At 42.0% G+C, this 71926-nt stretch overlaps 1 protein-coding gene, 2 long non-coding RNA genes and 4 pseudogenes across 5 annotated transcripts; 5 read left to right on the top strand and 2 right to left on the bottom strand.

Moving 5' to 3' along the window:
• Positions 1-771, bottom strand: part of LOC129050889 (retinoic acid receptor responder protein 2-like) — an 867-nt pseudogene extending 96 nt beyond the window's left edge.
• A 2353-nt stretch (positions 772-3124) lies between these two features.
• LOC100458574 (angiogenic factor with G patch and FHA domains 1-like) lies at positions 3125-4273 on the top strand (annotated as a pseudogene).
• A 23669-nt stretch (positions 4274-27942) lies between these two features.
• On the top strand, positions 27943-34292 carry LOC129050764 (uncharacterized). Of its 3 annotated transcripts, none has more exons than XR_008514518.1 (7): positions 27943-28088; positions 29525-29774; positions 31138-31381; positions 31907-32011; positions 32557-32675; positions 33334-33502; positions 34205-34292. It is a non-coding gene; the product is annotated as an uncharacterized LOC129050764 (long non-coding RNA). The 3 variants fall into 3 exon arrangements; XR_008514520.2 differs by having other exon boundaries at positions 33259-33502; XR_008514519.1 differs by lacking the exon at positions 29525-29774 and having other exon boundaries at positions 27964-28088; positions 33259-33502.
• Positions 34293-36209: 1917 nt separating this feature from the next.
• On the top strand, positions 36210-42188 carry LOC100451494 (angiogenic factor with G patch and FHA domains 1-like; annotated as a pseudogene).
• Positions 42189-43192: 1004 nt separating this feature from the next.
• LOC100451872 (mitochondrial protein C2orf69-like) lies at positions 43193-46140 on the top strand (annotated as a pseudogene).
• A 5599-nt stretch (positions 46141-51739) lies between these two features.
• On the top strand, positions 51740-54025 carry LOC100939026 (uncharacterized). The gene is made up of 3 exons (XR_008514517.2): positions 51740-52218; positions 53307-53537; positions 53742-54025. It is a non-coding gene; the product is annotated as an uncharacterized LOC100939026 (long non-coding RNA).
• An 8032-nt stretch (positions 54026-62057) lies between these two features.
• On the bottom strand, positions 62058-64541 carry LOC129050888 (uncharacterized). The gene is made up of 4 exons (XM_054534415.1): positions 64256-64541; positions 63544-63967; positions 62694-62841; positions 62058-62377 (listed from the first exon to the last, which is right to left on the bottom strand). The coding sequence occupies exons 1-4, from the start codon at positions 64539-64541 to the stop codon at positions 62225-62227; spliced, it is 1011 nt and encodes a 336-aa protein (XP_054390390.1). The 3' UTR covers positions 62058-62224.
• Positions 64542-71926: the final 7385 nt, after the last annotated feature.

The following is a 71926-nucleotide window of genomic DNA, read 5'->3' as shown; positions in this document are numbered from 1 at the left end:
AACCTTCTCCTCAGAGCCCAGTTTGACGTAGACCAGGCATTTCCGCTTCCTTCCCTTGGGCTGGACTTTGCACTTGGGTTTCTTCCAGTCCTTCTTCCGCTGCCTGTCTGCCTGAGCTTAAATTCCAGCCTCACAAATGTTCCAACTGGGAAGGGCATGTCCACGTCGCCGTCCACACTGGTCTCCCGGAAGGCCACTGCATGGGTGGGTGGATTCCTCCAGGGCCAACTGCAGGCCCCAGCTCTGGGCCCCGGGAGCTGGGCCCCGCTTAGGGCCCCCGCGCCCACACACGGGGACATCGGAATCCGCAGCTGTCGCTTGCTTCCACCGTCAACCCTGCCATGCGAAGCGAGTGTGAGCCCCTCAGCAATCCGAGCCCGCCAGGAGCGGCCTACTCCCTTGCCCTGGCCCTGGGGGACCGTGCCCGCAAAACGCTGAGCAGAAGCGAATGAACGGGGAAATGTCCCTTTCTCCACATTGACCTTAGGGTCCGCCTGGTCCTCGCCAGTCTCTCCCACCCTGCTCACAGTGATCACTGGGCCCTGCAGTTTTGAAAAGTGCCCTGCCCTCTGTGCCAGGAAACAGTCCTGTTGCCCACTCCCACCCTTCACCCCATTTCTGGCCCTCTCTCCCCACTGTGTCTCCGACACGACGCCCTCTCCTCCCTGCTGTACCCTGAGCCCCTCTCTGCTTCTCCCTCTCAGTCTCCTCCCTGCCCGCTTCTCCCTCCCCATCCTGAATCTCCCGGCTCCCATGGGGTGCCCCCCTCATGCCGGGGCCCAGGCAAAACAGACAAAATTATTTTAAGTGGTAACATTTGAATTCCACTGAATTCATGACAGCAGAAATTTATTTGGTCATATTTTAAAGAAATATGAAATGATAACAGCAACTATCAATTTAAAGTGTAACTAGGGTTAAGAATACCCACCGTTTTATCAACAGCAATAACAACAACATCCTGTTATAGCTAACAAACTAATTCAGTAGAGTTGCAGGATAAAATATTAACATGAAAATAATTTGCATTTTGATACAGTAACAACAAAATATCTGAAAAAGGAATAATGCAAACAATTCCATTTACAATATTATCAAATAGAATGAAATACTTAATTCATTAAATAGAATGAGTTTAACCAAGAAAATTAAAGATCTACATACTGAAAACTATAAAAGGTTGATAAAAGAAATGGAAAAATACAAAATAGGAAAAATATACTGTGTTCATGGATTCTAAGAATTAATATTGTTAAAATATATATACTACACAAAGTTATCTACAGAGTTAAGGAAATTTCTCTCAAAATTTTAATGCCATTAAAATAAATGTAGAACAAACAATTATAAAATTAGTATGGAGCCACAAAAGACCCCAAATGGCCAAATACTGAGAACAACAAACAGGCTGAAAGCCTCACACTTCCTGATTTCAAACTATATTACAAAGCTATAGTCATCAAAATAATGTAGTACCTACATAAAAAGCAATGGAATAGAATAGAGGACCCAGAAATAAACTGACACATACACAGTCAACTGGTTCCAAAGAATTAGGAAAGAAATAGAAAACTACATCAAGAAATGGTGTACAAAAAACTATACATGTGCACACAGAAACTGAGCCCTACTCTGATGTCATCCCCAAAATGAGCTTACCATAAATTGAAGACTTAAGACATAAGAACTGAAATCATGGATCCTCTTAAAAAAAAAAAAAAAAAAAAAAAAAAAGCAGAGAAAAAGCTCCTTGATACTTCTCTTGGCAATGATGTTTTGGATTCAAAACAAAGAACACAGGCAACAAAAGCAAAAACAAAAACATGGAACTATATCAAAGTAAAAAGTTTCTGCACAATAAAGGAAACAATCAACAAAATACAAAGGCAATATATGGGATGGGAGAAAATATTTGTAAACCATATGTAGGATGATATGTTACTATCCAAAATATAGGTCACATTAATCAATACAAAAAAAAAAAAAACACAGCAGAACAAAACAAAAACCAATTCCATTATTAATTGGGTAAAATATCTAAATAGCTATTTTTCCAAAGACTTACAAATGGACAGCAGGTATACAAAAAAATTATCAACATCACTAATTATCAGAGTAATTGAAATCACAATCACAATGAGATATCACCTTAATGTGGTGTTAGGATTGCTATTATCAAAAAGTCAAAAGATAAGTGTTAGGGTGCAAAGAAAAGAGAATATTTGTACACTATTGCTGAGCATGTCCATTAGTGCAGCCATTATTAAAAAAAAACAGTATGGAGATTCGTTAAAATTTTAGATGTACCATTAATCCCTGTTAGGAGGATGTAGCCAAGGGACATAAAATCAGTATTGCCAAGGGTATCTGCAATCCTCTGATACAAATAAATGAATAAACTGTGTGAGAAAGATAATTTCAGCTGTAATAAATTCTTTCATTTACAACAATATTGATAAAGCTTAAAGATATTATGCTAAGTGAAATAAGTGAAATACGGAAAGACAAATACTGCATGTTTTCATTTGTATGTGGAATCTGAAAGAAGAAGAAAGGAAGAAAGAAAGAGGGGGAGGGGGAGGGGGAGGGGAATGGTAGTTACCATGAGCTAGGAAGTGGGGAAAGTGGGGAGATATCCATCAAAGGGTGCATACCATCAGTTATGTAATAAAAACTGCTGGGGAATTAATGTGCAGAATGGTGACTATAGTGAGTAATAACGTGTACTTGAAATTCTCTACAAAAGCAGATCTCAGGTGCTCTCACCACATACACAGAAATATATAAAGTAACTATGTGAGGTGATAGATATGTTAACCTGCTTAATCAAGATAATCTAAAGAAGTATACACATCTTAAAGCACTCTGTTGTACACCCTAAATATATACACTTTTCAATGTGTAAATCATAGCTCAATAAATGTGGGAAAAAAATTAAGAGTAATCAGCAGGTCCTATCCAGCCACATGTATACTTTATTTAAAACTCTCTTGGTCATTGTTTCCGGCTCAAGCCAGGAAGGGCCCCAGCGCTTCTGGGCCCTTGACTTCTCCTTCGCTCCTCCTGTTCTTCCTGCAGCTGGGGAAGATGTACTAGTTCCCAGGAGTTTTCCGGTTTGCAAGCCATGCAGATCGAGCAGGGCCATCAGCAGTCCCTTGCTCCTTGCCTACTGCCTTGTTTGGCTCCAGGCAATGTGCGTCAGGAAGTCCTGGCGTGGGCGACAGCAGCAATCCTGGCGAGGCTGCCTTTTGTTGCCTGCACTCCCTTGGCTTCTGGTTCCGCAGGCATCCATTACGGGCCCCAGCGCAGCCCTACTTACACTACCAGTGAAAGGAACGTAACTGCCGAAGATACTGAGCAGGAAAAAGAAAAAAAATTGCCCCCGTGTATTACAGTAATTGTCGTTGGATCACCTGTGTTGTATATAGGGTCACTGTCTATCATTACTGCTATAAAACCTGTTACAATTGAAAGAGAAAATGATCTGGAGCATACTCTTTGAATCTCTGAAGTTGGTATCAGTAAGTTTCATGCAGAAATTTATTTTGACCATGACTTACAAAGTTATGTCCTTGTAGATCAAGGCAGTCAAAATGGAACAATTGCTAATGGAAAACGGATTGTTTAGCTGAAAACCAAATGTGACCCTATGTACTTGAGCATTGACATGAAGTGAAAATTGGAGAGATTGTGTTACCCTTTCACAGTCACCCTGGCTGTGATACCTGGGATGGGTGTGAACCATGGCAGATTAGAGCTCACCCTTGTGTTGATAAAAAAAGATGAATTGTTAATTGGCCCAACACTAAGTAAGGAGGAAAAAGAGTTGGAAATAAGAAAATAATTAAAGAAAATATAAGCAAAATATGTTTACAGAAACAGATTACAAAGATGAATAGACATTGAAGAATCTAAAATTTAAAAATAGAGCTGGAAAACATAGTGAGCAGATTGGAAGTGAAATAACTTTCCAAAGAGATGATGATCTTGCATCTGTTCACTCTGAAATTACTGAATGCAACAAAAGTCAGATGATGTTGGAGAAGATGGGTTGGATAAAAGGAGACGGCCTGGAGAAGGATGGTTGGCAATGAAAACTCTGATTCAACTTCAGCTTCAGTGAACACACCTAGGCTTGGGAACAAGCAACCCATCCTCAACTGAAGATACTCACCTTCTAGAATTGGATAGGTTTGCTGAAAATTTCCCAGAAACTAAACCTTAAAAAGATGACCAAGGGACCATGACTTGGGTAAAGGGGACTGTAGAGTGAAGGCTAATCACAAAAGAAATCTCAAGCTTTTTTAAAAATAGAGTTGGAAAATCTTATTTTATTTTATTTTATTTTATCCTCTTACTTTATTTTATTTTATTTTTTCAAAACTCTACTCCCCAAAAGAGTATGTGGCACAGAGGAACTGTGTCACAGTTTACCCCTTCCTGATTCAGAAATGTGTAAGAAAGTTTGCTATACAGCTTTTTTTTTTCTTTTTTTTTCTTTTTATTATTATTATTATTACATGTGCGCAACGTGCAGGTAAGTTACATATGTATACATGTGCCATGCTGGTGCGCTGCACCCACCAACTCGTCATCTAGCATTAGATATATCTCCCAATGCTATCCCTCCCCTCTCCCCCCACCCCACAACAGTCCCCAGAGTGTGATGTTCCCCTTCCTGTGTCCATGTGTTCTCATTGTTCAATTCCCACCTATGAGTGAGAATATGCGGTGTTTGGTTTTTTGTTCTTGCGATAGTTTACTGAGAATGATGATTTCCAATTTCATCCATGTCCCTACAAAGGACGTGAACTCATCATTTTTTATGGCTGCATAGTATTCCATGGTGTATATGTGCCACATTTTCTTAATCCACTCTATCATTGTTGGACATTTGGGTTGGTTCCAAGTCTTTGCTATTGTGAATAATGCTGCAATAAACATACGTGTGCATGTGTCTTTATAGCAGCATGATTTATAGTCCTTTGGGTATATACCCAGTAATGGGATGGCTGGGTCGAATGGAATTTCTAGTTCTAGATCCCTGAGGAATCGCCACACTGACTTCCACAAGGGTTGAACTAGTTTACAGTCCCACCAACAGTGTAAAAGTGTTCCTATTTCTCCACATCCTCTCCAGCACCTGTTGTTTCCTGACTTTTTAATGATTGGCATTCTAACTGGTGTGAGATGGTATCTCATTGTGGTTTTGATTTGCATTTCTCTGATGGCCAGTGATGGTGAGCATTTTTTCATGTGTTTTTTGGCTGCATAAATGTCTTCTTTTGAGAAGTGTCTGTTCATGTCCTTCGTCCACTTTTTGATGGGGTTGTTTGTTTTTTTCTTGTAAATTTGTTTGAGTTCATTGTAGATTCTGGATATTAGCCCTTTGTCAGATGAGTAGGTTGCGAAAATTTTCTCCCATTTTGTAGGTTGCCTGTTCACTCTGATGGTAGTTTCCTTTGCTGTGCAGAAGCTCTTTAGTTTAATTAGATCCCATTTGTCAATTTTGGCTTTTGTTGCCATTGCTTTTGGTGTTTTAGACATGAAGTCCTTGCCATGAGGTACAAGGAGGAGCTGGTACCATTCCTTCTGAAACTATTCCAATCAATAGAAAAAGAGGGAATCCTCCCTAACTCATTTTATGAGGCCAGCATCATCCTGATACCAAAGCCTGGCAGAGACACAACAAAAAAAGAGAATTTTAGACCAATATCCTTGATGAACATTGATGCAAAAATCCTCAATAAAATACTGGCAAACCAAATCCAGCAGCACATCAAAAAGCTTATCCACCATGATCAAGTGGGCTTCATCCCTGGGATGCAAGGCTGGTTCAATATACGCAAATCAATAAATGTAATCCAGCATATAAACAGAACCAAAGACAAAAACCACATGATTATCTCAATAGATGCGGAAAAGGCCTTTGACAAAATTCAACAACCCTTCGTGCTAAAAACTCTCAATAAATTAGGTATTGATGGGACGTATCTCAAAATAATAAGAGCTATCTATGACAAACCCACAGCCAATATCATACTGAATGGGCAAAAACTGGAAGCATTCCCTTTGAAAACTGGCACAAGACAGGGATGCCCTCTCTCACCACTTCTATTCAACATAATGTTGGAAGTTCTGGCCAGGGCAATTAGGCAAGAGAAGGAAATCAAGAGTATTCAATTAGGAAAAGAGGAAGTCAAATTGTCCCTGTTTGCAGATGACATGATAGTATATCTAGAAAACCCCATTGTCTCAGCCCAAAATCTCCTTAAGCTGATAAGCAACTTCAGCAAAGTCTCAGGATACAAAATCAATGTACAAAAATCACAAGCTATACAGCTTTTTAAAACCACTTTTTTTTTTTTGAGATGGAGTCTCGCTCTGTCGCCCAGGCTGGAGTGCAGTGGCATAATTTCGGCTCACTGCAAGCTCTGCCTCCCAGGTTCACGCCATTCTCCTGCCTCAGCCTCCCAAGTAGCTGGGACTACAGGCGCCCGCCACCATGCCTGGCTAATTTTTTGTATTTTTAGTAGAGATGCGGTTTCACTGTGTTAGCCAGGATGGTCTCAATCTCCTGACCTCGTGATCTGCCTGCCTCGGCCTCCCAAAGTGCTGGGATTACAGGCGTGAGCCACTGCGCCCAGCTAAAACCACTTATTTAAACTAATAAATAGTGAGTGAATCAAGTTATGCAGTAAATGGACTAAAGTTTACAGGTCACAAATGACTTTATCAAACTTCATGATTTCATTTGTCATTTACAACAGCCACATAAGCAAAAAGCCACATAAGCAAAATTCATATAACCACTAATGACTTAAATGTACATTTGTCTTAGTCTCCATGTATTCACAGGAAGACACACAGCAAAAGAAACATCAAATGTTTATAAAAATAAATCTGACTGTATGCATTCTTGTTAATACAATTTAGAACCTAGATAAAAGAACCTCTTATCCTGAAAATAGCCTAAATAATATTATTGAAGAACTAATGAACAGGTAACATACTACAGAAAATTCACCTGTTATTGTTTTCTTCTGTGAAAAATCTATTGATTTGTAGTATATATTTAGCATTTATAATTGCTTTGTGTCATACCAAATGAGATATTTAGATATGAGCAACTGAGTACAGTGTTGAAATAATGTGCTGGCATTTGTAGTTTTTAAAAATATTATTGCAGGCAATGGAGTTGTGCCAGAGAAATGTGATTTCTAGTACAAAAAGGGAATACTTAGCCAGGGCCTCAAGTTTAATATATTTATTGAAAATGTCCTCAATTGCAATACACACATTCCAACATTAAATAAAAACTTTTTTCAATAAATTCTGAATTAAACAAAAATTCAAATGATGCTTCTTATGGAGTTAAGGAAGTGCTAATGAGGTAGAATGGCAATTGAAGCCAAAAGATCTGAATACAGGTAAATAATTTTACACATATTAGTTTTATGTTAGAAAGAAACAATAATTCTGACCATATACTATTTACTGCAGTGAAGTATTTCAGAAATTTGTGCATAATACATAATTAATTTTCTAATGGTAAAAAAGTAATCACATTCTACAAATTATTACAATGTGGTCTCTTGAAAAGAACAGTATTTCAAATGAAGAAACTTGGAATTTCTTACAAGGTGGTGATCTACGCCTAGAAAACCTATGTAAAATATTATACTCGTGTGCCACTATTGGTATTTCTGCTTTTCAGGAAAATAACATGCTATAAAAACTTAATGAAGATATCTAAAATCACCAAGAAGTTACAACAATTCACAAAATGCCTGATATAGTTGAAAGACAATTATGGAAACGTCTCAGGATCAGAAGTAAATAAAGGTAATGATCCAGAGAAGTGTCAACCTCAGGCCAGTGCTCCATTCAAATGCACCTGATTACAACGATGTCAAATCTGTGTGGGTTGTTCAGCTTTTGACAGGCAAATGGAATAAACATAGATCAACTGCCTGCTGGTATCTGTAGTGTGCTGTCTTCCATATGTGAGTACTAAATTATAAATTATGTTGCACAAAAGGAGATAAGCTACTAGTGTGAAGAATTAGATAAATTATATGGCACATGAAACTCAGATATGTGGTTTATATTTAAATGTTTGCCAATAAAATGAAAAAACAAGAAACCAAAAGAATATGGAAAATAACTATGAGCTTGTGAAGTCATATTTGAAAAAGAGGCAAATGGGAAGTAAACTATTGAAAATTTAGTTAAAAAGTTTCATGTAGAGCATACAAATTACACATTAAAATAGACTGTAAACTGAAATATTGAGCACAATTAATGTAGTCATATGCTTTTTAGAAGGCAAATGATTACAAAATACAAATTATTTATATATGAAGATTAGATGAGAAGAAATGTAAAACATTTAATGGTTTTACTATACTATGGAAACAGGAAGGCAATATTCAGAAATCGGTGACTCATAAGTTTCAGAAATGGAAAACAAGACATGAATCCTATAAAAATTTAGAGCGTAATGTGTCAAAAAAGATAAATTAAGAAATACTTAAAAGAAATGATGATTTTGGTTATTGTGAATAATGCTTCAATAAACATGGTAGTGCAATTATCTTTTTGACATACTGATTTTATTTCCTTTTGATATATACTCAGTGCTGAGATTGCTGGGTCAAATATATGGTAGTTCTATTTATGATTTCTTGGAAAACCTCCATGCTGTTTTCCCTAAGGGCTGTACCAATGTACATTCTCACCAACAGTGTATAAGTGCCTTCATTCATCTTCATTCATCTACAGATGAATGAAGAAAATGTTACACACACACACACACACACACACACACGAATAATGTTCAGTAATAAATTGAACTTCTGTCATTTATGGCAACATGGGTGAACCTAGAGGGCATTATGTTAAGTGAAATATGCCAGTCACAGAGAGAAAAAAGACTACATAATGTCACTCATATGTAAAATCTAAAAAAGTTGATCTCATAGAAGTAGAGAGTAGAATGGTGGTTACCAGAGGCTAGGGAAAGTGAAGGGATGAAGAAATGGGGAGAGTGTTGTCAAAGTTACAGTTAAACAGGTAGAGTAAATACTGGGGTTCTATTACACAGTAGGATGACTATAGTTTCTTTGCTCACCACTAAGAGAAACACACAGGATCTAGACATGTCTGTTGGAGCCAGGCTTGTCCTGGGAAAGTGGATGTGCTGAGCAGGAGCCCTGGGGATGGAGGGCAGGTGAGATGGGGCTCCAAGGGAGATGCAGCCAGGGACAGGGCCTGGCCCACTCAGGCTGGCAGGGCTTTCTGAAGGCCAGGAAAGATGGCCCAGAACACTGAAGGTTCAAGCGGACCATCTGAGCCAAAGATCTGTGCTGGTGGTACTGATGCTCAGTAGCCCTGAAAATGGGGGCCTGATTATCCCTCAGGATATCAGTAACTGGAGGCAGGTGGCTGGTGGATGAGGTAGAGAGCTGCCTAATGCCAATGCAAGAGTCCACTGTCTGGCAGACTGGAGAGAACCTCCGCAGTGCTGACCCTAATGCTGTCAGTCTTTGGGTTTGTCAAGATAGGCATGTGGATCTCTGTGGCCATGCCCATCTACCAGAGCCTTATCTCCTCATTCTGCAGAAGTGTAGGACAGTGGAGACTGGATAGGGCTTGAATGGCAGGCCCCCTAAAAAGACAGTGTGTCATGAACTTTGGCCTCTCCTCTCCTCTCTGAGCAGAAAAAGATGACCACCTCTGTCCTGTATTCTCACAGCACCCAGCATTGGTGCAGGGCTCTTGGTGATCACCTCCCACGGCTCTGCCTTCCCAACCTTGCACACTTCTCAGGCAGGGCAGATATCAGGCCACTATAATCTTGGCACAGCAAGAGGAGGAGAGAGCCAGAAGAGGGCCAGGGTGGTGGAGGCATGGGCTGCGCACTCACTAGTGCCCAAGACCCAGGCTGCATGACTGTGCTGCAGTCCAAGGGGTACTTGGTGTGGGTCCTGGCACCCTTCAGGGGCCTGGATCAGCTGCTGTGGCTGCAGCTTCCTCCAATTCTTGAGCAACGGCGGTATGTATCATTTCCAAAGGTTTTCAGACAATCCCTGGTGACCCCTGGTGAGGGGTGATTATCTTGGCGATCTCCAGCAGGGCCCGTGGCCTTGCCCCTAGGCAGCACCCAGCAATCTCCGTGGCCACCCACGCACTAAGCATTTGCAATGGGCTTTTCTGGAGGCTAGGCTTCTTTCTGGATGCTAGGCTTCTCCACCTCACCCTCCATCTTCCTCACCCGGGTACTTCTGGCCATCCTCCTTATTATCACAATGGGACTACTGGGTGCTGGAGACTCGGAAACCGCCATGCAGACCTCGAGTCCTTCCCAGGCCCAGCCAACAGGGCGGCAAATCCAGGAGAAAAGTCTTTTTCCGTCTCCTGAAAGACCAGAAGAGACCTGTGCACCTGGAAGTTGTGCCCCAGTGCAGGCTGCAGGAGCAGCTCACAAGGCCGGAACGTGGGGCGCTTCCTGGTCTGCCCTTTTTTCTGGATGCTAGGACTTGCCCAGCCAAGGTCGCCCTTCAGGACAGGGAATCAGAGCTTTGCGTGGCTGCCTTCCCTCACTAGGGCAGTGTCGTAGAGAATCGCGTGGCTGAGGCTTTCCTGCCGGCTGCAGTGCCTGCCCCTTTAGGCATCCCGCAGAAAAACCTTCCCTGCAAGTAATCCACCTTGTCCTGCTTGCCAGCTTCCTCATCACCTGGTTATTCCAAAGAAAACAATCTACAGTGGAATGACCAAGTTCTGCAAACAGGCAAATGCAACGAATCTGTGGAAAGTCCGTTTGTCATCTAGATTTTTTTTTTTTTTTTTTTGAGACGGAGTTTCACTCTTTTTTTTTTTTTTTTAATTATTATTATACTTTAAGTTTTAGGGTACATGTGCACAATATGCAGGTTAGTTACATATGTATACATGTGCCATGCTGGTGCGCTGCACCCATTAACTTGCCATTTAGCATTAGGTATACCTTCTAATGCTATCCCTCCCCCCTCCCCCCACCCCACAACAGTCCCCAGAGTGTGATGTTCCCCTTCCTGTGTCCATGTGTTCTCATTGTTCAATTCCCATCTATGAGTGAGAACATGCGGTATTTGGTTTTTTGTCCTTGCGATAGTTTACTGAGAATGATGATTTCCAATTTCATCCATGTCCCTACAAAGGACATGAACTCATCATTTTTTAATGGCTGCATAGTATTCCATGGTGTATATGTGCCACATTTTCTTAATCCAGTCTATCATTGTTGGACGTTTGGGTTGGTTCCAAGTCTTTGCTGTTGTGAATAGTGCTGCAATAAACATACATGTGCATGTGTCTTTATAGCAGCATGATTTATAGTCCTTTGGGTATATACCCAGTAATGGGATGGCTGAGTCAAATGGCATTTCTAGTTCTAGATCCCTGAGGAATCGCCACACTGACTTCCACAATGGTTGAACTAGTTTACAGTCCCACCAACAGTGTAAAAGTGTTCCTATTTCTCCACACCCTCTCCAGCACCTGTTGTTTCCTGACTTTTTAATGATTGGCATTCTAACTGGTGTGAGATGGTATCTCATTGTGGTTTTGATTTGCATTTCTCTGATGGCCAGTGATGAGGAGCATTTTTTCATGTGTCTTTTGGCTGCATAAATGTCTTCTTTTGAGAAGCATCTGTTCATATCCTTCACCCACTTTTTGATGGGGTTGTTTGTTTTTTTCTTGTAAATTTGTTTGAGTTGTAGATTCTGGATATTAGCCCTTTGTCAGATGAGTAGGTTGTGAAAATTTTCTCCCATTTTGTAGGTTGCCTGTTCACTCTGATAGTAGTTTCTTTTGCTGTGCAGAAGCTCTTTAGTTTAATGAGATCCCATTTGTCAATTTTGGCTTTTGTTGCCATTGCTTTTGGTGTTTTAGACATGAAGTCCTTGCCCATGCCTATGTCCTGAATGGTAATGCCTAGGTTTTCTTCTAGGGTTTTTATGGTTTTAGGTCTAACGTTTAAGTCTTTACTCTTGTTGCCCAGGTTGGAGTGCAATGGCGCGATCTCGGCTCACTGCAACTTTGCCTCCTGGGTTCAAGTGATTCTCCTGCCTCAGCTTCCCGAGTAGCTGGGATTACAGGCATGCACCACCATGCCAGCTAATTCTGTATTTTCAGTATAGACAGGCTTTCTCTATGTTGGTCAGGCTGGTCTTGAACTCCCCACCTCAGGTGATCCGCCTGCCTTGGTCTCTCAAAGTGCTGGGATTACAGGCATGAGCCACTGCGCCTGGACTGTCATCTAGATTTTAAAAAATACACATTTTCCTTTCTTGTTATATTCAGTAGTGCATGAAGCTGATATTATAATAGGTATGCAATTCAGACTAAACTGATTGAAGGGTGAATTTGTATTCTGAGGTATTTTGTGGTGTCAAATTTGTTTGTTCCCATCCCCAGGATCCCCTTAAAGCGGAATAGTTATCATTGAGAGTGGAGGTAGAAAGAAACTAGCTAGGCAGATAGGGCAAAGAGTCCTGGGCAGAATGATTCTTCTAACAAAAAGCAGCCCAAGAATTCACTTCTCTTTCACAAAGAGCAGCCTGGAAGATCAGGCTGCAATCATAGATAAGGAAGTTGGAAGCTTGCATGGGTGGGGATGCCTGCAGCTGCACCCATAGAAGGGACCACCTTGTGCCAGACATATTCAGCATGGGGGGCTCCACCCCCCTTTTTAGCACATGCAGAGTAGGGAAGAGATGAGCAGCTTAGACAAGCTCAGGCTAAGAACTTGCCTGCATAATAAAAATTTGGGGTGTGAATTGCCAAATTCACAGTGGCTGAGATTCTTGGAGACTGAGATTCATGCTCTATGCAGATAACACACTTGGTCGTAACTGGTTTTTCATGCCCTGTGTGGATAAGATACCCCCTCCCAATAACTCCTCTATAAAAATCACCGCATTTCAGCGCAGAATAGCAACTCTTTTTCAGGGCCCTTCTCTCCAGCAGACACCTGTTCGTTCTCTCTCTCTCTCTTTCTCTCTCTCTCTTTCTTGACAGATTCTCACTCTGTCACACAGGCTGGAGTTCAGTGGTGCAATCTCGGCTTACTGCAACTTTTACCTCCCAGGTTCAAGTGATTTTCTTGCCTCATCCTCCTGTTCCTTTCTTTCACCTAGTAAACGTTTGCTCTAACCTCACCCTTAGCATGTCTGCATCCTTGATTTCCTCAGTTGTGAAACCAAGAAGTTCAGTTGTCACCCCCGACCATGAGGCCACTTCATCATGTCTTGTCTCATTGCTTCTTGGGACATGGAACCTTCGATGAAAATGTGTCCAAAAGAACATTTCATAAAGTGCTCTCTCTTCCAATCTTCAAGCAATGTGGGAAACTACCCATGATCTATGAAAAACTTTTGGCCAAAATGCATAATTTATAATACAAAATTAATGCTATAAATTATTCTATGCATGTGTATTATGGCCATTTGGACATCATCACACATTGCCACATTTAGTAAGAAGGACTTCTGAACTTGCGGCTATTAGGAAGCTTAAGTTCTTCATACTGTCACCTATGGAAGTTAGTTCTCCCTGCATTTCTCCAAAGCAACCTTGAAATGTCTATCTTGTATAAAATTTCTATACAACCCTAGTGAGATTCACCCTTCTGGCCCCACCTTCACAGCACTAGTACCAACGGAAACACACCTGCTCATGCTTCCCCCAATTTTCTTGGATTCATAAACATTTAGTGACAGAGTGGAAAGAAGGTACTGAAGCAAAGACTGAGGCCTTCTGGGTGGGTGTGTAAAGATCTCCTGCAGCCTGGACATCCTTACAATAAATTGGTTGTAGGTCAGGCTAAAAAAAAAAAAGGAAATTATTCTCTTTCTTTAAGAAATGCACAGGATCTAGACGGGTCTGCTGAAGCCAGGCTTATCCTGGGAAAGTGAGAAGTGCTGAGCAAGAGCCCTGGCAATGGAGGGTGGGTGAGATTTGGTCTAGGGTCAGGGCTTGGCACACTGAGGCTGGCAGGGGCCTTCTGAAGGCCAGGAGAGATGGCCCAGGACACAAGACTGAAGCAACCCATCTGAGCCAAAGATCTCTTTATGTATTCCTGAATCTCAGTATCCTTGCCAACGTGGGTGACATCAGTCCTGGGTATCAGAGACACTGGAGGCTGGCAGCTGGTGTGGGGCAGGAGGCCTGTCCACCATGCAGGCACAATTTCACTGGCAGGCCAACTGCAGGGAGTGGATAAAGAGAGTTCCGTTTGGGACTCTGCTTTCTTGGTTCATCAATGAGGTGAAGTCTCTGGCATAGTCTCAAACACAGCTTGTGAGATAGCAATTTCAGTGTAGCTAGGGAAAGTTCAGTGTAGCTAGGGAAAGCACTGCTCAACCAGGTCTCCCAAGACACCATGTCCATTTTCCGCCACAGCTGTGCCTGGATGGGGATGTGGACACCCATAGAGTCCAGCAGATGGGACTCCGGTAAGTGGTGGTCCTAGTGTGTGGCAAGAAGGCAGCTGGGGCAGGCCCTCTAAGTGGAAGGAGGAGCCAGGCTTTCCTATGAAGCCCTGGGCAAGTCACCACCCTCTTTGGGCTTCTGTTTACTCATCTGGAAAATGCAGGATGCATGTTGTGCAGGCCTCACAGGTTCATGATAAGGTGCAAAGGAGGAAAGAAATTTGAGAGTCCTTGTGCCTGCCTCTTCCTGAGAGGGATGATGGTGAGAACAGTGGTGGTAGCCACATGCAACTGAGCCCTCAAGAGGCCCTGTGAGGAAGGTGTTGTTCCCATCACACTTCCTAAATGAAAAAACAGTCTCAGGGAGGCCTGACTACATTCCCAAAGTTACACAGGCAGTGAGTGTTGAAGCTGGGAGTAAATCTAGAATTAGGGCTCACTGGGGGTGGTGGGAGCATAGCACCAGATGACTCAGGTGGTTATTTAAGATCTGAGGTCATGGGGGCTGGGGTGTAACTTGGTGAGGGAAGCACAGTCTCACTAATCCTGTTTCTGACTCTGCTAGGTAGGGACCTTTTTAAAGAGTCCAGATGGGGCTGCAGTAGCAGGTGAGTAGGCCTGTGGCAGAGAGAGGCTCCAGGGAGCCAAGGAAAGGGCTCCTCCCTCCCAGCTTAAGTTCTCCACTGCAAAAGAGCAGGGTGTTTTCCTCCTCCATCCCTGCCCTCCTGTGGCCACAGTGCTTGAAATGCCTTCATTAGAGAGACCAGAGAAAAAGCCTGGGAGAGCTGGACTCAGAGTGGATTTCGTGACGAGTGAGGCTGGGGATGACCTGATTTGTGACTTATTAAAATCCCACCATGGAGGAAACTAGGAGGTGGTTGATGTCTTTGGAGGCCAGCTGTGGAAAGAGGAGGGAAAAATTTCATGCAAGGGGGCTGAGGGTCCTTGGCTGCTCCAAGGAGACTTGGGTAGGGACATCAAGGAGCCATGGGTTGGCGAGAGTTCAAAGCACAGGGCTTGTGCGTGAAGCTGAGAATTTGTGCTCATCACTGCTACCACCTTGATGGCACAGGGTGCTGTGCCCTCTTTTGGCATACTTCTCAGTGACTAGCTGATGCTGGAAGTTGACAAAGAGGATTATATGGATGTGAGCGAGACTGGGGCAGGCAGGCAGGATTGGAACCAGGATCCTGAAGTTTATGTGGACAGAGTCCTGGACTGAGCCCTGAGATTGCAGCACTCAGCGAACCTCCTTTCCTGAGAACCTGCCAGATGCCCCTGTGAATGAAGGTGTCAGGTCCATCTTATCTCTGAGTGATGGAGGCTCCAGCAAAGACACTAGTCCCTGTTCTTGAGTAGTGAAGCTACAGAGCTGAGTCAGCCTCTGCCTTAGGTGGTTCTCATTGGAGAAGAGTGAAATTGGGACCCTCCTAAGACAGACAGTTCCTAAGTGGTTGAGTACCTTCTTTGTTTCCAAGGCATCAGTTTCCCCATCTGTCATCACAGAGAATCAGGGCAAAAATCACTGAGCCTCAATGTCCCTTCTATAGAGCCCAGAAACTGATGCAGGTCCATGTCCTGACCCTGATGGCCCTGGTGGTGGGGCAGCATGGGAAGTATAGAAGATGAAGGCTAGTCATGGACTAGGGGGCCTTTCTGAGGGATCTTGGCTGTCTACCTTCTAGGAAAATATAATTAACACTAAGTAAAGGAGAAACGTGAGCAGCTAGGGCCCTCGCTTTGAGGGAGGGTGGGGATGTGATATTCAGAGACCACCCTGGGGAGGACACTCCCTGGCTCCATCCTCTGCATCTTATTTTCTGTTGGGATTTTCTATTGGGAAGGTTTGATACACAGATAAGGAGGAGACCCATCCCAATGGAGGGTTTGATTAGGGTACTATAATTAATAATAAATTCTGAGAGGATGGACTGTTTATATCCAACTCTGAGAACAGGTGGGGGCTGCATGGGATTTGAGGGGAGGATGGGGCCCCTTAAGAGAAAAGCCCCAGAGATTGGCCCCTGCCTCCTCCCTCCCCAACAAGTCCCCTTTATCATCTTCCACCCAGGACATATCAGAATCCTGCCCTTCCTTCTGTCTCCAGATCAAAGTCCTCCAAGAAATGCAGCTGCTTCCATGACAAGAGATAATTATCTTCTTCTGAATGGGGAGGAATTTTGGGTTTGGTTCCAATCCATGAAGTGGCACAGTCAGAATAAAAGGTGAGGGCCAGCAGATTACCAAAGGGTAGGAGAAGACTCTATCTTGCAGCCACCTTCAGAGAGACTGTGGCCATGGCTCCCTGGTCAACATTAGGCCCTGTTGCCTGGGGACCCCTGAGCAGGCAGTCGGAAGCCTGAGGTGTGGCTCCTGGTAGCCTCACAGCTGCCACTATTTCCTGAAGCTCCTACTTGTTTTGTCAGCTAAGCTCCCATCCCATTAGGCCAGAAACATCCTCAAGACCAAGAACAGGCCATGGTAAATCTCAGGGACACTGAGTGCCTGGGCTGGCAGGGGCAGAGTGCCTCAGGGCTCAGTGACATTTTGACTGAGCATGGGCTTTGGGAGTCAGACAGCTGCACTAGGTTCCCAGCTGCACCGTGACCAGCCCTGTGGGGCCTCAGTGCTCTGGAACCTGAGACACAATAGTCATAAATTTTACACACCCTTCTAACTGCTTTTTCTTTTTTCTCTGTCTTTCTCTATAATCACCATGTAGTACTGATCTCTGTTTATTTAAATTAATAAACATGTTATACAGTGTGTATTATTATTTGTCATGATTTTTTACTGCATTGTATGATTCTACTCATATAAGGTATTCATGGTAGTTCCATTCATAAAAACACAAAGAAGAGTAGTTCCCAGGGGCTAAAAGGGTGGTATAGGGGAACTGTTTAACAGGAACAGAATTTCAGTTTTGTAAAATGAATAAAATTCCTTATGAATGTGGATGATAGTTGCAGAAAAATGAGTAATTGTTCTGACCTGCACATTTAAAAATTGTTAAAATGGTTAATTTTATGTATATTTTACCACAATGTAAAAGATGACAGTTTACAATGAACAGACTATGGATATATGCAACAACATAAATGAATATCACAATAGAATCTTGCATTAAAAAAAGATGTAAAGTATCCATACTGTATAATTTCATTTATATTAAATTCAAAAATTAAAACTGAGGTTCTGGCTTCCACTAATGGTGAAGTAGCTAGCTAAACTATTACTCTCATAGAGAAAAATGATGAATCCTGGGTAAAATAGTATATGTCATTATAGAATCACTTGTATATAGAATACATATATATACATATATATTATATATATACATATATATTCCATATATGTATTCTATATATACGTATTCTATATATGTATTTTATATGTATTCTATATATGTGTGTGTATACATATGTATTCTATATACAAATGCTTCTATAATGATATATACATATATATATATGTATAAGAAATGAACGAGGATTTCAGCTGTGCCCTCCATAGGAGACATAAGTATTGAGGTTAGAATCCAGCCCAATTAACACCCTCTTTATAAAACAACACTCTTCAAAGGGACACAATAGATCCCACTGACTCCACAACTCTTGTATAACAGTCTCTAGTGAACAATTTTCAAATTCATGAGATGCATTAAGACACGTTAAAATGTAATACATACACAAAATAAAAGCAGGCAGTAGACATCTTCAAGATGTCCAAGATGTGATCAGCAGACAAGAATTTGAATGCAGGTATTATAAATATACTCATGGGGGTGAAGGAAAATATCCTCATAAATAAACAGATGTGGAACCTCAGCAGAGAAATAAAAAATAGCCAAGTAGAAAAATAAGAAATAAAAATAATAATTTTGAGCTTATCTATAAATCAGAAACAGAAGACACAGCAATAGAAATTATCCAATGTGAAAATGGAAGTTAAAAAAATGTTTAAAGAAAATGAACAGAGCCTTACAGATCTGTGGGATAATTAAGTCTGAGAAAAGGGGAGAGACCGAAAAAATTAAATGGAGTACAAAAGTAAATCAGCAAAATGTAAAAAAGATAAACAGAGCCTTAAAGACCCATGGAATGATTGAGTCTGAGATAAAGAGGAGACAGAAGAATTAGATGGGGTACAAAAGTAAATCAACAACTAATACCTGAAAACTTCTAAAAAGTGTTCAAAAACCTAAATTTTTATATTCAAACGTCCACAACCCACACCCTGCAAAAATACAAATAAAACCACACCAAGACCATATTGTGATTTAGGAAACTGGCAGGGCAGGACTTTCAATTGACTTGATATGATTTATAATTTTTACTATTTATAAGAATGGAAATCGGTTCTCTTTCAAGTTTTTTTCTTAGAGAAAGTCTGACATGTGAGGCACAGACGGCAGTTTTTAAAGGCAGATGACTTTCCAGCCTCGTCTTAAATGTTCATTTTTTTACCTTAGAAATTATTTAAATTTGTTTCTTTCAAATCTTGCAGTAATATTGATGCTCCAGAGACATGCTCCACGGAGATTCTGCTCTTGTGAGTCCGCCGCACACAGAGCTGAAACTGTGCCTACTCCAGTTTCAGAAGTGTGCAGTCGTGGAGTCCTTAATCTGAAAACTTAATGGAAACGTTAATTAAGAGAATGATCACTGTTTACTTCTATCACCAAACTATTAAAAGTGGTCCAACTGGAGTATTTAAAAAAAAAAGATGTTAAAAGATTTTCCAAGGGAGCCCTATTCAGGGCAGAAACGCAGACACTGTCCCTGACCTCACCACACAAACTCCCCTCATGTGTTGGGAGGGACCAAGGGGCGCTCTGGCCGTGCTGACCTGCGTTAATCACTGCCAGGAGGTCCACATTAGGACCCCAAGGCCTGGGAAGCAGCGTGGGTGGGGTCAGAGAAGTGGTGAATGTGGTTTCCAAAGGGGTGAAGTGGTCCCTCCCTATGACTGTTTCCTGACTTGATGCAGCAGGGTCAGACCCTTCCCCTGGGACGTTTTCTCCTCTTTATTACGGTGACGGGAGCATCCCTCTGTGAGAGGCCCAACCCAGGTGTGGGCCCTGCCGCTAGCCCAGGGGTCCAAGGGGCGCTCCTCGGGTGCAGAGGAGGATTTGTGACAGCCCAGAGAACAGAGGAAATGGTGGTTTTGAAAAGGCAAATGGCAGGCGACCAGAAACAGGATGTTTTCATTTATGGCAGTGAACTGGGGGTTTCAGACACTCACGAGGGGCTTCTCCAGAGGAACACAAGAAGCCTGATAACTGGCGGGTCCGAGTCGGTTACCCACCCCTAGGGACCATTGCACTGCGCTTGTCTGAAAGGGCAGAACCACTACCTCAACTCTAGTGACGGGCTGCACTGCGCATGTCTGAAAGGACAGGCCTCTTAGCCTCACCCCTAGGGATGGGTTGCACTGGGGAAGTCTGAAACGCCGTGACAAGGGGAGGGGCGAGAGGGGGCGGGGCTGAGGGGAGTCAGGGCGAGAAAAGGGGCGGGGCAACTCTGCGGAGGAGGCCATGAGAGGCGACCTGCCTTTTGTTGGTATGCAAGAAATCAAACTTGGAACATGACAAGCGCGAATCCCGCATTGCTGGGAGACAGCGTGTCACAATTGCAAGGTGAAAGTAGCCATCCTAGCTCCACCTTCTCCCCAGGCAGTAGATATTTGGGAAGAGCCAGGCTTCCCTCCGCAGGGCGATGCAGGGAGCTGAACCGTCTTCAGGCATTCCGGGAGTCGCAGTGTCTGTTCCGCTCCCCGCCTGTTGGTGGCAGGACGGAGAGTCTGCGCTACCAGCCTGCTCTGGGCTGGCGGGGTGCCCTGGGGCTGCAGCAGGACAATACCAGATTAAGACGCAAGCGGAGGCGGGACACAGTCCTGGAGGGAGGGGCCGGGCGGTGTGGGCCTCTTCCTTTGCAAAGTTTTGCGGGCCATTGATTCCGTGCCAAACCCTGGCCAAGGGGATTGAGTCAGGAGAGGATCTTGGGCAGGTCTGGGCTGGGCAGTGAGGAGGATGTGTTGCTGCGAAGTGCACCCTGCCTTTGCCCAAATCGGGAGTATCTAATCCCCACTCACCCGACTTCCCACTGCTTAGCTCGATTTTCTCTCCCACCCACACCTAGGGTCTTTCCAGAGCTTTGCGCCTCTTCCAGCCCCTGAAGCCACCGGCTTTCCTAAGTGGTCTGAGTTGGTTACCCACCCCTAGGGACCATTGCACTGCACTTGTCTGAGGGGAGTAGGGGCGAGAAAAGCGGCGGGGCGCGCCCATCGCCCGGCCGAGGAGCGTTACAGTGGCTACTCTGCGGCGGAGGCCATGAGAGGCGACTGGTCTGAGGTCCCAGACGCAGTCCGCTATGCTGCTGCCCTCAGCTCTCTCCAAGCAGAGCGCAAGTTCAGGCGCCTTTGAAAGACTCCCACCTCCTGGCCTGGGGATTCACACGTTCAGAGCTTTGCAGGGAGTGACCATGGCCTATGGCTTCATGAAAAAGTCACCCTCAACAGCGCCTTTTTTTCGCAGATGTGGACGTGGAGACATGAGGGAGGGTAATCATTGGGTTACCAAGGTGCTGCTAAGAGCAGAGGAGAAAACCCCAATTCCCAGCCATGTGTCTGGTGTGATATTTCACCAACCCATTTAAGTGTGGAGGCCTCCAAATATCTACCTAAATGAGTATGATAGTTGAGGCATTTTACACTTAAAATCACTGGCCTCATGTCAACTGAAGCCTGATTGGTTAGTGTCTCAAAGACACAGATGATGACCTGATCCCTCAGGAACAGATGGTGCTCCATCTTTGTGGGAGTTATACAATTCAAGTTATACAGCACTTGGTTGGGGGTCTTTGAAACCTGTCAGGTATCACATCTCTGCTTTGGGTGAAACATTCATCACCCACAGTAGTCAAGGATGTGCCTTTACTTGCTGGGGATGATCCGTTGAAACTTTATATCTAGACAATGGAAATATTCAGGAGCATTTCTGCCTTCATGTAGCCACTTAATAATTGACAGCTTAAGGTCCTTTGTCCTTAGGGACAGTTCCTTTGATACCTGGATGGTGCCAGCTTTCATGCTGTTAAATCTAATCTGTAAAGACTTGAGCGTTAATCTCCAGGAAAATAAGACCTTGTTCTTTCTCATTTAAATGCCCTTCTTTTTTTTCCTCTTGTATAGTGTTCTAAGTAGGATTTCCAATACTGTGTTGAAATAAGTAGTGAGAGTGGGCATATTTATCTTAGAATAAATCTTAGAAAAAAGATTCCAACATTTTACCATTGACTATAATGTTAGCTATAGGCTTGTCCTATAGCTAATGAAGAATGTAACTCACTATTGTGAGGTATATTCTTTCTATACTTAATTTGTTATAAATTTTATTAGGAATGAATTTTAAATTTTGTCAAAATAATTTTAGGCATACACAAAAATAGTCAAGATTTTTAATCTTTTTATTGTGTAAATAAGGTGTATGGCATTTATTGATTTCCACATATTAAAATATTCTTGCATCCCAGGAGTAAATCCAAATTGATTGTAATAAATGATCCATTTAAAGTGCTTTTGAATTTCATTTGCAACGACTTTGTGGATGATTTTGCATCTATGTTCACCTGGGATAGTGGCGTGTAATTGTTTTTCTTGTAATGTCCGTCTCTGGCTTTGGTATCAGGGTAATGCTGGCTTCATAAAGTGAGTTTGGAAGTATTCCTCCTTCAATTTTTTCGAAGATTTGATTCTTGTTAAATGTTTGGTATAATTCAGCAGTCAAATAATCAGATTTAAACTTCTTACTCATTACTGATATATTCATATTTTCTATTTCTTTATGCTTCAGTCTTGGTAGGTTGTACATGTCTAGAAATTTATTCATGTCTTCTACCTTATTCAATTTTTTGGGATATCATTGTACATAGGAGTCTATGTACATAGCAGTCTTATGACCTTTTGTATTTCTGTTTTACCATTTGTAATGTCTTCCCTTTAATTCTGATTTAATTTATTTGAGCACTTTTTTCTTAGTCTAGCTAAAGATATGTCAATTTTACGTTTTCAAAAAAAACAAACTCTTACTTTTTTTTGTGCATTTCCTGTTGTTTTTCTACTCTCCATTATATTAATTTCTGCTCTGACTTTTTAAATTAATTTCATCATCTAGTAACTTTCGGATAAGTTCATTCTCTTCTAGTTTCTTCAGTTGTACCATTATTTGTTTATTTGTGATCTGTCTTCTCTTTTGATGAAGGTATTTACTGCCACTCAATCTCATTGGGATTAGCACCCATATACACTATGGTAATTTTGTTTGGGTACTTCAAACTCCTAATCCTAAGATTACACCTTTTGCATACCAGTAAGCAGCAGTGCAGAAAGCTCACATGATGAGAAGGGTTTCACAGTGAGATAATTGCCCCTCATGTTTTGGGAGGGGCTAATATCAAATGCTCTTTTTCCTTTTTATTACTTATCTGTGCCTGAACCATAAGGCACAAGGAATATGCACCTCATCATAAGAGTGCACATGACAGCAGCAAAGGAAGAAGCAGCTCAGAAAAGACAAGGCCACCATTGTTGCTTGCATGACAGTAGCACTTGTTAGAGCAATAGAGCAACATGAGTCACTGAGCAACTGAGCAAATTCTCTCCAAAGTAAAAGTCCCTTTTGTTTCTGCAATTTTACAAATGAACATCCCTTGGCCTGCCTTGAGAGTGTGCAATAATAAACAATGTTCAAATAGCTACCCAGCCATTTAGTAATGATAACCAGACCAGATGAAGTGACCACAGGGATATAGCCTGACTATAATCAGGTAATCAGGACTGAAGTGCTGACTCATTAAATTGCTGTGTTTTCACTGCCTTGACAGGCAAGTGTGTTGCAAACTGCCTGCCAAACACAGGCTAAACCTGATGACACATCATGCTGGAGCAGAGTCAATTGTCCACTTAGGTCAAGATGATGAGTGTGCTTTAGTGCGGTAGGGAAGGCAACTCATGATAAAGGCCACAAACTGCTATTTAGACCAAAGCAAAAGCCCACCACCAACTGGTGGCTGTGACTGAGCTGACTTTTAATATATCATGAAACCAGTATGCCAAAAGCAGTTAAAGTTGAGCAGATGTCCTCAGTCATAGTTGATTAATCCAGTATGTTTTGTGAATTGTTTGATTAGCCTCCCCTTTACCCCATTGGTGAAGGAGAAATTAGCACTCTAGGGCTACTGGAACAGTTAAAGCCATGGCACCAATTATTGGACAGATGAGACTGACTGCAGTTATTCATTACATATAATCATGGAAGGAGGAAAGTACTGTAAGGTAAACAGACCCACCCAAGGATTGCACTTGGGAGCAGAGAGAACAAACAGGAGGTGTCAGAGGAAGGTTTTGTAGTATTAAGAGGGTGAGATGCTCCTGGTTCCCAATGGAAGCTCTTATTGGTTAGTCTAAATAATTCTGTGATCTTTGGGGAAGCTAAAACACATTATACCACCAACTGCTAAGACTAAAGTAACATACTATAATAGTATAATTCTAGAATGTACTATATACTATAATAGTAATTACAGTATGTTCTCACTTTGTTGATAGATTCTGGGAAACTGTTTCTTTAAGTAAAACAATGTACTATATCATGAAACCAATTTTACCATTGGCTAACTGAGGTAAACAAGAGTTAATTTTCTATGGTATATAGTATTTTGTTTCACTTAAAGTCAGTTTCCAAGAACCTATCAATGACGTTAAGTGAGCACTTACTGAACATGTATTTTAGTGACGTGTAATAGAAAGTAGCTATATAAAATATACTATATAAAATATAATATTCATGTACAAAACTACAGTTTGTGCTACACATTACAGTCATGAACCATATAACAATATTCCAGAAATTGACAGACCACATATATGAACTTGTTTTGTCATGAGTAGGTATATGTAAACCTACCTTTACAGGCCAAGGGAGTTGAGAGGTTGAAGAAAGAGGCTGATAAATCAAGTTTCTCAGAAAGAAACAACTAAGAGGGATTTATGAATAGAAGCTATGTCTCAGATGGCTGAAGATGGTGGATCCCTGCACTGTTACCCTCCAAACCCAGACACTTATCACAGGAAAGGAATGTGTAGGACAACTGAAATCACTATATAAATTTGCCTAAGGGTAGGATTTATGCTAAGTACTTGTTAACAATAACATCAAGGTTGTTTTGGCTTAAGGGTGGGGCTTACAGAAACAGTAGGTTTCTATTGGGGAACCAGCCCCCAATATTTCAACAGAGGTTCTTTTCTATTTTCCCTAAGTGTTGGCCGGTATGAGAAATAAAGAGAAAGAATACAAAAGAGAGAAATTTTAAAGCTGGGTGTCCGGGGGAGACATCACATGTCGGCAGGTTCCATGATGCCCCCTGAGCCGCAAAACCAGCAAGTTTTTATTGGTGATTTTCAAAGGGGAGGGAGTGTATGAATAGGGTGTGGGTCACAGAGATCACATGCTACAAAGGCAATAAAATATCACAAGGCAAATGGGCAGGGCAAGGTCACAAGGGCAGGGCAAGGTCACAAGGCCAGGGCAAAACTAGAATTGCTGATGAAGTTTCATGTCCCACTGTGCACCCATTGTCATTGATAAACATCTTAACAGAAAACAGGGTTCAAGAGCAGAGAACCGGTCTGACTAGAATTCACCAGGTTGGAATTTCCTAATCCTAGCAAGCCTGGGGGCACTGCAGGAGACCAGGGCGTGTTTTTCATCCCTATCTACAACTGCATAAGGCAGACACTCCCAGAGCAGCCATTTTAGAGGCCGCCCCTGGGAATGCATTCTTTTCCCAGGGCTAATTATTAATATCCCTTACTGGGGAAAGAATTCAGCAATATTTCTCTTACCCGTTTTCAGCAATAAGAGAAATATGACTTTGTCCTGCCCGGCTCCCAGGCAGTCAGACCTAATGGTTATCTCCCTTATTCCCTGAACATTGCTGTTATCCTCTTCTTTTTTCAAGGTACCCAGATTTCATATTGTTCAAACACACATGCTTTACGAACAATTTGTGAAGTTAACGCAGTCATCACAGGGTCCTGAGGCGACATACATCCTTACCTTATGAAGATGATGGGATTAAGAGATTAAAGTAAAGACAGGCATAGGAAATTATAAGAGCATTGATTAGGGAAGTGATAAATGTCCATGAAATCTTCACAATTTATGTTCAGAGACTGCAGTAAAGACAGGCATAAGAAATTATAAAAGCACTAATTTGGGGAACTAATAAATGTCCATGAAATCTTCACAATTTATGTTCTTCTGCTGTGGCTTCAGCCGGTCCCTCCATTCAGGGTCCCTGACTTCCTGCAACAGATTTATATAACATAGGTGCTTGAAACACCTCAAAAAAACATTAGCGGGAGTACCTGTGTCATAATTTCAATTTTTTTAGGGATTTAAAATCTTAAAGTCTTGTTATGTTAAACTAAGTAATCTTAGGTTTCTCACTAAAAAATAGCATTGCTAAGCATTCAAATAATAGTTAATATGTGTAATTAAAATTACTGGTTGTAAAAAATCTACTTACAAAGTGTATTAAAACTCAAGATGTGTTTTCAGTAAAATAAAGTTTGTTACAATGACATTTAGATGTACTTTCTACTAAAAATAATTTTGTCTAATTTAGAGGTTAATGTTTATTTAAAAATATAAAATAATAAAACTAAATCTAAAAGTTACAAAATAATTATTAATAAAAACTTTCGTTAATTTTTTGTAAACTACAAGGAAAATCAAGTGACTCTAACAAAATAAAAATGGTTCTGATAAAATAATTGTAATAAAATAAAAATAACATTAAAACAAAAGTCTTAATTTGTCAGGAGTGACTTCTTCCTAACACACTGTTTCTAGATTTGTGCAGGGCAAGATTTTTCTCATCATTCTGGTCACATCATAAATGCCCAGCTCTCTCTCACAACATCCTACTTTATTTTCATTATATCACTTGCTTTTTTGTTATATGTACTTGCTTTAGTGTTTTTTCCAGCTAGCCTCACCTCCTGGGGGTTAGAGACACTTGGTAATTTTTAGAAACACATGATTGGCCCACCAGGACACCTAGCACATAGTGAATGCTGAAGGCAGAGTTGCTGAAAAAATAAGATTAATCTCCCTGGAAAGGAGGAGTACAAACAAGCTTCCTAGATCTGCTAAAGAGTATCAATGCCTGTCAAAGACCTGGGGTGGACAGAACACAACCAACAAACTGCTCAGAGCCTTAGGGACATGCCTAGAGCCACTGGTTTAACTTAAAAACAAAAACAAGGCTGAAATGAGAGTGATTTGGTTACTAGACTGGAGAAATGTATGGAAGAGTGAAGAGTGAGGGCCTTTGGTTATCTCTGAAGTTATTGATGGAGTCCTTGAGCTGATGTGCCATCAGTATTGAGGATATTAGTAATAACACCAATGATATTAATTATAATACCAATAATAATTCTTGCAAATGGCCCGGCATGTGACAGGACTTGCATTCATTTCAAGAGTGTGACTCTGTTGAATCCTCAAGACAGATCTATGAAGTGGGTGCTCTTATCCCTCCTGTGCTGGAGACTGACCTCACACAGGCCAGATGCAGCAGGTCTCCATTGAGATCACACAGCTGGTGTGCTGCAAAACCCCACCAACCTCCTCACTGCTCTTGTATTCCTACAGCATCACACCTCTTCTTATTTGGGAATTTCCATGCTCTGTGTCTGAGTGTCAGTGCTAATATGACCCAGTGGGAGGGGTGTGTCAGTACTTCTGAGGATGCCCAGGCTCTACCAAGTTTCCTGACCCATACTCTTAGGAAAATACTAGATCATTTGGATGTTCTCCCAAAGCCTGTTCTCCCATTCTTTTCTGTCTCAGAAAGGGCCTCACCATATCTCTGGAAATTTTCTTAACTTCACTATCGTGTAGCAGTAGTCTTGAAGACCCTTTTTCCTTTCAAGCAACAAACCAACAGGTCCTATAGCCACTATAGCCTCGTGTGCAAATGTATCCCCAGTCCACCTACTTCATTCTGATTCCACATCACCCAGTCTAAGCCACTATCACTTTTACCTGACCTGTGACAAAAGGGTCCTTGTTTCCATATTCACCCTCTTTAGAATGCATTATCCATAAAGCAGCTGGAAAAAGCTTTTAAACATATGAATCTGATTGTGCCTCTTGCTTAAAACCCTCCAGTGGCTTCTCACCATATAGGGAATTAAATCACCATCAAGTTTGCTTATCTCACCGGAACTCTGCGAGTTCACCTCCTCTGCTTGCTTTCCATGCCCCCTCCTTGCCATCACTGGTCTCTGCTTCCTCAAACTCACCCTGCTGGCTCCCATTTCAGGACTATTGGTCAATAAAATCATCTGCTTGGAATTTTCTACCCCAGAATCTTTGTATGTCATTCCCTCTGTTGCTAGGTTACTGGGATCTCAATGTAAACATTACGTCCTCACAGAGGCTGCTGTGAGCTGAATTGTGTGTTTCCCAAAATTTGTATGTAGACACCCTAACCCCCAGTACCTAAGAATGTGACCATATTTGAAGAAAGTGTCATCAAAGAGGTAATTACGTTAAAATGAGGTCTTTGGGGATGCAGGTGGGGTGGTGGGGAGGTCACATTATACAAAATTTCAGCAAGGAAGAATAAGTGCAAGAGATCTATTGCACTTGGTGACTACAGTTAATGTAATCTGTTCTTGAACATTGCTAAGATAGTAGATTTTGAGTGTTCTCATAACAAAAGCATGATGGGTATGTGAGGTAACACATATGCCAGTTAGCCTGAGTTAGCCATTCCACAGTGTGTGCATATTTCAAAACAGTACCATAAATGTAGACAATTTTTTTATCGGTTACAATAAAAAAGTTTTAAAATGAGGGCCTTAGGGTGGGTCCTAATCCAATCTAAGTGATGTCTCCCTGAAAGAAGAGATAAGGTATCAGGGGAAATTCAGCCAGATATCGGGCAAAATTCACCCCCGATATTTCACATAGGTTCTATTCTATTTTCCCTAAGTATTGGCCAGTTTGAGAAATAAAGGGACAGAGTACAAAAGAGAGAAATTTTAAAGCTTGGCATCCGGGGGAGACATCACATGTCAGTAGGTTCCGTGATGCCTCACAAGCCGCAAAACCAGCAAGTTTTTATTAGGGATTTCCAAAAGGGGAGGGAGTGTACGAACAGGGTGTGGGTCACAGAAATCACGTACTTCACAAGGGAATAGAATATTACCTTGTGAAGGCAAATGGAGGCAGGGCGAGATCACAGGACCACAGGACCGGGGCAAATTAAAATTCCTAATGAAGTTTTGGGCACCATTGTCATTGATAACATCTTATCAGGAGACAGTGTTTGAGAGCAAAAGGTCGAACCAAAATTTATTAGGTGGGAATTTCCTCATCCTAATAAGCCTGGGAGTGCTATGGGAAACTGGGGCTTATTTCATCCCTACAGCTCAACCATAGAAGATGGCCACACCCAAGGGGGCCATTTTAGAGGCCCACCCTCAGTGGCGCATTCTCTTTCTCAGGGATGTTCCTTGCTGAGAAAAAGAATTCAGCAATATTTCTCCCATTTGCTTTTGAAAGAAGAGAAATATGGCTCTATTCCGCCCGGCTCACCAGTGGTCAGAGTTTAAGGTTATCTCTCTTGTTCCCTGAACATTGCTGTTTTCCTGTTCTTTTTTCAAGGTGCCCAGATTTCATATTGTCCAAACACACATGCTCTACAATTTGTGCAGTTAATGCAATTATCACAGGGTTCTGAGGCAACATACATCCTCCTCAGCTCACAGGATTAAGAGACTAAAGTAAAGACAGGCATAAGAAATCACAAGGGTATTGATTGGGGAAGTGATAACTGTCCATGAACTCTTCACAATTTGTGTTTAGAGATTGCAGTAAAGACAGGCATAAGAAATTATAAAAGTATTAATTTGGGGAACTAATAAATGCCCATGAAATCTTCACAATCCATATTCTTCTGCCATGGCTTCAGCTGGTCCCTCCGCTTGGGGTCCCTGACTTCCCGCAACAATAAGGATACAAATGTGCACACAGAGAAATGGCCACATGAGGACACAAGGAGAAGGTGGCCACTTACAAGCCCAGGAGAGAGGCCTCAGGGAAAACACACCCTACTCACACCTTGATCTTGGACTTCATCCTCCAGATGAAGTCCTTCACCCTCCTTCATCAGTTGGAAGCTTTTGATTCTGAATACTCTTCAAATGCTGGAAGGTACAAAGGTGAGGGGACAGCATAGACCTCAGGGTGAAAAATTTAAAGAGAATAATATCTTCCCATTGCCCTGTTCTATCCTCTACACACACCTGTGCCAGCCTTTATTGGTCTTGTGTATTCCCCTGGCTTGAGGATAGTGTAACTTGTAAATCTGTGTTTACATACAGGATAACATAAAACAAAGGTAAACAATAAAATAAAAACAAACAGCAAAACTCAGCTAGTAGTGTTTGGGCAGGGTGACAGTGAAGACAGGAGGGACACATAACAATGGAGGTGGAACTTTTTGAGCTAAATCAAAGTCCTGTTGTGTTTCTACATAGAATCTACAGTAGCAATTGTCAGGTTAGGTGTTTTTATCCTTGCCTGTCCCATAAGTGCCAGAGGGGATAATTCTAAACTGGGTGAGGAACAGGTAGCGAAGTGTAAGTGAGACAAACTTCCCTGCCATTTGCCAAAGTAGCAGGGCAGAATGTATCATGAATGCCTCTACTCTCTGATGTCCAAAAAGCTCAACTCCATAGGTGATGTTCTGTTGGTTCCTAATTTAGAAGCATCTGCCTTCATACTCCTGTCTAGAATGGTAACATCTCTCTACCAGTAACTGATAAAATCGCCAAAATCTCATAGTCCTGTTTTCCAGTTAAGGTTCACTGCAACTATGTGAGTACGTTTACATAGGTCAATTCTTCCAGCAGCCAAGGAATACTTGATATTGTTTTCATTTCATGTTTCTGAGACAGGGAGCCAGCCTCCACCTAGAGGTGGCCCTTAAGAGTTTTTGACACATAATCTCCCTGACACTACTATCTCCGAGGATTTGAAAGTCAATGTTGAGCTTCCTACATGCTCTTGTCAAACTGAATCCTGGCACATCAACGGCTTGGGGCTTCCCAGCTTGATATTTCAGTTTTGAAGTGAGAAAATTTGAGTTCTACAAGACATCAGAAGACCACTTAGAATATAACACATTCTAAAAGTAAATTGGAATGCCACAGGAACATCTTATCTGTGAAAGAAAAATTAAGTTATTTATGCCCCTTGATATGGTTTTGCTGTGTCCCCACCCAAATGTCATCTTGAATGTTAGCTCCCATAATTCCCAAGTGTTGTGGGGGGGACCCAGTAGGAGATAATTGAACCATGGGGGCGGTTTTTCCCATTCTGTTTTTGTGGTAGCGAATAAGTCTCATGAGATCTGACGGTTTCATATGGAGAAATCCATTTGCTTTGCTTTATTCTCATTCTCCCTTCTCTTGTCTGCTGCCACGTGAGACATGCCTTTCATTTCCTGCCATGATTGTGAGGTCTCCTCAGCGACGTGGAACTGTAAATTCATTAAACCTCTTTCTTTTGTAAATTGCTCAGTTCTTGGGTATGTCTTCATCAGCAGTGTGAAACCGAACAAATACACCCCACCTTCACTGTTTGAAGAAAAACGGCTGGCTCAATGAGGTCTTCAATTCAGTGAATATTTTTTAAATATCCAGCCCCAACTCACTGACAAGTCAAGAAAGCTGCCACCTTATGGTGTTCACGAGGCTGCTGTGGGTGTCTCACCTCATTACCAGCCACACAGAACTTGAAGCAGGGGTGGCTGCTCCACTTAAAGGTAAAAGCTCAGGGTTTTGGGTCATTGCCCATGTTCTAACTGTTTGGTCTTCCACATTGAAACTAAAGGCTATTTGATTAAGGACATCCTTTCTCAGATTCAAATCAGGCAGAATTTCAGCTGCTGATCTGTCAGGTCATTTTTCTGAAAATGCTAACCACAGTTAAGCCAATAAACCAAGCCTGAATCCATATGTAACGCAGAGGTCATCACTGCATGCCAAGTAGTGCTTCCTTTTGAAAGTTTACCAATTTGTCTCACAGTTTAGAAGGCCCCAGACCATTCCTGACATGATAACTGCATTGGCCTTTGGCCCACTTCCTGAAGTATTGGTCATGTCTCACCAATATTGACACCTTTAGGATAATAGTCAGCTGACTCCAGCCAAAACATGTGTCTCTTGAAGCTCATTTGTGTAATTTTTTAGACTTTTGTGACCACTTGCATTGAAATCACATTGTAGCTCTTATCACTAAACCTATGAAGATGGCCAACCTGTTTGATTTTGCCTTCTTTTTCCCCTAGGTTCACACATGTTGGCTATGTAATGCGTTGATTGAATGTGACTGTCCTCCAAGCACCCAAAAATCTCTTCTTGACTGACTCCAAGATGAAGAGAACAACGCTGAGGTCTATAGGCATCCATTTTCAGAATTTGAGATTTCTCACTGACCATTCCTGGACAAGATGTGTCTTTCTTTTCCTTAACTGAACACCAGGCAAAACTTGTTTTTACATTCTCTGAATGGCAGTCCAGCCCAAAGAGGGGTTGTGGTACTCAGCTTAGTTATAATGAACTATTATATAGAAGTTCTTGTGTCCATATCATCTGGCTCTACTAGAAAAAAAAATACTAGAAGACAGTATGGGTGACAAGAATAGAAAAAAATGACTACTTAAAATTATAGGTACTGGACTAGCACACACAAATTCTGTGGATGTAGAGAAAAGACAAAAACCCAAAACCTAAAAAGGAACAAATTAGACCCCAGGAACTACAGAAATGGAGGCATGTTAATAACTTTTTGTCTTTCTGGATTATCCCTAGTGTGGCCCAGAAAAGAGTTGGGGAGTCCTGTTGGGCCAGAATGAGTAGTAGTATTAGTCAGACCAAACGGCAGAACAAGACCGGTGGGTTCAGGTTCTCTTAGGAATTTTATCCTTCTGTGATGTAGGCATGGAATCCCAGTGAGCATCCTGCACTCTCAGTGTCCAGCTGCCTGAAGCCACAGTTGTTTTAGAAGATTGAGAACAATTGCTTTTTGCTGAGGAGACTTAGCAATCCACAGCTGAGGTAAGGTGGATTCTATAGAGCATTAATTCCATTTTATTTTTCCTCTGTGCACTGGGGTTCTGTCTTCAATTTTTTATCTAGAGATGAAAGTACACTTGTCAATAGTTTTACAAACAGAGATATAACAGAGATATAACTCTGGCATGTAGACCCTTAGATGCAACCCTCAGCAGAAATTCTGGTCTGTTTTTCTTCACACTTTTATTCAATTATTGGCACAGAAAGATGCACTGACATGTGGTCTCTCAGGAGTGATTAGACTATTTTACTTCTAGAGGAGTGAGTTGATGGCAGAGGGCAGAGCTTAGAGTGAGGATCAAAGCTTCTGTCCAAATCTTCCAATCAATCTGTATGTGGTAGGTAGAGTCAGGAAAGACTCTAGAGCTTTGGAAGTGATCATTAAGAGAAAACAAAATCCCTGTAAATTAGAGTACTAGGACACATGTTCATTGGTCACCTTCTGAGTCAGATGCTCAGAGCTGAGCTTGTGTGGGAGGGTGCAGAGCAGTGCGTGCCTGGGGAAGCCTCTGATCATGTGTGAATTATGAGGCTCTGGCTCAGGGACAAATCCTGTATCTGACAGAACGTGATGCTTCTGGACGTGTGAGATTCAGTGCCCTTCCTCAGCAGGGCAGCACTGAGTGAATAATTGTTTTAGGATCAACCACATGGAGGCCAATTTTATTTTGAATTTCTCAAAGACAGAAATGGAAAAGATTTTTATACACTTTGAAATTGAGCAAGCCTGTCAGAAACTTCAGTAAAAAAGTCACAGGAGGAAACCCTCTTATTCATCACCAGAAACCACCAAAATTCTGATCCAAACTGTAAGAATTCACCTTGTAAAAACTTGATTTTTTTTTGCCATATTGATTTATCTTTCATTTGTCTGTTATTTAATTACAAGTTATAATTAATACATTATTTTTACCATTATGATAGAAATATCAGATTATTAAACGCAAAGCATTAATGATGCCTACCCAACGGTAGTTTTTATTGCCAATTAACTTTTTGCTATGAAGTGAATTTGTGTGTCCTTCTAAAAACTCATTTGTAAAAATTTAATCCCTAATGTGATAGTTTTAAAACATGGAGCCCTTTTGGAGGTGACTAACTCAGAAGGGTTTCAACCTCATGAACGTAATTAATATCCTCCAATAGAGGTTGAATGGAGCACCCTTGTCCCTTCTGCCATGTGAAGACACAGCAAGAAGGCATCATTTATGAGAAATGGGACCCTCACCAGACACTGAATTTGCTGGTGCTTTAATCTTGAACTTACCAGCCTCCAGAACTGTGACCAACACATTTCTGTTATTTATACATGACCCAGTCTAATGTACTTTGTTTTAGCAGCCTGAACAAGCAAAGGCACTTTCTTATGCACTGTTGTTTATTTTTGGTTTTGTAGTACCACTGAGCTATCCATATATTCATAAATCAACATGTCTCACAGGGTGGGATAGCAACTCTCATTACTTTTTCAGAGTTTTCTTAACTGTTCTTATTTGTGTTTCCATCTATAGGAGTTCTGCAATAAAATGCCTGCTTCCACTACCAGATGGTATCTATATTGGGACAAAATTAAATTTATTAATTACTTCTAAAAATTGATGATTGAGTAATAATGAGTTTTTCTGCTTTAGAACATGATGTATTTTTCCATTTGTTTATGCTGACTTTCCTATATTTCAAAGACTTTTTATGGTCTTTCTCATATGCTTTATAAATTCTTGTTAGATTTATGTATAGCTAGTTCATTTTGTTTTATCCTGTTCATTTTATTTTGTCCATTTTATTTTTTCTTGTAAATTTGATTGAGTTCTTTGTGGATTCTAGATATTAGACCTTTGTCAGATGAGTAGATTGCAAAAATTTTCTCCCATTCTGTAGGTTGCCTGTTCACTCTGATGGTAGTTTCTTTGGCTGTGCAGAAGCTCTTTTGTTTAATTAGATAAATTTGAAAAGTTTTCTTGGCAGGAAATGTTAGTGCATATCCCTGATTCCAGCACTTTGAGAGACCAAAGTGAGAGGATTACTTGAGCCCAGGGGTTTGAGGCCAGCCTGGGAAACATAGTAAGACCCTGGCTCTACAAAAAATAAGAAGAAATTAGCCAGGTACAGTGGCGCATGCCTACATTTCCACATACTCATGGGGCTAAGGTGGGAGGATGGCTTAAGCTCAGGATGTAAGGTTGTAGAGAGCTTCGATTCTGTCTATGCAGTCCCCCATGAGCGACAGAGCAAGAACCTGTTTCAAAAAACATTTTTCTTGAGTAACAAGCAACAAATGAATTGTGGAACACCAGACCAAAACAGGTTTACCATTTCAATGGCAAAGTGTCAGAGGTATTGAAGAAATGCAGGAGCAAAATATTAAAATTATTTAATTTGTTGCAGGTATAAAATTGTCTTATTTGGTTTCCCATACAGATGTATATTACTGTAAGCTTCTTGGGTACTTCTGATAGCTTAAGCTTAAGTTCTGTTTTTGTTTTGTTTTGTTTTGTTTTTTACTACAGGCATTCACAAAAGATAGCTCACATTATGTTTTGCTTGTTTGCAAATCAACAAGATGAGGTCACTGAGGAGATCTAACTGATTCTGTCTGTTCAGGAATGTTTCTGAGACTTGGTCTCCCTTTCAATTTACTTCACAAATCATTTTCTAATTGTAACTCCCACCTATTTTGTAAGTTGTAAATTACTTTTATACATATGTAAAAATATTTTATGTATGATTTCTATGTATATCGCTCATGAACATTGATTGTTGCACAGGCAAAGCTTGTCTTATTGCACTTTATTGTGCTTCGCAGATGTTGGATTTCTTACAATTTGAAGGCTTTTGGCAACCCTACATTTTGCAACTCTATTAACACTACTTTTCCAAAATCATGTGATCTTTGTGTGTGTATACCTATGTCAGCATTTTTTAGCAATAAAGTACATTTTTTATTAAGGTATGTACGTTGTTAATGTAAACATAGGCTATTACAGTCTTATTCTGCAGTATAGTATAAACATAGCTTTTATATGCCCTGAGAAGCAAGAAAAATTATGCACCTCACATTATTGTGATACTTGTTTTATTGCACTGGTCTAGAGCAAAACCCATATATCTAAAAGGTACATCTGTATATTTTTATTGAATTGGCCCCATTTACTTAAATGATAAATCACTATTCTTGACTAAACAAGAGCTGTGGAGTGTGGAGAGGTCAGGGTGAAAATGAAGCAGAAGTGAAGATAAACAGTCCTCTAACTCACACAGGTAGTAATACAAATTAATTATGGATGAAATACAAAATTATCTAAAATTGAATGTTCTCAAAAACATTAATGTTTATATAATTATTTATATGAATATTAAGAGGCAAAGAACTTAACAAAAAATAGATTTAGATGATAAAAGCTTTCATAACCTCACTGTAAAATGCAAGAATAAATATATAAAATATATCAATACATAAAATAAATGACAATATTTATATTTTATTTAATATCCTACAATACAGTATGATCAACTGAAATGTATGAAATGGAAGAAGGTATAAATTTAGAAAATTTAAAATGAGGCCAATATGAGTCAGGTGAGGAATAAATAAGTATGATCAATTACATTTAACATGACTTCAATTTTATGGAAAAATATTAATGGTAAACACTTTGTGTAGTGATTTCACTATAATTTTATTAAACTGTAAAAATATATTAACCTTTTCCCACAGAGAGTACAATTAAAGGTTTGTAGATATTAGTCCTCCATGGGTTCAGTGTGGGAAAGTTAGGTACCCACACTCATACCCAACACTCATATGTTTATTGCAGCACTATTCATAATAGCAAGGATATGGAGTCAATTTAAATTTATCAATCAATGATTGAATAAAGAAAATGTGCTATACATTTATTCCATGGAACTTTACTCAGCCATAAAGAATAAAATCATGTCTTTTGCAGCAACATGAATGGAACTGGAGGCCATTATTGTAGGTGAAATAACTTAGAAACAGAAAATAAATCACTACATTTTCTCACTTATAAATGGGAGCTCAATAATTCATACACTTGGATATAGGAACTGGAAAAATAGGCAGTGGAGACTCAGAAAGATGTAAGGTTGGTAGAGGGTTTAGGAATGAGAAAATACCTAATTGGGGCAATGAGCAGCATTCAGATGATTGTTGCACAAAAGCCCATACTTCATCCCTATGCAACATGTCCCTATAATGAAACTGCTTTTATACCCTCTAATGTATTAATAAAGAGAAAAAAATGGACTTGTGTGTGTGTGTGTGTGTGTGTGTGTTGCCTAGGCTGGAGTGCAGTGGCATGATCTCGGCTCACTGCAACCTCCACCTTCTGGGTTTATGTAATTCTCTGCCTCAGCCTCCCGAGTAGCTGGGATTACAGGCTCCTGCCACCACGCCCGGCTAGTTTTTGTATCTGTAGTAGAGACAGGGTTTCACCATGTTGGCCAGGCTGGTCTTGAACTCCTGACCTCGTGATCCACCTGCCTCGGCCTCCCAAAGTACTGGGATTACAGACATGAGCCACTGTGCCCAGCCAAAAAACGAACTTTTATCAAGACTCAATAGACCTCATAATTTTCTTAAATATTTAGATTAGGCAGAAAAATAATTTTAATAAAATAAAAAATAACATTGTATTTTTAGGGATGGTATAAAAAGATAATTTGATGAATTAGAGCAGTTAAGACTTAGTACACACAATATGTTAAGCGAGATTCTAAGCCATTAGACATTTGTAGACAGAATAACTAACAGTGTAAAATAAATAACACAAAGATTCATTGGCAATGACAAATTGACATATTTTCAATCATATTAGACGACATTAAAATCATTACAAAATTTACTGTTTTGTTTCATAATAAAGGATCATAATGCTAAATAACTTCATTAAAAAGTTTGACTAATTAGGCATATAGATAAATGGGCAGCATGTTGGCCAGTAAACAGGATACACATTATTTTCAAAGACCAAACAATTTTTGATATATTTACTTATTTATTTATTTTTCTGGTCAGGGGAGCAGCTTTATTATCTGGGGGTATAGTAGGGTTGTCTCCCTGGGAGGTGGGGTCTTCCACTGGTCACCCCAGGCAGTGTTCCAGGAGGCGCCATGCAATTCAGTGCTGGGCTCAGCTGGGGGCCGGGCCTTGGAGAAGTCGAACTGCGCTGGGAAGCAGTAGCTGTGGGTCCTCACCGCCCTCTCCGCGCTGCTGCACAGGGTCCCTGGTGCTCCTCAGGGTCCCGCCCAGCCTGCGTCTCCACAGGGCAGTGACCATCAGGCCCGGAACCTTCTCCTCAGAGCCCAGTTTGACACATGCCAGGCATTTCCGCTTCCTCCCCTTGGGCTGGGCTTTGCATTTGGGTTTCTTCCAGTCCTTCCGCGGCTTGTCTTAAATTCAGCTTAAATTCCAGCCTCAAATGCTCCAGCTGGAAGGGGCGTTTCCACCGCGCCATCCACACTGGTTTCCCAGAAGGCCCACTGCAGGGGTGGGTGGATTTCTCCAGGGCCCCCTGCAGACCCCAGCGCGGGGCCCTGTGAGCTCCGCCCCGCCCCTGCCTCCCGCGCCCATCCACAGAGCCAGCGGGATCCGCAGCCATCGCTTGCTTGCGCCATCACCCGGGCCCTGCGAAGCGAGTGTGCGCCCCTCAGCTCTCCGAGCACGCTGACAGCCGCTTCCTCCCCTTCCCTGCCCCTGGGGGTCCTGCCTGCAGAACGCTGGGCAGAGGTGAAGGAACTGGGAAATGTTCTTTTCTCCAAATTGACTTTGAGGTCTGCCTCGTCCTCTCCACTGCCTCCCACCCTGCCCGCAGTCTTCCCTGGGGCCTGCAGTTTTAGCAAAATTCCCCTGCCCCCGGCCTGTGTTGGGAAGCAGTCCTGTTGCCCACTCCCACCCTTCACCTCTTTTCTGGCCCATTCTCTCTCCCCACTGGGTCTCTGACACGACCCCCTCTCCTCCCTACTGTCCCCAGAGCCTCTCTCTGCTTCCCGTGCTCAGCCTCCCTGACTGCTTCTCCCTCCCCATCCTGAATCTCTGGGCTCCCATGGGGTGCACCCCCCCGCCGCCCTCCCTGGGCCCAGGCAAAACCGACAAAATTGTTTCAAGTGGGAACATTTGAATTCCACTGAATTCATGACAGCAGAAACCCATCTGGTCATATTTTAAAGAATGATAATAGCAACTATCAATGTAAAGTATAACAAGGCTTAAGAATACCCACCATCTTACCAAAAACACAACAACAAAACCATGTTATAGCTAAAAAACAAATTCAATAAAGTTACAGGATATGATATTATCATGAAAATCAGTTGCATTTTTATACAATAACAGCAAAGTGTCTGAGAAAGGAATAAAGCAATTCCATTTACAATATTATCAAATAGAATGAAATACTTAAGTCATAAAATAAAATGAGTTTAACCAAGAATAGTAAAGATCTCATACTGAAAACTATAAAATGATGATGAAAAAATTGAAGAATACAAAATGGGAAATATATCCTGTGTTCATAGATTCTAAAAATTAATATTGTTAAAATGTCTATATTACAGAAAGTTATCTACAGTTAAAGAAATTTCCATCAAAATTTTAATGCCATTAAAATAAATGTAGAACAAACAATTGTAAAATTAGTGTGGAGCCACAAAAGACCCCAAATAGCCAAATATTGAGAAGAATAAAAAGGCTGAAAGCCTCAAACTTTCTGATTTCAAACTATATTACAAAGCTATACTCATCAATATAGCATGGTACCTACGCAGAAACAAATGGAACAGAATAGAAGACCCAAAAATAAACTCACACATATACAGTCAACTGATCCCGCAGAATTAGGAAAAGATAGATACGTCAAGAAATAGTGTAGAAAAAAACTAGATATGCACACACAAAAAGTAAAGCCTTCTTTTATCACAAAAATGAGTTTAAAATAAAGACTTAATAACTAAAATCATGAATCCTCTTTTAAAAAAAATGGGGATAAAGCTCCTTGACACTGGTCATGGCAATGAAGTTTTGGCTTTGACACAAAGAACACAAGCAACAAAAGCAAAAATAGAAGAGTGAAACTATATCAAAGTCAAAAGTTTCTGCACAATAAAGAAAACAATCAACAAAATGTAAAGACAATATATGGGATGGGAGAAAATATTTGTAAACCATATGTAGGATAATATGTTACTATCCAAAATATATGTAATACTAATCAATGTGGGGAAAAAAAAAACTCACAACAAAACAAAAACCAATTCCCTGGTAAACCGGGCAAAATAACTCAATATCCATTTTTCCAAAGACATACAAGTGGCCACAAGGTACAAAAAAAAGATTCTCAACATCGCTAATTATCAGAATAATTGAAGTCAAAATTGTAATGAGATATCACCTTATCATGGTGTTAGGATAGCTATTATCAAAAAGTCAAAATATAAAAAGCGTTAGGGTACAGAGAAAAGAGAATATTTGTACACGATTGCTGAACATGCTCACAGGTGCAGCCATTATAAAAAAAAAAAAACAGTAGGGAGGTTTTTTAAAATTTTTAAACTAGATGTATGATTAATCCTAATTCAAAGCATACAGCCAACAGGCATAAAGTCAGTATGGCCAAAAGTATCTGCACTCCTCTGATACAAATAAATGTATATACTGTGAGAGAGACATAATTTCAGCTTTAATAAAGAATGAAATTGTTTCATTTACAACAATGTTGATGAACCTTGAAGACAATAAGCAAAATACAGAAAGAAAAATGCTGCATGATCTCATTTTTATGTGGAATCTTAAAAAACAAAAGAAGAAAGAAAAAATGAAACAGAGACTAGAATGGTAGTTACCATGGGCTAAGACGTGGGGAAAAGTGGGGAGATATCCATCGAAGGGTGCATAATGAAAAACTCCTGGGGAACTTATGTGCCGAATAGTGACTATAGTTAATAATAACCTGTACTTGAAATTTGTTACAAAAGTAGGTCTCAGGTGCTCTCACCACACACAAAGAAATGTATAAAGTAACTATGTGAGGGGATAGATACGTTAACCAGCTTCAATGAGATAATTTAAAGATACATACACATCTAAAAGCTCTATTGTACACCCTAAATATATATACTTTTCAATGTGTAAATCATAGCTCAATAAATGTGGTGAAAAAATTAAAAGTAATCAGCAGGTCATATTTAGTCACAGGTAAACTTTATTTAAAACTGTCTTGTGCACTGTTTCTGGCTCAACCTGAGAACACCTCCAGTGTTTCTGGCCCCTTGACTTCTCCCACACTCCTCTCGCTCTTCCTGCAGCTGGGGAAGAGGTAATCGTTCCCAAGAGTTTTCCGGTTTCAAGAGTTTTCCAGTTTCAAGGCCATGCAGATCTGGCAGGGCCGTCTTCTGTCCCTTGCACATTGAGCACAGCCCCGTTTGGCTCCAGGCAAGCCCTGTCAGGGTGTCCTGGAAGGGGCCACAGCAGGGGCAAGGCTGCCTTTCGCTGCCTGCACTCCCATGGCCTCTGGCTTCGCAGGCATTTTTTTAGGGCCCTAGCACAGCCCCTCCTCTCATTACCAGTGAAGGCAATGTAACTGCAGAAGACACTGAGGGGGAAAGTGAGAAAAAAATCTTGGCCCCCTTGTATTAGAGTAATTATCATTAGATGACCCTTGTTGTGAACAGAATCACTCTTTATTATTACTGCTGTGAAACCTGCTACAATTGGAAGAGAAAATGATCTGGAGCATATTCTCTGAGTTCCTGAAACTGGTGTCAGTAAGTTTCATGCAAACATTTATTTTGACCATGACTTACAAAGTTATGTCCTTGCAGATCAAGGCAGTCAAAATGAAACAATTGTTAATGGAAAGTGGATTGTTCATCTGAAAACTAGATTTGAGCCTTATGTACTTGAGCATAGATGTGAAGTGAAAATTGGAGAGACTGGGTTTCCCTTTCACATTCACCCTGGCAGTGATAGCTGTGATGGCTGTGAACCACGGCAGGTTAGAGCTCACTTTTGCCTTGATAAGAAAGAGAATTGTTTACTGGTCCAACACTAAGTAAGAAGAAAAAAGAGATGGAAATGAGAAAATAATTTTTAAAATATGAGTGAAATATGGTTTACATTATACAGACTATGAAGATGAATAGACATTGAAGAATCTAAAACACAAAGATAGAACTGGAAAACGTAGGGAGCCGATTGGAAGTGAAGGAACTTTCCAAGGAGTTGATGCTCCTGCATCTGTTCATTCTGAAATTACCGACAGCAACAAAAGTCAGAAGATATTTGAGAAGGTGTGTTGGAAAAAAGGAGAGGGCCTGGGGAAAGATGGTGAAGGAATGAAAACTCCTATCCAGCTTCAGCTTTAGTGGACACACGTAGACTTGGGGACAGGCAATGCCTCCTCAATTGAAGATGTTCACCTTCTCCAAGACAACAACAACAACAACAACAATAACAATATCAAACTATGAAAAAGCATGAGATAGGTTTGCTGAAAACTTCCCAGAAACTAAACCTTAAAAACATGACCTAGGCACCATGGCTTGGGTAAATGAGACTCTAGAGTGAAGGTGAATCATAGAGGAAAACTTAAGTTTTTTAAAAAATAGAGTTTGGAAACTCTTATTTAGTTTTTGCAGAACTTTTCTCCCCTAGAGTCTGTGGCACGGAGGAACTCTCTCACAGTTTACCCCTTCCTAATTCAGAAATGTGTAATGAAGTTTGGTTTGCAGCTTTTGAAAACCATTTTTTAAAATTAATAAATAGTGATTGAATCAAGTTATGCAGTAAGTGGACTAAAGTTTACAGGGCACAGATGAATTTATCAAATTTCGTTATTTTATTTTGTCATTTACGACATTGATATAAGCAAAAAGCCATATAAGCAAAACTCATATAACCACTAATTACTTAAATGTACATTTGTTTTTGTCTCGATATATTCACAGTAACACACACAGCAAAAGAAACATCAAAATTTATAAAAATAAATCTGACTATATGCATTCTTGTGTATGACCTTTAGAGCCCAGATAAAAGAACCTTTATACTTGAAATAAACTAAATAATATTATTGAAGAACTAATGAACAGGTGACATATTGTAGAAAATGTCTTTTGTTGTTTTCTTCTGTAAAGAATCTCTTGATTTGTGCTATGTATTCAGCATTTATATTTCATTTGTTTCACAGCTAATGAAATATGTAAATATGAACAACTCAGCACAGTATTGAAATAGTGTGCTGGCATTTGTAGTTTTTATAAATATTATGGCAGGCAATTGAGTTGTGCCAAAGAAATATGATTTCTAGTACAAAAGGAATGCATAAGCCAGGGCCTCAAGTTTAAGATATTTATTGAAAATATCCTCAATTGCAACACAAACATCATAACATTTTAAAAAAAAACTCTTTTCAATAAACTGAATTAAACAAAAAATTCAAATAATAACTTTTATGGAGTTAGGGAAATGCTAATGAAGTAGAATGGCAATTGAAGCTGAAAGATCTGAATTCAGGTAAATAATTTTACCCATATTAGTTTTATGTTAAAGGAAAAAACAATTCTGTCCATATACTATTTATTGCAGTGAAGTATTTCAGAAATCTGTGCATAATACATAATTAATTTTCTAATGGTAAAAAAGTAATCACATTCTACAAATTACTACATTATGGTCTATTGAATAGAGTGGCATTTCAAATGAAGAAACTTGGAAGTTTTCATGAGATGGTGACCTATGCCACAGAAAAACTATGTAAAATATTTTACCCATGTGTGCAACTGTTGATACTTCTGCTTTTCAGGAAGATAACATGCTTTAAAAATTTAATGCAGATAACTAAAATCACCAAGAAGTTACAAGAATTCACAAAATGCCTAATATAGTTGAAAGAAAATTATAGAAACTTCTCAGGAATAGAAATAAAGGTAACAATCTAGAGAAGTATCAACCTAAGAGGGCCAGTGCTCCATTTAGATGCATCTGGTCACAAGGACGTCAAATCCATGTTGGTTTTTCGGCTTCTGACAAGGGAAATGGAATAAACCAAGATGAACTGGCTACTGGCATCCCAAGTGTGCTGTCTTCCACATGTGAGAACTAAATTATAAATTATGTTGCAAAAAAGGAGATAAGTCACTAGTGTGAAGCATTAAATTATATGGTACATAAAACTCAGATGTGAGGTTTATATTTACAAGATTGCCAATATAATAAAAAAAAACAATTTAATGTGGCAAAAAAACTATAAGCCTGTCAAGTCATATTTGGAAAAGAGGCAAATGGAAAATAAACTATTGAAAATGTAGCAAAACTATTTAATGTACAGCATACAAATTATGCATTAAAATAGGCTAAGCTGATGACAGAACTAAGACACTGAACTGCTGAGCACAATTAATGTAGTCATCTACTATTTGAAGGCAAATTAATACAAAATACAAATATATTTATTTACATATGAAAATTAGATGAGAAGAAATGAAAAATATTTTATTGTTTCACTAGACTATATAAACAGAAAGGAAGTATTTAAAGAATCAGTGACTCATAAATTTCAGAAACTAAGGTAAGATAAATTAAGAAATACTTAAAAGAAATGATTTTGGTTATTGTGAATACTGCTTCAATAAACATGGGAGTGCAGTTATCTCTTTGACATACTGATTTTATTTCCTTTTGATATATACCCAGTGTTGAGATTGCTGGATCATATATATGGTAGTTCTATTTATAATTTCCTGAAAAACCTCTATGCTGTTTTTCTGACCTGGCCGGGGCCCCGACAGCTGGGCGTCCTGTCGCAGTTGCTCCCTCAGGATCCCCTCACCCTCCGCCTCCCAACAGCTCGGGCTTTTGCGTTTGCTGTGGCTGCTGCTTGTGCTCCTGCAGCTTGGTATTGGAGACGCCTGGTTCTGATCTCAGGACAGAACCATGAACCCAGCGGCAGCAGCAGTGCGGGATGCTTTCCCTCCGTCACCGTGCGCCAGCTGCAGAGCCTGCCGAGTCCGCCATGCCCGGAGCGGACCGGCAGTGCAGCGCCAAGTTATTCCTGCTGGAGGCGGCCAGGGAGTGAGTGGAGTCCTGGGACACCTCTGGGGAGCGGGCGAAGGAGGAGCCGCAACCCCTATGTCCTCTGTTTCCCCAGGGATATGCAGAATTACCATGAAACCATGACTCCTCTTTCTGGGAATTACCAATGGGAAAATTGGAGTCTAGAAAATGTTGCCATCATTTTAGCCCACCAGTTCCCCAATAGCTATAGTTGGGTGATAAAGTGCTCCCGAATGCATTGTACGGACACAGCTGTCATGATGATTTTGTGAAAAGTAACATGTTTGGTTCCCCAGAACACAATACTGACTCTGGAGCTTTTAGGCATCTTTGTATGTTATTAGTTAATGCTTTTAAGTCAGAATAGTTTATCAAAGAACAAATTGAATGATTGGAATAAGGACTTCACAGCATCTAATTGTAGTCCAGTTCTTCTCACACTGCAAATCGTTTCCAGGGAGAAACAGAGAGGACCTGTGAAAAATCTGATGAATTGGCCATGAGTTTGTATCCACCATCACTAAATGACGCATCTTTTAATTTGACTGGATTCTGTTGTATCCGAGCGAGTTAGAGAGAAATGCCACACTTTGAGACAAATTCAGGAGTCGTTTATTAGGTAGCGACCGAGAGACGGCTAGTGCTCGAAATTCTCTTGGCCCCGACTAAGGGGCTTGATTTTGTTGTATACTTTGGTTTAGAAAGGGAAGGGGGGGGTGCTTAATTGTAGAAATCTTACAGGAGTGAAACAGGCAAAAAAGTTAAAAAAACAAATGGTTACAGGGAAGTAAAGAGTTCCAGGTGCAGGGGCTTTAAATTCATCACAAGGTGATAGATGCTGGGATTTTTGGGCATTACAACCAGACACAAATGCGGGGGCTTAGGGTACTATCATCTGGACAAATTCCTAGGAACTGCGGACCTAGCTTGCCATAGCATCTTATCAGTTAATTGCATTCTCTGATGTGCTGGGAGTCAGCTTGCACAAGTTAAGTCCTTGAGGAAGGGGGTGGGTAAGGAGCCCTTGTTGTCTTGCAAATGAAGGAGCCAAATGGAGTCTGTCCAGTTTCTCAACTAAGAGAGAGTGATTCAGGTTAATGCAAGTTAGAGTATCACAATTCAATAAAGGTTGTGTTGTTTTGAATCAGTTTGTTGTTGTTGTTGTTGTTGTTGAGAGAAGCAAAGACAGACAAAGACACAAATGCTTTCATTAAAAGCGTAAGAAAAACGTATTGGCTGGATGGTGGTCATTCCAGAAGAAGCAATACTTGGGTTACTTATTCACAAGTCTTGAAAGAATTTGCACAATGGAGGATTATTGTTCACACCCATGTAACACTTTACAAAATATGTGATCCAATGAGATCTTGGATTGGAAAGGAGCAAAATAAATTTGTTTAGATACTTGGGGGATATTGATATGCAGGTGGCTAGCTGAATTCATTTCACAAAGGAAGATTTCTACATAGAGCATCCCTTCAGAGTTCATTAAGTATTTTGAGGCTACAAGTATATTAATGTAATTGTTCATTGGAAGACCATAAGCACTTTGAGTGGTATAAATTCAGATAATAGAATGTAATTCATAGATGCATTGTCAGTTTAGGGGTATGGGGGAAAGCATACATTCCTGAAATATGAGTGTAATGTGCAATAGTATTTCTTGCTTGGGAATGTGAGCAGTTTTTAATTTGGGTTGGGTTAGAATTAGTTAATTTGAAGTCTAACAAGGTGGTTTGTGATAATATTGAGTAGATACAAGACCCTTAAAATGAAAGGTACCACATAGTTCTTGTAGAAGATAACCAAAATTGTTTCTGTTGGAAGTAGTGGTTTTCTAAGTAATGTTACTAATTTTGATGACATTTTAATAGTGATTAGCTATTTTGGCACTTAAAACTTGTGTGGAAACATTTTATTTCTCTTCAAACAAAAGCAAAGGCACAATGTTGTTTCCTATCATTTTGGAATAATTGTACCTTGCCTCTTTTGTTGTGTAAACTCATTGACTTGTCCTTTAATGTGAAACCAAGTACTTTTTTCTTGAGAGTAAAAATATATTTGTTTCCCAATGTCCAAAAATGTGCAAGAGTGTAAAGGTGGTTTTTAAAAATATAGCCATGTGGTGATGTGTCCCCTTAGTCCCAGCTACTCAGGAGGCTAAGGCAGGATGATCTTTTGAGTCCAGGCTGTAATGCACCATGATTGTGTTTGTGACTAACTACTGCACTCCAGCCTAAGTAGCATAGTGAGACCTCATCTCTAAAAGAAAAAAAAAGAAAAACAGAAAAAATTACACTTAAGTAGCATCACTTAATTTTTAATTGATAGTCTTTAGTTGATTGTTTTGGATAAGACATTCTGGGGTTTCTTGAATCTCGGCCAAAAACCAGTTGTTTTTGAAAACTGTCTTAAATTAAGCACATTTATATATTTTGGATAAAAATGAACTACAGGAAAATTTTCAAATTTTTCATTATATTAGTCTTTTTGAAAGAGAACAACTTAAATAAGTTAAATATATAATGCTCTAATTGTCCATGCTCTATTAAAAAGGAAACAGATTCCATATATCTAAATCAATGCTTCTCTACAATCATGACTTTGTCAGAAAAAAAAAAATAGTTATTCTTGGCCAAAATGCAAATTACATTGCTGTAAGAAAAGTTACAAGACAACGTTTAAACATCATCCAGCCTGAGGCCAGATCCACATATGACAGTTACAATTTCAACTCTGAAAGATTTAGCATCTCATTAGTGGACTCTGCCCATGTATGAAGATGACATCCTAATTGTTGGCTACATGTGTCTATGAGAGTCACAAGCTCACTGTTTGCTGGGCCCTGTTATGTAACTTTCTATAAAATCCAAGGTCTTTAAACAATACATGTGAGTGTGGCAATCCCCTTTGCGTCCCTCCCATTGTATGGGAGCTCTGTTTTCACTCTATTAAATCTTGCAACTGCACACTCTTCTTGTCCATGTTTGTTATGGCTCCAGCTAAGCTTTCGCTCATGGTCCACCACTGCTGTTCATTGCTGTCCCAGATCCGCCGTTGACTTCCACCCCTCTGAATCTGGCAGGGTGTCTGCTGCACTCCTGATCCAGTGAGGTGGCACCCATTGCCACTCCCAATCAGGCTAGGGGCTTGCCATTGTTCCTGCGAGGGCTAAGTGCCCAGGGTTCGACCTAATCGAGCGGAATAGAGCTATAACGCTCACCACATGGCCCAAGATTCCATTCCTTGCAATCTATGAGGCCAAGAACCCCAGGTCAGAGAACAAAAGGCTTGCTGCCAACTTGGAAGTTGCCCAGCACCATCTTGGGAGCTCTAAGAACAAGGTAACATTTTGGTGACCATGAAGGGACCTCCAAAATGGTGAGTAATGTTGGACCACTTTTGCTTGCTATTCCATCCTATCCTTCCTTAGAATTGGAGGAAAATACCAGGCACCTGTCAGCTGGTTAAAAACAATTAGCGTGACTGCTGGACTTAAGACTCGGGTGTGAGGCTGTCTGGGAAAGGGCTTTCTAACAACCCCAACCCTTCTGGTTTGGGAGTGTTGGTCTGCCTGGAACCAGCTTCCACTTTCAATTTTCCTGGGGAAGCCAACGGCCGACTAGAAGCAGAAAGCTGTCGTCGTGAACTCCCAGCGTTAGCCAGTTGACATCATGGTGCAGCCAGAAGTCTCTACTCAACAGTTGCCCATGCGTGCACCCCTACCTTTCCTTCTGACCCATACCTCCTGGGTCCTGACCACAACTTTCTTGAAAGTGTAGCCTGAAAATTCTCCTTATCTCTGAATCTACTTCCTCTGATCCCTGCCTCCTAGGTACTAATGGTTCAGACTTTCATTTCTTCTAGCAAGATGTATCCCCAAAGGCATCTAAGAAAGCTCTATGCTGTGTCCTTAGGCCCCTAGGCTATGATCCCAGAGAGTCTTCTCCCTGGTGTCCCTCCCAATTTAGGCATACAGCTCTCAACATGGGCAGTTATGTGGTACCCATTCCCCACCACCCTTGCCAGGGCCCCAAGTCTGTAAAGGGCTAGGAGAAAAGAAAGAGAAACAGAGAGAGACAGAGGGGAGAGAAAGAGAGAGAGACAAACAGGGAGTCAAAGAGAGAAAGAGAAAGATAGAATTAGTAAAGAAAAAACAGTGTGCCCTATTCCTTTAAAAGCCAGGGTAAATTTAAAACCTATAATTGATAATTGAAGGTCTTCTCCATGACCCCATAATACTCTAGTACTACCTTGTTGTCAGTGTAAACAAAGGCATAGCCTGAAAACACTGAGACCACTGACAACCCATAGCATTCCTATCAAAAATCCTTAACCCAGTATACTGCGGATGGCCCAAATGCATCCAATCTGTAGTGGCAACTGCTTTGCTAACAGAAGAAAGTAGAAAAATAATCTTTAGAGGAAACCTCATTGTGAGCGCACCTCAGCAGTTCAGAATTATCCTAAGTCAAAAGAGCAAAAAGGAGCTGGGAACGGTGGCTCGTGCCTGTAATTCCAGCACTTTGGGAGGCCGAGACAGGCGGTTCATGAGCTGGAGGTTTATACCAGCCTGACAATGCTAAAAGGAGCCTAAGTCCCCTCAGAGGGAGCAGCCAGGCGGGCATCTGACTGATCCCATCACAGGACCCCCTCCCCCAGGGACCTCCATGGGTGCCTGCCTACCACGCCTTCAGGTGTCAAAGCCCCCAACTGTCAGGAGTGTATGCAATGAGAGTCAAACCATTAACACTGTACTGGATCTTGTTATATTATTCTTTGCACAATCTGCAGCTTTTTACAATATGTTTGAGACTTGCAATCCACTCTGAAACCTTTGTCCTTATATAAGCCCATGACCTTACTTATTTGTCCAAGCCCAAAAATGAGATTCGACATCTCTTCTATTGACTGGCTCAGATATGAGAGTCATTACCATGCCTGTGAGCTAGGTCCAGCAATGAGTCACCCATTTTACCTATGGCCAGATCTGCATGTGACAGTCAAAATTCCAGCTGTGGATTGTGTCTATGAGTGAGATTCAGGGCCTTAACAGTGGGCTCTGTCCATGTGTGAGATTGACAATTTTAACTGTTAGCTATGTGCTGGGCCCTGTAATGACAGTCTCTGTACCAACAAAGGACATTATGCAATATGCATAAACTTCCTAATGCTTTGTGATCTTTCCAAAAGTAGGAGTCCGAAGTCATGATACACTGCCATAAGCCCAGCTAGAAGAGACAAAATCTCTTCTATTGGTTGGGTCCATGTAAGATAGTCATCATTATGCCTGTGAACTGGACCCAAGTACATGTTACAATACCACCTGTTGACAGGGACCAGAAGGAAAGCCACATCACCTAAATGCTGAGCCAGGGATATGTTAGTATTTATTTTGAGAGAAGAGCCCTGGCAGGAAAGTTACATCACCTGGCTGCTGAGCCCACTGATATGGCACAATGCCCTCTGTGGGCAGGGCCAAGGCAGGGGAGTTAAATTAATTAGTTGCTGGATCCAGCAATATGTCTCAAATTATTCTATGGACAGAGCCCAGAAAAAAAGAGAAGAGTCATATGACCTAGGTGATGGGCACAGAGATATGTCATAATGCCCTCTGAGGAAGGGCTCAGGCAGGAGAGTTACATGACCTAGAAAATATGGCCCAGGTATATTTCACAATCCCAACTATAGGCATTGCTTAGACAGGAGAGCCACATCACCTGGGTGCTTGGCCCATCAATTTGCCACAATCACCTTTGTAGGGGGAGTCCAGGCAAAATAGAACAGTCACATCTTCCAGGTTCTGGGCACAGTAATACATCACAATTCCCCAGGTAAGCAAGTCCAAGGCAAAAGAGGAGAGTCGCATCAACTAGGCGATGGACCCAGTGAAATATCACTGGGGGCTGACCCCAGGCCAGAGAGGAGAGTCGCATCACCTAGGTGACTGGTGCATAAATACTTCAAAATCTCCTCTAAGAGAATAGCCCAGGCAGAAGAGTCACATCACCTATGTGGTTCACCTAGGTATAGGTCACAATCCTGTGTTTACCTAGGACCCAGGCAGAAGAATAAAATCAACCAGGTGCTGGGCAAAAATATGTGTCAAAATCAGGCCCACAGAAAGGTCCAGGGATGAGATTCACAATACTGCATATGGTCTAGCTTCAAATGTGAAACTCAACACCTTTTGTAAGTTCTGTCCAAGTAACAGTCACAATGTCAACAGTGGACTGGATCTGTGCATGACAGCCCCAACCTCATCTGCAAAAAAGTGTCCTAATAAAGGAGACACAGCCTCACAGGGTGTTTAATCTTGATCCAAAGTCACCATCTTACCAGTGGTCCAGATCCATGTATGAGAGTTACAGTTTCAACTTTCAATTGCCTCCAGGTGTGAGATTCAGATCCTTACTGTTAGCTAAGTGCGCAGACAAGAGTCACAATTTCATCTGTGTTATGGACCCTGATATGAAACTCTCTTTACCACCTGAGGGCATTGTACAACATGCTTGAGTGTTGTAGGGCTCTGTGACTTTTGTACAAGTAGGAAATCCAGGACATTTCCTGTTGCCCTAAGCCTAGTTACTAAAGCAAACATCTATTTCATTGGCTGGGTCCAGGTATTAGATTCATTACTGGGCCTATGAGCTGGGTCCAGAAATGAGTCACCATCCTACCTGTGGCCAGATTTACATATAGCAGTCACAATTCCAACTATGGACTTTATCTGCATGTGAGATTCAGGAGCTCACCAGTGGGCTCTCTCCATGGGTGAGGGTGACAATTCTAATTGTCAGCAGGATGTGCCTGTGAGAGTCACAATATCACCTGTGTTCTGGTTTGTATTATGAAACTCTCTGTACCACCCAAAAGCTTCATATTATGTGTGTGTGTGTGTGTCAGAATCTTCTGTAACTTTTTACAAGTAGGAGACTCAGGACCTTACCCTTTGCCCTAAATCTGTCTATGAGAGTCAAAATCTCTTCTATTGGGTGGTTCCACATCTGAAAGACATCATGATGTCTGTGTGATGGGTCTAGATACTGGTTACAATCTTACCTATGGGTGAACAGAAGGCAAGAGAGTCACATCATCTGGGTGATTGGCCAGACATATGTCACAATCCCTTTTGTTGACAGGTCCCAAAAAAGGAGTTACATCACCTTGGTGCTCAGCTCTGAGATGTGTCACAACATTGCCCAGTACAGGCACGGCACAGGCAAGAGAGTCACATTTCCTGTGTGCTTGGCCCAGTGGTATGTCACGTTTCCTTATGTAGGGAGGGCACACGTAGCAAAAGAGAGTCACATTACCTAGGTACCGTGCTAGAGCTATCAGTCTCTGTGTTGTTCAATGTGAGAGTTATGATCTCTTTAGACATCCATGTAACAGAGCCCCAACTCCTTCATCCTCAGATGTAAAGGCTAGTGAAGACCAAATAAGCCTTGAAAGGTAAGTCCCCTAAAAAGGCAGAATGTCTTAGGCTTTGGCCTCTCCCCTTCAAGCACAATGAGATCATAACCGCTCTTTTGACTTCTCACTATGCCCAGTACTGGAACAAGGCTCCTGACTCCACACCCTCACCTTTCCACCCTTGTACCTTCACTGGGCAGATGAGAGACGAGAAGACCTGAACTCTGGGACAGTCTGGGGAGAAAAGAATCCAAAAAGGGTTGAGGTGGCAAGGGCTGAGCTCCCATGGGTGCCCCGGCCCAAAGCTGCAGGTCCAGGCTGCTTTCCAGGTGACATTCAGTGCAGGTTCTTCAATGCCACTAGAAGGCATGAAAAACCCACTGTAGCTGCTGCTTCTTCCTTTTCTTAAGCTCTGAAAATGCAAACACTTTTTCAAGGTTTTCAGATATGCCCAGGTACCCCCAACTGAAAAGGAGGATAATGGCATTGTTCATCATGGTTTATCATCTTGCCCAGGCACCAGCCAGCCCCTTCCTCGCCAATCCAGCTGCCCCAGGCTAGAGGCGATCCTGTCGAGCCTCCTCCCTGCAACTCCACTCCTCTTTTTTCTCTTCCTCAAGCACCGGCATACTTTTGGTCATCCTCCTTGTTGTCACAATGGGGAGCATGATACCATAAAGACCTGGGAACCCCAATGATCTCAGGTCCTGCAGGGGTCAGGTGAACATATAGGAAGTCCAGAAGGACAGTCATCTGCCACCTCCAGTTAAAAAAGAACAAAACCCTCACATTCCAGGAAGGAGTCAAGAACCCAGTGAAAGCCACAGGTCTAGCCCACAACCACCTAGGTATGTGGGGTCCTCCAAGGCTCACGCTTGTGTCCTGCAGGCTGGAGCCCATGCGAGGGTCTGCAGTCTTTGTTCCGGATGGGGAACTACTGCTTCAGCTGGTTACCCAGGTGTCCCCGATGGGGAAAGGAAGGAAATGGTGAGAATCTTTAGCACAGCGGATCACATCACTCTGGCAGAGACCAGTCCTGCCTGCGCATGGTACCAGAAGCCGCAGGCTAGAGGCAGTCACATCAGGCCTCCTCCATACAGCATCTCTCCTGGTTTTTTTTCAAACAGCCCTAATCACTTAATTTGGTCATCTTCCCTGTCACAATGGGGCACCTGGCGCTATAGAGACTTGGGAAACACACAGATCTGGGGTCCTACAGTGTCCAGGTGAAGACGCCAGGAGTCAGAGAGGAAAGTCTTTTGAAGCCTCCAAAAGGAATGCAACAGGACCCGGCACTGCTTGAAGAAGTGGGGTGCCTAGTGGTGGATACAAGCCCCACACATCGCAGCAGTAAACAGGTAAGGCACTCCCTGGCCTGTGCCTGTTTCCTGGAAACTGGAGCCGTGCCCAGGCTGGGAGTCACCATTCCAGACACAGAATAAGCTGTTGGGCTGGCTGCCTCACCCAGCACCCTGCCACGCCAGAGAGAATCTTGGATGCTGCTTTCCCACAGGCTGCAGTGCCTTCCAATTTAGGCCACCCTAATAACACTTCTCCCACAGGGACACCATGGTGTCCAGCCCTCCAGCCTGGGGTTTTTCATCACCCAGTGATTCCAAAAGAAATGATCTACAATGGCATGACTAAGTTCCAGAAACAAATAAACAAAATACAGAGGGAAGTCCATTGGTCACTTTGATTCTTCAAAGGTGACAATTGTCCCTCTCTGAAATCTTAAGAGTGCAGGAACAGGCTGTTCTAATGTAAATGAAATTCACACTAAAACTGATTGAAAGATGAATTCTGTTTCCAAGGTACTTTGTATTCTCAAATTGCATCTGCTTACCCTGGCCCCCTCAAAATGGAAGAGTGATGACTATTTGTCTTTGTAGCACTGTGGGGACACAGAGCCTTAACTGGAAGAGTGTCAAAAGCAACATTCCATAAAGGGCTGTCACTTCCAGTTTTCAAGCAAGGTTGGAAACCAGCCATGATGTATGAAACACTGTTGACCAAAGTGCACAATTAGTAATACAAAATGAATAATATAAACTATTGTAAATATGTGTGGACATCGTGGCAATTTGGACATCAAAAAACACTGCCAAATTCAGGAAGAGGAAGCTGTAAACTCATGGCTGTTAGGAAGCTTAACTTCTGTGTACTAGAACCCATCAAAATTTCTCCATGTCCATCTGTCCGAACAAACATTGAGATGTTTATTTCTATATAATTCCTATTGAATCCTACTGGGCAGGACCCTTCTGGCCCCATCCTCACAGCACTGGTGCAGTGGAACTGCACTTGCTCCTGCTTCCCCCTATATTGTTAGGAGTGGAAATATTTAGTAACAGGGTGGATTGGGAGGCTACTGAGGCCTCCTGGATGGGTGGGTCTGGTCTCCTGTAGCCCAAGCCTTTTTACAATAAATAAGTCATAGGTAAAGTTAGAAAAAAATTAAAAAATGGAAATCATTCTGTTTCTTTGCTCACCACAAAGAGAAACACAGCATCTAGAGATGTCTGTTGGAGCCAGGCTTGTCCTGGGAAAGTAAGAAGTGCTGAGCAGGAGCCCTGGGGATGGAGGGCAGGTGAGATGGGGCTCCCAGGAAGATGCAGCCAAGCCTGGCCCACTCAGGCTGGCAGGGGCCCTCTGAAGGCCAGGAAAGTTGGCCCAGGACACTGAAACTCAAGTGGCTCATCTGAGCCAAAGATCTGACCAGGTCGCACTGAATCTCATCAGCCCTGCCAACTGGGGGTCTGATCAGCCTTGAAGATCTTGGTCACTGGAGGCAGACAGCTGGTGGATGGGTCAGGAGAGCTGCCTACTGCCAATGCGGGAGTCCACTCAGTGTAGGCCCACTGCCCCACTCAGCAGCCTGGATAACCTGCTGAGGCTGCAGCTTCTTCCAGTTTTTGAGCAATAGGGGCATGTATCATTTCCGAAGGTTTTCAGGCAATCCCTGGTGACCTCTGGCAGGGGGTGGTTATCTTGGCAATCTCCAGCAGGGCCTATGGACTTACTCCCAGGCAACACCCAGCAATCTCCGTGCCCACCCAGGCACTAAGCATTTGTGGTGGGGCTTTCTGGAAGCTCGCCTTCTCCTGCTCGCTCTTCATTTTCCCCACCCCGGTACTTCTGGCCATTCGCCCTGTCATCATCACAATGAGACAGCTGGGTGCTGGAGACTCAGAAACTGCCATGCAGACCTTGAGTCCTTCCCAGGCCCAGCCAACAGGGCAGAGAATCCAGGAGAAAAGTCATTTTCACCTCCTGAAGTACCAGAGCTGACCAGGCACCTAGAAGTTGTGCCCCAGTGCAGGCTGCCGGTGGAGCTCATGACAAGGCCAGAACGTGAAGCACTCCCTTGTCTGTCCTTTTTTCCTGAAGGCTGGGGCTTGCCCGGCCGATGTCACCCTTCAGGACAGGGAATCAGAGCTTTGCATGGCTGCCTTACCACACCAGGGCAGCGCCACAGAGAATCATTGCTGAGGCTTTCCTGTGGGCTGCAGTGCCTGCCCCTTTAGGGTCCCCACAAAAACACCTTTCCTGCAAATAATCCACCATGTCCTGCTTGCAAGCCTAGGTTTCCTCATCAGCTGGTGATTTCAATGAAAACAAACTACAGTGGAATGACCAAGTTCTAAAGCAGGAACACACAAAGAATCTGTGGAAAGTCCATTTGTCATCTAGATTTTTAAAAGATACACATTTTCCCTTCTTGTTATATTCAGGAGTGCATGAAGCCGATATTATAATAGATGTGCAACTCACACTAAAGCTGATTAAAGGGTGAATTCTTATTCTAAGGTACTTTGTGGCCTCAAATTTGTCTGTTCCCACCCCCAGGACCCCATTAAAACTGAATAATTATCATTGAGAGAAGATGTAGAAAGAAACTAGCTAGGCAGATAGAGCAAAGAGTTCTCAGCAGAACATCCCTTCTAACAAAAAGCAACCCAAGAAATCACTTCTCTTTAACAAAGAGCAGCCTGGAAAATTGTGCAATCATACAAAAGGAAGCTGGAAGCTTGTGTGGGCAGGCATGCCTGCAGCTGCATAGATAGAAATGACCACCTTGGGCCAGACACATCCAGCATGGGGGGCTGCACCCTTCTTTGTAGCATATGCACAGTAGAAAAGAGATAAGCAACTTGGAGTAGCTCAGGCTGAGAATCTGCCTGCATAATAAAAGGTTGGGGTGTGAGCTGCCAGAGATTCATGCTCTAAGCAGATGACACACCTGGTCCTAACCAGTTTTTCATGCCCTATGTGGATAACATACCCCTTCCCACTAGCTCATCTATAAAAACACTTGTATTTCACTGCAGAATGGCAACTCTTTTTTTCTGGTTCCCTCTCTGCAGCAGAGAGCTGTTCTCTTTTTCTCACCCATTAAATTTTTGCTCTAACCTCACCTTTGGCATATCTGTGTCCTTGATTTCCTCGGTCCTGAGACCAAGAAGTTCAGGTGTAACCCCAGATGACAAGGCCAGTTTATCATGACTTGTCTCATTGCCTCTTGGGACATAGAAACGTCAATGAAAATGTGTCCAAAAGGACATTTCATAAAGTGCTCTCTCTTCCAATCTTCAAGCAATGTGGGACTATCCATCATGTATAAAAAACTTGTGGCTGAAATGCACAATTTCTAATACAAAAATGAATGCTATAAATTACTCTATGTATGTGTATTATGGCCATTCGGACATTGTCACACATTGCCACATTTAGATAGAAGAACCTGTGAACTTGTGGCTGTTAGGAAGCTTAACTTGTGCATACTGTCACCTATGAAAGTTATTTTTCCCTGCATTTCTTGAAACCAACCTTGAAATGTCAATCTTGTACACAATTTCCATTTATCCCCAGTGAGGTTCACCCATCTGGCCCTGCCCTTACAGCACTGGTACCAATGGAATTGCACTTGCTTATGCTTCTTCAAATTTTCTGGAGGTCATAAACATTTAGTGACAGAGTGGAATGAGAAGGTACTGAATCAAGGGCTGATGCCTTCTGGGTAGATGGGTAGAGATCTCCTGCAGCCTGGATATCTTCAAAATAAATAGGTTATAGGTCAAGTTAGAGAAAAAAATAATACTCTTTCTTTGAACACCACAAAGAGAAAAGCACTGGATCTAGATGTGTCTGTGAAGCCAGGCTTGTCCTGGGAAAGTGAGAAGAGCTGAGCAGGAGCCCTGGCAATGGAGAGTGGGTGAAATGTGGTCCCCACGGAGAGACCGCTAGGGTCAGGACTTGGTACAGTGAGGCTGGCAGGGACCTTCTGAAGGCAAGGGAAGATGGCCAAAGACACAAGGCTGAAGCAACCCATCTGAGCCAAAGATCTGTTTAGGTCCTTCTGAATCTCAGCAGCCTTGCCAAGGAAGGCGTGATTACCCATGGGTATCAGAGACTCTGGAGGCTGGCAGCTGGTGGGTGGGCCAGAGGCCTGACTACTGCACAAGTGTGATTTCACTGGCAGGCCAACTGCAGGGAGTGGATAAAGAGAGAGTTCTGTGTGGGAATCTCTCTCGGTGGATCATCGGGGAGGTGAAGTCTTCTTCATAGCCTCAAACCCAATTTGTGGGATAGCAATTCCAGTGAAGCTGGGACAAGCTGGCACTGCTCAACCAGGCCTCCCAAGACACCAGGTTTCTTTCCACCACAGCTGGGCCTGGATTGGGATGTGAACATCTATCCTAGAGCCCAGAGGATGGGACCCTGGTCAGTGATGGTGCTGGTGTGTGGTGTGAAGCCAGGTAGGGCAGACTCTTCAGGTGGAAGGAGAAGCCAGCTTCTCCTGTGGGCTCCCGGGCAAGTCAACACCCTCTTTGGGCCTGTCTCCTCAACTGGAAAATGCAGAAAGCCTGTTGTGCAGGCCTCACAGGGTCAAGGGGCAAAGGATGAAGGAAACTTCAGAATTCTTGTGCCCACCTCTTCCTGAGAGGGATGATGGTGAGAACAATGGTGATAGCCACATGCAACTGAGTCCTCAGGAGGTACTGTGAGGAAGGTGGTGTTCACATCACACTTCCTAGATGAAAAAACAGTATCAGGAAGGCCTGGCTGCATGCCCAAGGTTACACACACAATGAGTGTTGAAGCTGGGAGTAAATCTAGAATCAGGGCTCACTGGAGGTGGTGGGAGCATTACACAAGCTGACTCAGGCAGTTATCCAAGATCTGAGGTCACTGGGGCTGGGGTGTAACTGTGAGAGAGGCACAGTCTCACTGACCCTGTTTCTGACTCTACTAGGTAGGAACCTTTTTAAAAGTCCAGATGGGGCTGCAGCAGCAGGTGAATTGGCCTATGGCAGGGAGGGGCTCCAGAGAGTCAAGGACAGGGCTCTTCCCTCCCAGCTGGAGTTCTCCACATCAAGAGACCAGGGTGTCTTTCTCCTCCAGCCCTGCCCTCCTGTGGCCACAGTGCTTGGAATGCCTTCATTAGAGAGACTAGAGAAAGGGCCTGGGAGAGCTAGGCTCAGAGTAGATTAGACGAAGAGTGAGGGTGGGGACGATCTGACTTCATGACTTATTAAAATCACACCATAGTGGTAACTAAGAAGTGCTTAGTGTCTTTGGAGGTCAGCTGTGGAAAGAGGAGGGAAAGATTTTGGACAAGGAGGTGAAAGGTCCTTGGATGCTCTGAGTGAGAGATTTGGGTACGGGGGTCAAGGAGAAATAGGTTGGTGAGAGTTCAAAGGAGAGGTCTTGTGCAGTTAGCTGAGAATTGGTGCTCATCACTGCTACCACCTTGATAACAGAGGCTGCTGTGCCCCCACTCCCCTCCCCGCCGCCCCCCCGCCGCCCCAGGCACGCTTCTCAACAACCTGCAGATGCTGGAAATTGCCATAGAGGATTATATAGATGTGAGTGAGACTGGGGCAGGCAGGCAGGGTGGGGACCAGGATCCTGAAGCTTGTGAGGACAGAGTCCTGGACTGAATCCTGAGACTGCAGCACTCAGCAAACCCCTTTCCTGAGAGCCTACCAGATGCCCCTGTAAATGGCGGTGTCAGTTACATCTTATCTATGAGTGACGGAGCCTCCAGCAAAGACACCAGTTCCTGTTCCTTGAGTAGTGAAGCTGCAGAGCTAAGTCTCAGCCTCTGCCTTAGCTGGTACCCATTGCAGAAGAGAGAAATTGGGCCCCTCCTAAGACAGGAAGTTCCTAAATTGTTGAGTAACTTCTTTGTTTCCAAGGCCTTTGTCTCCCTGTCTATCATCACAGAGAATCAGGGAGAAAGGTCACTGAGCCTCAGTGTCCCTTCTGTGGAGACCAGAACCTGATGCAGGTCCAAGTCCTGTTTTATGCACATGCTCTGACCCTGGTGGCCCTGGTGGTGTTGCAGCATAGGAAGTATAAGGGATGAGGTCTAGTCATGGGGCAGGGAGACTTTCTCATGAATCTTGGCTGTCTACCTTCTAAGAACATATGATCAACACTAATAAAGGAGGAAGGTGAGCAGCTGGTGCCGTCGCTTTGAGGGAGGGTGGGGATGTGAAAGTCAGAGACCACCCTGGGGAAGACACTCCTTGGCTCCATCCTCTGCATCTTAGATTTATTAGGACGGTTTGATACACAGAGAAGCAGGAGACCCATCCCAATGGAGGGTTTGATTAGGGGAACAGAATCAATGATAAACTCCTAGAGGAGGGACTGTTTATATCCAACTCTGAGAACAAGTTGGGGCTACATGGGATTGGAGGGGAGGGGAGGACCCCTTAAAAGAAAGACCCTAGAAATTGTCCCTACCCCCACACACCCCCACAAGTTCCCTTTGTCATCTTCCACCCAGGACCTGTCAGAATCCTGCCCTTCCTTCTGTCTCCAGATCAAAGTCCTCCAGGAAATGCAGCTGCTTCAGTGACAAGAGATAATTGTCATCTTCTGACTGAGGAGGAATTTGGGGTTTGGTTCCAGTGCATGAAGCTGCACAGTCAGAATAAAAGATGAGGGCCTAGCAGCTTAGCAAAGAGTAGGAGAAGACTCTATCTTGTGCCCAGCTTCAGAGAACCTGGGGCCATAGCTCCCTGGTCAACATTAGGCCTTGCTGTATGGGGACCCCTGGGCAGGCAGTGGGAAGCCTGAGGTGTGGCTCCTGGTAGCCTCACAGCTGCCACTATTTTCTGAAGCTCCTACTTGTTTTGTCAGATGGGCCCCTATTCCAGTAGGCCAGCAACACCCTCAAGACCAAGAAGAGGCCACGGTGAATCTCAGGGCCATTGAGTGCCTGGGCTGACAGGGGCAGAGTGCCTCAGGGCTCAGTGACATTTGGCCTGAGTGTTGGCTTTGGGAGTCAGACAGCTGCACTGGGCTCCCAGCTTCACCATGACCAGTACTGTGTCTGGGGCCGGGGCCTCAGTGCTCTAAAACTTGAGACACCATAGTGATAAATTTTACACACCCTTCTAACTGTTTTTTCTTTTTTATGTCTTTCTCTATAATCACCATGTACTACTGATCTCTGTGTTTATTTAAATTAATAAACGTGTTATACAGTGTGTATTATTCTTCCTCGTGATTTCTTTACTACATTGTATGATTCCACTCACATGAGGTACTTATAGTAGTTCCATTCATAGAAACTCAGAGTAGAAGAGTAGTTCCTAGAGGCCAAAAGGAAGGTAACGGGAATAGAGTTTCAGTTTTGCAAAATGAATAAATTTCCCTATGAATGTGGATGATGGTTGCAGAACAATGTGAGTGTGATTAATTCCTCTGTCCTGCACTTTTAAAAATTGTTAAAATGGTTAATTTTATGTATATTTTACCACAATGTAAAAAAGGACTTTTTTAAATGAACAAACTGTAGATATCTGTAACAGCATAAATATCACAAATATAATATTGCATTAAAAAATTGATGTAAAAGTATCCATACTGTGTAATTTTTTATATTACATTCAAAAATCAAAACTGAGGTTCTGGCTTCCACTAATGATGAAGTAGCTAACTGAACTAACACTCTCACACAGAAAAATGATGAATCCTGGGTAAATTATTATATATCATTATAGAAACACTTCTATATAAAATACATACATGAAATATGTGTGTATAAAAACTGAATGCATATTTTGGCTATCCCTTCCATAGGAGAGATAAGTATTGAAGATAGAAGCCAGCCCATTTAACACCCTCTTTTAAAAACAGCACTCTTCAAAAGGACAAAACAGAATCCAGTCTTTTTAACTCTTGTATACAGTCTCCAGGGCACAATTTCCAATTCAAGAGATGCGTGAAGACACGTGAAAATGTAATAAATACACAAGATAAAAAGCAGGCAGTAGCCATCTCCAAGATGTCCAGGATGTAAACAGCAGACAAGAATTTGAAGGCAGCTATCATAAGCACGCTCATGAGGGCAAAGGAAAATATTCTCAAAAATGAATAGATGTGAAACATCAGCAGATAAATAAAAAATAGCCATATAAAAAATGGGAAATAAAAATAATAATTTTGAGCTTTTCTATGGTTCAGAAACAGAAGACATAGCAATATAATTTATCCAATCTGAGGACAGAAAAAAAAAGAAGTTTAAAGAAAATGAACAGAGCCTTACACACCTGTGGGATGACTGAGTCTGAGAAAAGGTGAGAGATAGAAAAAATCAAATGGAGTATAAAAGTAAATCAACAAAATTTAAAGAAAATAAACAGAGCCTTAGAGACCCATGGAATTATTGACTCTGAGGAGAGGAGAGAGACAGAAGAATTAGATGGGTTGCAAAAATAAATAACAGCTGAAAACTTGCAAAAATTGTTCAAAAACCTATTTTTTTTAATCTAAAGATCCACGAACCCCCCACAAAAGTACAAATAAAACCATAACAAGGCCATATTGCGATTTAGGAAACTAGCAGGCAGGACTTTCAATTGACTTGATATGATTTATCATTTTTACTATTTATAAGAATGGAAATAAGTTCTTAGAGTTTTTGTCTTGGAGAAAGTCTGACATGTGAGGGACAGACGACAGTTACTAAAGGCAGATGACTTTCCAGACTTGTCTTAAATGTTCCATTCTTTACATTAGAACTTATTTAAATTTGTTTCTTCCAAATACTGCAGTAATATTGATGCTCCAGAGAGCTGTCCCACGGAGATTCAGCTCTTGTGCATCTGCCCTGCACAGAGCTGAGGCAGTGTCTATGAGTTTCAGAAGTAAGTAGTCCTGCAGTACTTAATCTGAAAAACTTAATGGAAACATGAATTAACAGAATGATCACTGTTTAGTTCTCTCAGAAAACTATTAAAAGTGGTCCAAGGGGGTATTTAAAAAGAGATATTAAAGTATTTTCCAAGGGAGCCCTATTCAGAGCAGAAACACAGACACTATCCCTGACCTCACCACACAAACTACCCTCATGTGTTGGGAGGGACCAAGGGGTGCTCTGGTCCTGCTGACCTGCATTAATCATGGCCAGGAGGTCCACACTAGGACCCTAACGCCTGGGAAGCAGCCTGGGTGGGGTCAGAGAAGTGGTGGATGAGGCTCCCACAGCAGCTTACAGGGTCCCATCCCCGTAGCTGTTTCCTTAGGGTCAGGCCCTTCCGCTGTGACGTTTTCTCCTCTTTATTACACTGGCGGGAAAGTCTCCGTGAGAGGCCCGGCCTAGATACGGGCCACGCAGTGAGCCCGGGGGTCCAAGCGGCGCTCCTGGGATGCAGAGGATTTGTGACAGCATAGAGAACAGAGGAAATGGTTTTGAAAAGGCAAATGGCAGGTGACTAGGGACACGATGTTTTCACTTCTGGCAGTCAAGTGACAGTTTCAGACACTCATGAGGGGGCTTCTCGAGGGGATCCCAAGAGCCTGAGACCTGCCAGGTCTGCCGCCATTACCCTGCTCCTAGGGACGGGCTCCACTGCACATGTCCGAAAGGGCAGGCCCCTTAGCCCCACCCCTAGGAATGGGTACACTGCGCATGTGTGAAAGGGCATGACTTTTATCCCGCCGCTAGGGACCGGCTACACTACCCGTGTCTGAAAGGGTGTGACAAGAGGGAGGAGCGAGAAGGGATGGGGCGGAGCGGGAGGTGGGTAAGAATACGAGCGCGGTGCGTCCAACGTCCGGCGGAGGGTCGTTACCACGGCAACCCTGCTGTGGAGGCCATGAGAGGCGAACGGCCCTTGTTGGCTGGCAGGAAATCGAGACACTCTTGAGGGGGCTTCTTGAGGCGATCCCAAGAGGCCTGAGAACGGCCACATCCGCGTCCCTTAACCCACTCCTAGGGACGGGCCGCACTGCGCATGTCTGAAAGGGAGTGACAAGAGGAGGAGCGAAGGAGGGTGGGGCTGAGGAGGAGGCGGGGTGAGAAAAGGGGCGGGTCGCGCCCAACGCTTGTCTGAGGAGCGTTACCTTGACAACCCTACAGCGGAGGCAGTGAGAGGCCACCAGCCCTTTGTTGATCCGCAAGGTATCAAACTTCGAACATGACAAGCATAAAAGCCTGCAGCTCGAGGAGACAGGGTGTCACAATTACCAGGCGAAACTAGCCGCCCTAGCTCCAATGTCTCCTCAGCAGGAGAGATTTGGAAACAGCAAGGCTTCTCTCCGCAGGGCGAAACTGCTGGGCTGCGAAAGGCGGGACAGGGAGCGGAACCGTCTTCAACCGTTCCGGGAGTTCTGCTGTCTGGTCCGCTCCCGACTGTTGGTCGCAGGGCAGAGGGTCTAGGATGCCAGCCGACTGCGGGCTGGCCCGTGAGCCCAGCCCAGGGCGGGGAGATGCAGGGTGAGGCGCGCCTCGCGCTGCATACTGGGAGTTGTAGTCTCTCCACCGTCCCTCACGGTGGATGGTGGGGTCACAGGAGGACAATCCTAGATTGAGACAGGAGCGGAGGCGGGGCGCGGCCGTGCAGGGAGGGGGAGGGCGGTGTAGGCGGCTTCGTTTACCAAGCTTGCTGGCTATTGATTTCATGCCAAACCCTCGCCAAGGGGATTAAATCAGGAGAGGAACTTGAAGGGCAGGCCTTGGCTGGCCAGTGAGGAGGATGTGTTGTTGCGAAGTGCACCCCGCCTTTGCCTAAATCGGGAGTGTCTGGTCCTCACTTAGGCGACTTCGACTTCTCACTGCTCAGCTCGATTTTCTTTCCCACCCGCACCCGAGCTCTTTCCAGAGCGTCACACCTCCTCCAGCCCATGGAGCCATCTGCTTTCGTAAGTGGCTGTGGAAACTGGTCTGAGGTCCCAGACGCTGTCACTGTGCTGCTGCCCTCCGCTCTCTTCAAGCAAAGCACAAGCCTGGTTGCCTTTGAAAGACAACCAGGGCCTGGCCTGGGAATGCACAAGTTCAGAGCTTCGCAGGGGGTGACCATGGGCTGTGGCTTCGTGAAAATGTCACCTTCACCAGTACCCATTTTGCGGATGTGGACGTGGAGCCATGAGGGGGGTGATCATTGGGTTACAAAGGTGCTGCTAAGAGCGGAGGAGAAAAACCCAACTCCCAGCCCTGTGTCTGGTATGATATTTCACCAACCCATTTAAGTGCGCAGGCCTCCAAATATCTACCTAAAGATTATGATAGATTAGGCATTTTACACTTAAAATCACTGGCTTCGTGTCCACTGAAGCCTGACTGGCCAGTGCCTAAAAGAAACAGATGATAACCTGATCCCTCAGGAACAGATGGTGTTCTAGCTTTGTGGAAGTGAATTTCAAGGTATGGAGCACTTGAGGGGTCTTTGAAACCTGCTAGGTCTCACATCTTTGCTTTTGGTGAAAAGCTCATCAACTAACTGTAGTCAGGAATGTGCCTTTACTTCCTGGGGCTGGTCTGTTGAAATTTTGTGTCTAGACAATGGAAACATCCAGGGGCATTCCTGCTTTCCTATAACCTCTTAATAATTGATGCCCTAAAGTCCTATATCCTTTGATTCCTGGATGGTACCAGATTTCATGCTGTTAAATCTAATCTGTAAAAACCTGAGCGTTAATCTCCATGAACATAAGAACTTGTTGTTTCTTATTTAAATGCCCTTTTTTTCTCTCGTCTTAGATTCTGAGCAGGATTTCTAATACAGTGTTGAAAGAAGTAGTGAGAGTGGGCATCTTTTTCTTATAATAAATCTTAAAAAATAATTCCAAAATGTCACCATTTATAGCTAATAAAGAACGCATCTCTTTATTTTGAGGTATATTCTTTCTATGCCTAATTTGTTATAGATTTGATTTGGAATGGATTTTAAATTTTGTCAAAATAATTTTAGGCATGCATAAAAAAGTCATGATTTTTAATCTTTTTGTTGTGTAAATAAGGAGTATGGCATTTATTGATTTCCACATATTAAAATATTATTGCATCCCAGGAATAAATCCAACTTGATCATAATAAATGATCCTTTTAAAGTGCTTTTGAATTTCATTTGCAACTACGTTGTGGATGATTTTGCATCTATGGTCATCAGGGATATTGGCCTGTAATTGTTTTTCTTGTAATGTTCATCTCTGGTTTTTGTATCAGTGTAATGCTGGCTTCATAAAATGAGTTTGGAAGTATTCCTCCTCCTTCAATTTTTTCAAAGATTTGGTTCTTTTTAAATGTTTAGTAAAATTCAGCAATAAAGTCATCAGATCTAAACTCCTTACCCATTACCGATGTATTCATATTTTCTATTTCTTTATGCTTCAGTCTTGGTAGGTGGTACATGTCTAGAAATGTATTCATGTCTTCTCCCTTGTCCCATTTGGTGGGATATCATTGTACATAGGAGTCTATGTACATAGCAGTCTTATGACCTTTTTTTATTTCTGTTTGACCAGTTGTAATGTCTTCCCTTTAGTTCTGATTTTATTTATTTAAGCATTTATTTCTTAGTCTAGCTAAAGACATGTCAGTTTCATGTTTTCATAAAACAAGCTCTTACATTTTTTCTACATTTTCTATTGTTTTTCTAATCTTCAATGTATTCATTTCTGCTTCAATTTTTTTATTAATTTTATTATCTGGGAACATTGGGATAAGTTCTCCCTCCTCTAATTTCTTGAGTTGTGTCGTTATTTGTTTATTTGTGATCTGTTTTCTCTTTGGTTGAAGGTGTTTACTGCCACTCCATTTCACTGGGATTAGCACCCATATGCATTGTGGTCTTTTTGTTTGAGTTCATCAAACTTCTGATCCTAAGACTGCACCTTTAGCATACTGGTAAGCAGCAGTGCTAAAAGCCCACACGATGAGTAGGGGATTTACGATGAGAGAATTACCCAGTAACTTTTGGGAGGGACTAATATTAAGTTCTCTTTCTCTTTTTTATTTCTCATCAGTGCCTGAACCATAAGGCACAAGGAATGAGCACCTCATCGTGAGAGTGCATGTGACAGGAGCAAAGGAAGCGGCAGCTCAGGAAAGACAAGGCCACCGTTCTTGCTCCCATGACAGTAGCACTTGTTAGAGCAACTGAGTGACATGCATAATTCTCTCCAAAGTAAAAGTCCTTTTTGTTTTTTGCAATTTTACAAAAAACCATCCCTGGGCCTTTCCTGAGAGTGTGCAATAATAAGCAATGTTCAGATGACTACCTGGGCATATAGTAATGGTAAGCAGACCAGATGAAGTGACCACAGGGATATAGCCTGACTCTTGGTAATCAGGACTGAAGTACTCACTGATTAAGGTTCTGTGTTTTCACTACCTTGAAAGGCAAGTGTCTTGCAAACTGCATGCCAAACAAAGGCTAAATATGATGACACATCAGGCTGGAGCAGAGTCAGCTGACCATATATGTCTAGGTGATGAGTGTGCTTTAATGTGGTCAGGGAAGGCAACTCATGATAAAGGCCACAAATGGCTATTTAGACCAGAGCAAAAGCCCACCAGAAACTGGTGGCTCTGACTGAGGTGACTTTTAATGTATCATGAAATCAGTAGGCCAAAAGAAGTTAAAGTTGAGCCGATGTCCTCAGTCATGTTTGGTTAATCCAGTTTGTATTGTGAATGGTTTGATTAGCCTCCCCTTTACCCCATTGGTGAGGGATGAATTACCACCCTGGTACTACTGGAACAGTTAAAACCATGGCACCAATCATTGGACAAATGAGATTGACAGCAGTTATTCATTACATATAATCATGGAAGAAGGAAATTATATAAGGTATACAGACCCACACAGGGATTGCACTTGGGAGCAGAGAGAACAAACAGGGGGTGTTGGGGAAGGCTTTGTAGTATCAAGAGTGTGAGATGCACCTGGTTCCCACAGGAGGTTGTTATTGGTTGGTCTGGATAATTCTGTGACCTTGGGAGAAACTGAAACACATTATACTACCAACTGCTAAGACTACAATAACATACTATAATAGTGTAATGCTATAATGTACTATATACTGTAATACTAATGACAGTATGTTCTCCCTTTTTTGATAGATTCTCGGAAACTGTGACTTTCAGTAAAACAATGTACTATATAAGAAAACCAATTTTACCATTGGCTAATTGATATAAACAAGAGTTAATTTTCCATGGCATATAGTATTTTGTTTCACTTAAAGTCAGTTTCCAGGGACCTATCAATGATGTTAAGTGAGCACTTACTGAACATGTATTTTAGTGATGTATAATAGAAAGTAGCTATAAAAAATATACTATTCATGTACAAAACTACATGTGATACACATTACAGTCATGAACCACATAACAATGTTCGAGAAATTGACAGACTATATATATGAGGGTGTTTTCTTGTGAGTATATATATAAACCTACCTTTAAAGGCCAAAGGAGCTGAGAGTTTGAAGAATGAGGCTGACAAATCAAGTCTCTCAGAAAGAAACATTTAAGAGGAACATTTATTAATAGAAGCTATGTCTCAGATAGCTGAAGATGGTGGAACCTCACACTGTGACCCCCTAAACCCAGACACTTATCACAGGGAAGGAATGTGAAGGACAATTGAAATCACTATGTAAATTTGCTAAGGGTAGGATTTATGCTAAGTACCTGTTCACAATACTATCAGGGTTGTTTTGATTTAAGGGTAGGGCTTATAGAACTGTAGGTTTCAATATGTGACATAGGTATTTGAAACCCTCACCAAAATCATTAGAGGAAGCAACTGTGTCATCATTTTAACTTTCTTTTTTTTTTTTTTTTTTAGTAATTTAAAATCTTAAAGTCTGGTTATGTTAAATTAAGTAATCTTAAGTTTCTCACTAAAAATTAGCATTGCTAAGCATTAAAATAATAGTGTTAAGACAGTTTTTACCCCAGCACTAGTGATTGGATAATACGGCCCCAGGCCCCACCCCTTCAAGTTCTGAATGAGAGAAGATGTGAGCCAACTGGTAGCCAGATGACAGCAGGGTAAAATGTTCCAAGCTGCAGCCTTTTTCAGGCAGGACTTCCTCCTTATGCTGAAGCCTGGCCTTCACTGTGGGATATTTGCATTTAACCTTGTATATAAGGTTATTTTTATTTATAAACTGTATATATGTGGCCAGGCATAGTGGATCTCACCTTTAATACCAGAATTTTGATAGGCTGAGGGGATAGGAGCTGTTGAATCCAGGCGTTTGGGACGAGCCTGGGCAACAGAGTGTGAGGGCCCCACATCAAAACTTTTCTACAAAAAAAGGAAAAATTAGCCAGGCATGGTCACACGTGTCTGTGGTCCCAGCTACTTGGGAGGCAGAGGTAGGAGGGTCACTTGAGCCTGGGAGGTAGAGGCTGCAGTGAGCTGAGATCAGGCAACTGCACTGCAGCCTGGGTGACAGAACAAGATTCTCTCTCTCTTTCTGTACCTTATTTGTGTGTGTGTGAGGGGGGGAGGTGTGTGTGTCTGTGTGTATTATTCAAAATGGAAACAAAATAATTATTTTTATTTTTATTTTTATTTTTTTGAGACAGAGTCTCACTCTGTCACCCAGGCTCGAGTACAGTGGTGAGATATTGGCTCACTGCAACCTCCGCCTGCCAGGTTCAAGTGATTTTTCTGCCTCAGCCTCCCAGGTAGCTGGGATACAGGCACCCACCACGTTGCCCAGCTAATTTTTGTATTTTTAGTAGAGACATGGTTTCACCATGTTGACCAGGCTGGTTTCGAACTCCTGAGGTCAAGTGATCCGCCCGCCTCACCCTCCCAAAGTGCTAGCATAACAGGCGTGAGCCACCATGCCCAACCAATTACAATTATTTTTAATTTTTAAGATTTTACAATCTTCCTGGCCTCTTGGCTTTTGAGGTAAACTGAGCTTTGAAATTAGGCAATCCTCTATTACACCAATGTGCAATAGAAATAAAATGTGAGCCACATATGTCAATTAAAATTTGCTAGTAGCAGCATAAAGAAAAAGAAAAAGAAAAATGAGTGAAATTGATACTAACAACATAGCCCAATATATCCAAAATATTTTAACATATAATCAGAATGAAATAATTAAAGAAATATATATATGTGTACATATATACATACACACACATATACATACGTTTCTTTAACCCAGCATTATATATTTTTATGCACATATGTATATGTAACTAAATATTTAAATATTTTCTTGTATTTTTCCCCAGCATATCTTAGTTCATACTGTGCACAATACAGTTGCTCAGTAGCCCCTGTGGCCAGTGGCTGCCACATTGCAAGTGCATCTCTGAGGGCTCTGACTTTTCTGACCTTAGGGAGGTAAAGGGCCTGAATCCTCCTTTTCTGCCAGATAGGAGTGAATGCCCCTTCTCTGCCAATATCACTCCTGTTTCAAGGATAAGAGAGGTGGTGCCCTGAGAGACAGTAGGGCCCACAAGAAACAAGTGTTCACAGGTAGAACACTGCTCTCCACTGCTGCTTGGTGTGGACTCATCAATCCTCCAGAGATCATACAGCAGTCCAAAAAGTGGGGCCCCAGAAGAGGGAAACCTCATGTTTTTAGATCTGTCCATAGGCTTGATCTGATGTCAAGAGACTAGATTAAAGTCAAACTTTTTATCTTGCAATTTGGCCTTGGCAAATTAAATAGAAACATGTCACTATAAAAATCAATTAAATAAGAAGGAAGGCAATAAGAGCAGAAAAGAGGAGAAAATACCTACAAGAAACAAATAGAACTATTAACAACATGGAAGTAGTCCATTCTTTTCACAATTAAAATGAATATATACATAGAGTAAAATTTCCAATAGAAATATGTAAATTGGCTAAAGATATTTAAAGAAAAAAAGATTTGTTTTCTGCTGTCTATAGACAGAAACTCACTTTAGATCTAAGCACACAGATAGGCTAAAAGTGCAAGTATGAAAAACATCTTCTAGGAAAAGTGCAATCAAATGAGAGTAAGAGGGGTCATAATTATGCAAAATACACATTAAGTCAAAACTGAATTAAAGGACAAGTAAAGATAGTATATAATGATACAAGTGTTGATTCACTGGGGAAGCTGTGTTAATAATAAATATATGTACACTTCACATCGGGGCTCCCACCCAAATGTATAAAACTAAGATCGACTCAGATGAAGAAAGAAATAGCCACGCAAAAATAGTAAGAGACATAATTACCCGACTATCAGTAATGAATAATAAAGCCAGACAGAAAGTTAACATAGGAACAGACAATTTGAGTAACACTGCAAACTCTGTAAACCTAACAGACACATAGAAAACACAGTGAAGAGATTCAGGAAGCTGGAGGCCCGTGGGATGTGACCAACTCAGCATTCCACTGGAGGCTATATGATCAAACAGCAAACTGTTTATCATGAATATGATCAAACAGCAAACTGTTTATCATGAATGCAGGATGTGGGCAAACTCACACTACCCTGCCACCAAAAGGTTTGCTGAGTGCCTCACTCCCTGGCACCAGGCTCCTTGAAGTTATCTATTGAGAAATCCAGTGCCTATTGTTCTAAGAATGCAGTCTCGCAAGTCTGCTGTGAATCAAGCTGCTGGTGGAAAACCACCCCCCTCTTCTCACTATCTCTTTTGCCTAATAAATATGGAGGGCTGTGTAAAGCTGAAGTACCTTGTCCACCAGAGGCAAGGTGTCCCTGACCCCTTTTTCCAATATACCGGTTTGTCTCTTGTCTTTTATTCCTGCATTCACCCCGCTTTGTTCAGTCCGATATGTCCGTGTAGGCTACAAATAGAAGTGAAAAAAAAGAAAAAAAAAACACTTCACACAACAATATCAGAATACACACTTTTTCCAATAGGTCATGAAACATTCTCCTGAGTAGATAACCTACTAGGACACAAAACGAGTTTTACTAAATTTTAAAATGTTAAAATATGGGCTAGGCATTGTGGTTCATGCCTATAATTCCAGCATTTTGGGAGGCTGAGGTGGGAGGATTAGTGAGGTTAGGAGTTCAGCGCCGGCCTGGGCAACATAAGGAGACCCTCTCTTTAGAAAATATAAAATTTAAAAATTAGCTGGGCATAATGGCACATGCCTGTGTGTCCAGCTACTCAGGAGGCTGACGGGGGAGGATTGCTTGAGCCTGGGAGATCAAGGCTATGGTTAGCCATGACTGAGCTGCTGTGCTCCAGCCTGAGCAACAGAGCAAAACTGTGTTTCAAAAAAAAGATTAAAATATTACAATCATTTTTTATTACAAGGGAATAAAATTAGACATCAATAGCAGAAGAAATATGGAAAATCTACAAATATGTGGAAATTAAACAACACACTCTTCTGCATGCTCTCGTTCAAGGGTTGGAAGACAATATTGTGAAGATGTCCACACTACCCAAAATGATCTACAGATTCAATGAGATCTCTATCAAATTTTAACTGTCATTTCACTTGGCAGA

The sequence above is a fragment of the Pongo abelii genome, chromosome 18 (genome assembly GCF_028885655.2).
Source record: "Pongo abelii isolate AG06213 chromosome 18, NHGRI_mPonAbe1-v2.0_pri, whole genome shotgun sequence".
Classification (NCBI taxonomy): domain Eukaryota; kingdom Metazoa; phylum Chordata; class Mammalia; order Primates; family Hominidae; genus Pongo; species Pongo abelii.
The sequence above is the reverse complement of the archived record's forward strand: the minus strand, read 5'-3'. Positions and strand labels throughout refer to the sequence as shown.

What these genes read in the sequence shown, in the direction of transcription:
- LOC129050888 (XM_054534415.1), bottom strand. Translation starts at nt 64,541, where the DNA reads ATGGGTACTGGTGAAGGTGACATTTTCACGAAGCCACAGCCCATGGTC. An exon ending in TCCGCTGTAGGGTTGTCAAG is followed by an intron (nt 62,842 to 63,543) that starts GTAACGCTCCTC and finishes TCTGCATCCCAG; the next exon opens with GAGCGCCGCTTGGACCCCCG. An exon ending in AGCTACGGGGATGGGACCCT is followed by an intron (nt 62,378 to 62,693) that starts GTAAGCTGCTGT and finishes GTTTCCATTAAG; the next exon opens with TTTTTCAGATTAAGTACTGC.